At 37.6% G+C, this 58,600-nt stretch overlaps 1 protein-coding gene and 1 long non-coding RNA gene across 6 annotated transcripts; both read right to left on the reverse strand.

Annotated features, from left to right (window-relative positions):
- Positions 1 to 881: 881 nt before the first annotated feature.
- Positions 882 to 3,310, reverse strand: LOC147549757 (uncharacterized). Its single transcript, XM_086668385.1, has 3 exons — positions 1,869 to 3,310; positions 1,681 to 1,803; positions 882 to 1,582 (listed from the first exon to the last, which is right to left on the reverse strand). The coding sequence occupies exons 1-3, from the start codon at positions 3,216 to 3,218 to the stop codon at positions 1,316 to 1,318; spliced, it is 1,740 nt and encodes a 579-aa protein (XP_086524511.1). The 5' UTR covers positions 3,219 to 3,310; the 3' UTR covers positions 882 to 1,315.
- A 3,054-nt stretch (positions 3,311 to 6,364) lies between these two features.
- On the reverse strand, positions 6,365 to 14,247 carry LOC147549758 (uncharacterized). 5 transcript variants are annotated; one of them, XR_015237275.1, is made up of 7 exons: positions 13,845 to 14,115; positions 12,258 to 13,540; positions 10,464 to 10,724; positions 9,152 to 9,221; positions 7,848 to 7,939; positions 6,755 to 6,844; positions 6,365 to 6,625 (listed from the first exon to the last, which is right to left on the reverse strand). It is a non-coding gene; the product is annotated as an uncharacterized LOC147549758 (long non-coding RNA). The 5 variants fall into 5 exon arrangements; XR_015237273.1 differs by having other exon boundaries at positions 6,551 to 6,835; positions 10,464 to 10,603; positions 10,725 to 13,540; positions 13,845 to 14,247; XR_015237272.1 differs by having other exon boundaries at positions 6,584 to 6,835; positions 13,845 to 14,059.
- Between the last annotated feature and the right edge of the window lie 44,353 nt (positions 14,248 to 58,600).

Raw genomic sequence — 58,600 nt, forward strand, 5'->3', positions numbered from 1 at the left:
AATACATTCTACATACTGGAGGAGAAAACTATTTTACACCAATAAGTTGAATTCCCAAAAGACATAATAAGTTTGTTCATCGTAAATAAAATATCAGCTAACGAAACTCATATATAAAGAATCAGGTACTACAATGCAGCAAACTTTCATCAAAAAGAAGAGCTAATATTGACTTAGGATGATGAATGACCAACATCCCCAGTATTATATGGGCTAAGATCGATTGACCAGCCTCCAGGGCATGGTCCCCTTCCAACAGCTATTGATGAAAATATGTGGCACACCACGTGAAAATTCCATTTCTTAAGCATCACAACCACAATTATATAATCCTTCCCTCGACTTTGATGGAATAATAAGGTATACCACGTAATAGTTTTGTTTCTTCGACATCGATACACACGTATGTAAAATCTTTCCCTCGATTATTGATGGAAATATATGATATACCATATTATAGTTCCATTTCTTAAGCATTGCTTACGACAAGTGTATAATACTTCCCTCAATTATTGACGAAACAATATAGGATATCACATTAAATTTCAATTGCTTAAGCATCACTACCGACAAATATTTAATCTTTCTAAACAAATATATATAATCTTTCCCCCGATTGTTGATGGAACAGAATGGTATCCCACATTCCGATTTCTTAAGCATCACCACCCACAAGTGTATAATCCTTCCCTCGATTATTGATTGAAATAAATGGTATACCACATTAAAGTTCCATTTCTTAAGTATTATATCCGACAAATATATAATACGTACCACAAAATTGATGGAACAATGTGGTATACCAGATTAAAGTTCCATTTGTTAGGCATCACAACCGATAAATATATGACCCTTCCCTCGATTATTGACCGAAACAATGTTGTCAAATCGTGAATCGTATCGCAAATCGTTTTTCAATTTTCTAGATCGAATCGTATATGTAAATCGAAAATCGTAAGATTTATATCTAAATATATATATTAATTCATTAAATATAATAGCTCCAGTTCAATGTATCTCTAACTCAAAACTTAGAATTCCATATCATAAATTCATTAAAAAATAAAATGTAAGATGTTCTTCTCCATTCTTCTTCTTCATTCTTCATTGTCATTATCAAGATCAAGAATATCTAAATCAAGGTCTTCATTAGGTGCATCATTATCTGACTCCGAAGATTCATCTTCATCAATAAGTTCTCTCTCCTTTTCTTTTCCTTTCCTTGACTTTGTTAAGTTTCTTGGTCCTGTACCAAAAATAAAGGTGTTCAATAAGCTGATTTGTAGATGTGAAACAAATTCCAATCATAATTGCATTAAAACTTACGCCGACGTTTTCGAAGAGTTTCTCCTTCAGTGTCAACAAAACAATCTCCAATGTCCATCCATGTTGTGTCTTCTGGGAGTACAGGACCCTCTTTCTCAGTTATCCACTCATTATCGGACTCCATGTCTGATAGACAAATCGGATCTGTTCCTTGTTCTCTTTTTACTTGTCGTTCCTCGAGTCGGAGATTGTACTTTACAAATACAAGAGCATTCAAGCGTTTTTGTTCCAACTTGTTTCTTTTCTTTGTGTGTATCTAAAATCGTATATGTGAGTGAGTAAAGATTCAATTCTGAATGTAGAGTTATAATTTAAAACTTATTTGCTACTTAGCTATTGTAAACAGTGTATTACCTGTTCAAATGTGCTCCAATTTCGCTCACATCCCGTAGCACTGCAAGTTAAACTTAGTATTCTAATTGCCAATCGTTGCAGTTCTGGACAATGACCTCCAAAACTGTCCCACCATAGAGCTACATACGAAATTTTTAAACGTTATAATTTATGAAAATATTATGCACTTGACTACTTGAGAAAAATTAACAAAAGTTTGTAGTTTGTAAACCTGGTTGCCTTGAGGTTCTTGAAATCTTTGCCATCTCTCTTCCAAATGATCCTTCTGCTCTTGAGAATTGATCAATCTGTGAATCAACAAGTCTTCTTTCCCTTGAAGTAGGACACATTCTTTCAATGGTGTCATATAAACCCTCTTTAATCTCTTGGTCTGGATTAAAATCATCACTGTAATGGAATTTAGGGTTTAGGAAATAAGCTGCAGCATGTAATGGTCTATGGAGTTGAAGATTCCAACGCTCATCAATTATCTTCCACACATTCGAGTATCTAGATTTCACTTTGCCAAGATTTTTCTCTATTTTCTCCTTTGCTCTATCCATAGCTTCATAAATATAACCAATTGATGGCCTATCATCAGAATCGACAAGACGTAAAACTTTCACCAATGGAGATGTACATTTGATTGAGAACTGCACTCCAGGCCAAAAACTTTTATCTGCCAATACAATATCTCTTACTTCGATTCCTTCACTAGTTTTTGAAAAAGAACTCTTCTCCCACTCTGACGAAGCAAACATTTCCCTCAATCCCAATTTTTGCTCATGTATGCTTTTCAATGTAAGAAAACATGTGGCAAATCGTGTCACTGCTGGCCTCAAAAGCTCTCTTCCCTTCGTATGCACACGCATTAGATTCAAAACCCAAGTATGTTTGTAAATATAAACTGATATTCTTTTGGCTTTTGCAATCACAGATGCTTGCATTGGCAACTGCCCAATGTCACCAAGCATAAGATCCACGAGATGCGCTGCACAAGGTGACCAAAACAGATGTTTCCTCTTCTTCATTAATAAATCCCCAGCTTTGACATACGCTGCAGCACTATCAGTTACTACTTGAACAACGTTTTCCTCACCCACCTCTTCTACAACATCATCTAACAACTTGAATAGATTTTCGGCATTTTTGGATATATCAGATGTGTCAATTGATCTCAAGAAAACAGAACCCAATGGACTATTCACTAAGAAGTTAGTGATAGACCTTTTCTTCCCGTCCGTCCACCCATCAGACATTATAGTGCATCCAACCTTCTTCCATTCTTTCTTATACATCTCCATTCTCTCACTTACTGTATTTACTTCTTTCTTTAGATTAGTATTTCGTATCTCGTGATACGAAGGTGGCTTAAGTCCACGACCAAAGCAACTAACTTCATCTATCATTTCCTTGAAATACACGTCTTTCACAAGGTTAAAAGGGAGAGCATTCGCATAAAAGAACCTAGATATTTTGGCACAACATTTATCTCTGTCACCCTTCTTCCAAATTGCATTAATAGTGTTTTGTTTCTTGACAACTCCATGATCCTCCATAGTTGCTTTCCTTTTTCCCTTAGAATCAAGAATCTCTATATCAGGCTCAAATGCTTCTTCTTCTTCAATCCCTTTTTTTGCCTTTTGCGTTGCTTTGTCATTCAACATCTTCTTAAATTTTTCATATACCTCTTCTGGATTCTTAGTACAAGCAGCGACATTCTTCTTTGTCCTTCCCAAATGGTGTTTCATCCTATAAACACCACCCCAATAATCGTTGGCACAATAATTGCATTTCACGTGGGTCTTGCTTCCATCTATAGGCATACAATGTTCCCACGTAAAATCGTCGTTCCCCTCTTTTGTTTTCATGTTGAACTAACCTACATTAAAATAAAAAATATCATTATTCATTATACTGACTATCTAAGAAACTAAAGAGATACTAACCTAATCCTAAAAACAGTAAATTATATTATTAAAGTATTAATCTATTATAGTATTATACTATAATAGTATATCTATGTAAAGTAAACTAACACTAATAAAAACTAAAAAGTAAGAAGATAGTAAACTAATCTTAGTTAAAAACAGTAAATTAAATTATTAAACTACAAAATAATAAAGTAAAGCAAGAAACAGTAAAGTATTAGAGGTTATTTAGTGGGTAATAGATTATAATATATTAATATAATACTATAATAGGCTATAAATTTATAATAATAACCAAAAAAGTAATAGTTAGAAGTTAGGGCAGAGACTCACCTACTGGTTCTAGAGAGAGAGAGTCGTGAGAGAGACTTCGTGAGAGTGATTTCTAGAGAGAGAGAGAAGAAAACGATCAGAGAGAAGAAGACGATCAGAGAGAAGAACCCCTTGATTGAAGGCAAGTTTTTATGGAGAGAAGAAGATGAAAAAATATGGAGAAACCCTACCTTTTTTATTGTTTTTTGCTGATGGACTCTTGGTTGAAGGTAAGTTTTTCTTTCCAACTTCCTGTTCGATTCTTTCTAGTTTCTATGAATATTTTCCTTTGATGACCTTTCAAATTCTGGGCGAAATTAAAATCGTGGGATTCATGGTGAATCCCACGATTCGCGATTCTAGTTACGATTTGGATTACAAATCGTGCGATTTTTAATATTTGCGATTTAAGAAACGATCTGAATCGATTTCCTCACGATCCGATTTAAGGCGTACAATTTGCATCGCAAATCGTACGATTTTAACATCATTGGACCGAAATATATAGTATACCACATTAAGGGTCCATTTATCAAAGCATGACAACAGACAAATGTATAATCCTTCTTGAAAATATTGATGCAAATTTATCGTATACCACATTAACGTTCCATTTTTCAAGCATTACAACCGACAAATGTATAATCCTTCCAGAAAATATTGATAGAAGAATGTGGTATACCACACTAAAGTTCCGTTTCTTAGGCATCACAACCGACAAATGTATAATCCTTCCCTTAAGTATTGATGAAAATATATGGTATACCAGATTAAAGTTCCATTTTTTAAGCATCACAATCGACAAATATATAGTCTTTCCCTCAAACATCGATGGAATAAAGTGGTATACCACATTAAAGTTCCATTTTTTAAGCATCACAATCGACAAATATATAGTCTTTCCCTCTAACATCGATGGAATAAAGTGGTATACCACATTAAAGTTTCATATCTTAGGCATCACAACCGACAAATGTATAATCCTTCCCGAGAATAGTGATGGAACAACAAGGTATGCCACATTAAAATTCCATTTCTAACGCATCACAGTCGACAAAAGTATAATTCTTCCAAAAAATAATGATTGAACAATGTGGTAGATACCAGATTATAGTTCCATTTTCTTAGGCATCACAACCGACAAATGTATAATCCTTTCCGAAAATATTGATGGAACAATGTGGTATACCGCATCAAAGTTCTATTTCTTAGGCATCACAACCGACAAATGTGCCTTCCCGAAAATATTAATGGAACAATGTGGTATACCACATCAAAGTTCCATTTCTTAGGCACCACAACCAAGAAATGTGTAGTCCTTCCCGAAAATATTTTGGAATAATGTGGTATACCACATTAAAGTTCCATTTCTTAGGTATCAAAACCGACAAATATTTATTCCTTCCCGAAGATACAAATGGAACAATGTGGTATACAACATAAAAGTTCCATTTCTTAGGTATCACAACCGACAAATGTATAATCCTTCTCGAAGTAATTCATGGAACAATGTGGTATACCACATTAAAGTTCCATTTCTTAGGCATCACAACCGACAAATGCGTAATCCTTCTCGAAAATTTTGATAGAACAATGGGATATACCACATTTAAGATGCATTTATTAGGCTTCACAACCGACAAATGTATTATCCTTCTCAAAATATTGATTAAACAATGTGGTATACCACATTAAAGTTCCATTTCTTAGGCATCACAACCTACAAATGTATAATCCTTCCCGAAGATAGTGATGGAACAATGTGGTTTACCACATTAAAGTTCCATTTCTTAGGAATCCATGCCGACAAATGTATAATCCTTCCCGAAAATATGGATGGAACAATGTGGTATACCACATGAAAGTTCCATTTCTTAGGCATCACAACCAACAAATGTATAATCCTTCCCCAAAATATGAATGGAAAAATGTGGTATACCACATTAAAATTCCATTTCTTAGGCATCACAACCGACAAATGTATAATCCTTCCCAACAATATGGATGGAACAATGTCGTATACCACATTAAGGTTCCATTTCTCAAGCATCACAACCAATAAAGGTATAATCTTTCTCTCGATTTTTGAAGGAACAATGTGGTATACCACATTAAAGTTCCAATTCTTAAGCATCACAACAGACAAATACAACTTACACCATGATGCTAGCGGTACGGTATCTCACTTGTGTAATAGCCCATGCAATTATTACTAGAAGAATATGACACATGAAAAGCTTGACTTTAAAGTAAAAATACTAAAATATAGTACATACATTAAAAAAAACAAGGGCATACACCATATAGCCCACAACATTAAGTTTCACTCGCTAACTTGCAAAACCATACCCTCGGCCTCAAACACTACGTTGGGTGTGAAACCTAACATAAGAAGTACAATTTCTAAATAATAAGAACTCATCTTTCTTAACTAAAAGTAGAATAAAGGAACTTAAAGCCGCTTTAAGACTCTAGTGAATGTCTACTGCAGACTTTCAATTAATCAATATGAATTTTTCGGGTTTCACCTAGCAGTCTCTTCAAGTTGTATGAAAATAAATCTTGTTAACCCCGTGATAGAGTTGTACTGGTGACCAAGAGGTTTTTACAAAGTAAAATTGTGAAACAAACCAATCAATCCAGAGAAATTAACTAACCTTGGTTTCGATTATCTCTTGCTATCAAAAATGATTTTTGCTTCAGTACTTGTAAGCAGAATCTACCTACACCTCAAGGTATTTGGTTTGGTCCCACTCTCAAAACACTCAAGAGCATTAAAACCGATCATATAAAAGTTATCCACTAAGCCTTTTATAGTCCACTACATTTTATTTCATAGCAGAGAATTGCACCTCGAAAATCAATAAACTGAAGTCCCGCTTATGTTTATACTTGGTTTCCTGGTCACTTTTGGAAGACGTGAAAGCAAATACCTGGATAAGCTACAAATGCAGTGTCTCCGTATTAGAAGAGATATTTGGCGATAAACTTGTGTTGGTCTGAAGGGACTGTTATAAACGATTGGAGTATGTGGGTGAATAAAATATTCTAATCACACTGTTAAGATCCAGGACATTGATGCAAAATATGAGAATTCTTCAACAATAAGAGGAACTATAATTAAACTATACACAATATTAGTAGAATGAGTCAGTTTGTTCTTCCTATTGTGAATAAAACTAGAATTAGTCAGGTCTATGGAAACTTATCAGTAGAAAAGGAAACTTGCAACCTCTTTCCATAAATCTCCTGGCGGTCTCAGGTAATGGCATGAGTTAAAAAAACAAAGAACAAAGAAGATTTCATGGATACAAAATACTCCGGAGTATTTTATGAAAGATGGATGACTATAGAGATTATTTTACTAGTAGAGATAACTGATTAAGATGCGAGCTCATATGTAAATCCTATTCTGTTGATATGGTTTATGTAGGAAGAGAACTCGTGAGGTATTAAAACATTTTCAAAAATGACCTGCACATTTGAACATTTGAACTGATAAAGATGCTAGCAGTTGCAAATCTTATCGAGGTATGCAGATATCAAAAAAACCATCTAGGTTCTCATTGTCATAAGTTAGATGATTTCTCGTAAAAAGTAACTAATCAATTACGACAGATGACATCCAACTATGAAACTTGAAAAACACAGATCCGAATATTTGCAGCCAAGTCGAGAAGAAAATCTACAAAGATGTCATGGAAATTATCCTAAATTGTATTAAAAAAAAAATTATCTTAAATCTTTCAAGTGCAAACTAAATTGTCAATTCTGGTTGAAGCAGTTAACCAATGAACAACTGCGATAGAGACTACAACATAGGTGAACTTTTACACCCGAGTTCCGAAAAAGCTTTCGGTATCTGAGACCAACAAATGGACACAAACGAATCGTGATCCCTTAAATTTCAACTCCAAATAAAAAGAATCTAGTTTACAAACTAACCTGATATCAGATGTCTACTTTCCCGTCTTAGGTTGCTTCCTGTCACGCTGTTTCTGCTTTAACTTTTCAATGTTCTCTTTGACAATATATGCCTACATAAATAACATTTCATATCAGTAAATTAGTATTGTCAAAGGGAACTGGAAGTGTCATCATTTTAATGAAGTCAAATGCAAAAGCAAATATTTCCACAATCAAATGGCACACAAGTTGCAAAGAAACATCTTCAGTTTGCGTGGTGGCAGGACAAAAACTGATTGGCCGTGTTTGGTCGTGATCAGGACACCAGATATAAGCCACATAATCCCAACCAACCCCTAAGTAAACAACAAAGGTAACAACTCAAGGATCTCCCTTACTCCCGGTTCCTTGACAGTTACAACCCCTACAAAAACCACACATATATAAGAGGAGTGAAACCTTATCGATTTTATGTTCTCTCACCCTCTGGCATGAACCACTATTATATGCCCAACAAGCATTCAATTATTTTTATTGTATATGATTTTTAAAAAGGTAAATCATCATTACTATATAACTGGCCAGAAAGACACCAAAGCCAAAATAATAAGTTACAATGCCTGCACCATAATTTCCCCATCTATAAAACAATATCACGGTAAGAGAATTATGTGCTAGAATTTCTTCTGTACTAATATAAATGGAACAATACATAAATCCAAAAAATTCATCATATTCGAATAAAAGAGCCTATGCAATGTAATTCCAACTTTACAGTTTGACAATAAATTCTCATCTTACTGCTTGGACAATAGGAAAAAGATGAAGGAAAAGAGTAAGGCCACTAAACCCTTTGACAGTTGCAAAAAAAGAGAAAGATGAAGTTAGCCAAATATGGCCAAAGCGAAGCCCTGTGAAAGAAAATGAAGGGAAGTGATTGACTAATGTTTCATGATACTAAGAGTAAGTAATTGAATTCTTCTCTTCAATTCCAAGACCTTTGAAGGAGAGCCTAAACAATAACTTTTCAAAAAAAAATTGAGACTCAAGCAAATGTGGATTTTAGGCCCCTTATTAGAGAAATAATCCTAAAATAAAAACATTAATTTTAATTTAAATTTAGAAGTAGTAAACTATGAAAGGAGAAAGTAACAAAGGATGATGATGGGTATCATTAGAACAAAAATTCAGATATGCGCTAAAATGAACGACTTGTGAACTAAAAAAAACTTATGAAAAGAAAACAATTAAGGAATTATTTAAAACATATATAGATTACTCAATCATTTACTCTAACATACGCATCAAAGGGAAAATTAGTAGAAAGGACATTGATCCCATACCTAAACACTTCTTGAATAGAGATATGTAGTGAAACAATTGTTCCAATTACCATCATCAAGCTTTTATCCACTACAAAACGATGAAAGAAAAGAAACACTTAAGGGATAAATAAGTAACATATATAGTTGGTTGATACTATATCTATATTATTAGCTGAAGCAAGATTTGCATGCTTCGGCCATAGTTGGCCGAATAGTATTAGTTCATATGTAAATCATGAGTAACATCAAGTATCTGTATGGAACCACTAAGGATAAATTATTGTTGCACTTGCCTCCAGAAAACCATATTAATGTTCATGGTTTTGTATGTCACGATGTCCATTTTCTGTGTTGGGTTTAAACTAAGAGGTCTTCGACATTAGTTCGTTAGATCGGAGACGTATTTTTCTCATACTGAGTTATACTATTGATCTCATGGTCCAACTACTCTACTACTACTACTGCTCTTTTTCTGTGTTGGGTCTAAAACTAAGAGGTTTTTTACATCATTTTGGTACATAGGAGACGTATTTTTCTCGTAATGGGTAATACTGTTTATCACACCGTCCAACTACTCTACTACTACTACTCCTTTTTTGTGTTGGGTCTAAACTAAGAGGTCTGCTACATTATTTTGGTATGTCGAAGACGTATTGTTGTCAATAATGAGTACTATTGATCACACTGTCCAACTACTCTACTATACTACTCTTATTTCATCCTATTTAGGTCTATAACCTGATTTTTAATTAAATGCACTAAATATCGAGTTGCTTCCTACCATTAAACAAATTATAGATATCTCAATTTTTGTGTTGGGTCTAATCTTAAGAGGTCTGCTACATTATTTTGGTACGTCGAAGACGTATTTTTGTCAATAATGAGTACTATTGATCACACGGTCCAACTACTCTTCTAATACTACTATTATTTCATCCTATTTAGGTCTATAACCTGATTTTTAGTTAAATGCACTACATATCGAGTTGCTTCCTACCATTAAATAAATTATAGATATCTCAATGTTTCTTGCAAGTTACAACACAAAGTAGTAGGGCTGCAGTTCAGACTTCTAAATTGATAACAACTTACACCCAAAAGAAGGAAAATCTGAAACTGATTCATTTAACACTTTCTAAGCATGATGAAACCACTTCAATTTCACACTTGACATTTAATCAAACAGTTTCTAAGCAAGAGAAAACCAGGAAAAAAATACTTCTAAGCAAAGATCAAAGTTCTTAAACAGTTTAACAATGAAATTGGGGAAAATGATGAAGGCATGTCTAGGGGAAATTATGGAATCGAAATGATTAGCGGAAAACATTACCTTGAAGGCATGTCTAGCGAAAAATGATTAGTTAAACGATTCACTTCCATTCCATTCTTTACCCTCATCGCCATCAATGACAACTATATACAACAATTTTGGCATTTCAGCCATCTTTGATTTATTCTCAGAACTTTAAACTGCAAAATTTAAGCAGTTAATAAAGATCAAAGACTCAAAAACAACCTATGTTTATTATTACAATCATGAAAAGGAAAGATTAAGATAAAACAATGGTAAAAAATTCTTAGATATCCGAACCTGATCGAACATCTAAACAATGTGGTATACCATATTAGAGTTCCACGTTTTAAGCATCACAACCGACAAATGTATAGTCTTTCCCCCGAATATCGATGGAACAAAGTGGTATACCACTTAAAGTTCCGTATCTTAGGCATCACAAGCGACATATGTATTATCCTTCCCGAGAATATTGATGGAACAATGGGTATGCCACATTAAAGTTCCATTTCTTACGCATCACAGTTGACAAAAGTATAATTTTTCACGAAAATATTGATGGAACAATGTGGTATACACCACAATAAAGTTCCATTGTCTTACGCATCACAACCGACAAATGTATAATCCATCCCGAAAATATTGATGGATAATGTGGTATACCATATTATAGTTCCATGACTTAGGCATCACAACCGACAAATGCATAAGCCTTCACGAAAATATTGATGGAACAATGTGGTATACCACATTGTAGTTCCATTTCTCAGGTACCACAACCGACAAATGTATAATCCTTCCAGAAATATTATGGAACAATGTGGTATACCACATTAAAGTTCCATTTCTTCGGAATCAAAACCAACAAATTTTCCTTCCCAAAAATACAGTTGGAATAATGTGGTATACCACATTAAAGTTCCATTTCTTACGCATCACAACCAACAAATGTATAATCCTTCTCGAAATTATTAATGGCACAATGTGGTATACCACATTAAAGTTCCATTTCTTAAGCATCAAACCGGCAAATGTGTAATCCTTCTCGAACGTATTGATAGAACAATGTGATATACCGCATTTAAGATCCATTTTGTAGGCATCACAACCGACAAACGTATAATCCTTCTCGAAAATATTGATGGAACAATGTGGAATAACACATTAAAGGTTCCATTTCTTAGGCATCACAACCGACAAATTATATTCCTTCCCGAAAATATTGATGGAATAATGTGGTTACCGCATTAAAGTTTCATTTCTTAGGCATCACAACCGACAAATGTATAATCATTCCCGAAAATATCGATGGAACATTGTGGTGTACCACATTAAAGTTCCATTTCTTAGGCATCAGAACCGACAAATGTATAATCCTTCCCGAAAATATGGATGGAACATTGTGGTGTACCACATTAAAGTTCCATTTCTTAGGCATTAGAACCGACAAATGTATAATCCTTCCCGAAAATATTGATGGAATAATGTGGTTTACCGCATTAAAGTTCCATTTCTTAGGCATCACAACCGACAAATGTATAATCCTTCCCGAAAATATCGATGGAACATTGTAGTGTACCACATTAAAGTTCCATTTCTTAGGCATCAGAACCGACAAATGTATAATCCTTCCCGAAAATATGGATGGAACATTGTGGTGTACCACATTAAAGTTCCATTTCTTAGGCATCAGAACCGACAAATGTATAATCCTTCCCGAAAATATGGATGGAACAATATAGTATACCACATTAAAGTTCCACATCTTGGCATCACAACCGACAGATGTATAATCTTTCCCGAAAATATCGATGGAACAATGTGGTCTACCAGATTAACGTTCTAGTTCTGAAGCATCACAACTAACAAATGCATAAATGTTGAAGGAGCAATATGGTCCACCACATTAAAGTTTCAATTCTTAAGCATCACAACTGACAAATGATGAAACAATATATTACGTAGTACATTAAAGTTTCTTAAGCATCCCTACTTTCTTAAGCATCATTATCGATAAATGTATAATTCTTCACACTATTATGAAGGTGCAATAGTGCAAATAAGAAAAAAATATAAACTATTAGGTAAAACAAGACATATACACCATGTCCTAAGCATCAATACCAAAGATTGTGGAATCGTTCCCTTAATTATTGGTGGACAAATAGAATATACGTACTTGCATAAGGTAATAACGAGAACTTCTAAAATATAATGATATAACTAGGAAGTGATAGGACCACAAAGCAACATGTCTTCAAGTAATGATAGATGTGCTTAATTAGTTGCAAGAGAGGAAGACAACAACAACTTTGTATAAATAAGTTATAGTCAAGACTTTGAATTCATCGGTACTATCAAGAAAATCATCTCGAAAAGCGTGTTCCTCCGAGTAAAAGAAACTATGATGGTCAATGTTTAGGTTTTTATGCAATTTAGATAAAACGAATCAATGTAAACGACCTGAGATTCCAGAATTGAACAAGTAATTCCAGAAATGATTCGGTTATGATCCAAGAAATAAACGAAGAGAAACAAAGCGATTGATTCAGAAGGAAGATAAAAGCAGAAATTGATAACCCCTATCATGATAGAAAGTTTCATTGACTAATAAAAATAAACAAACAGTTAATATCAAAAGATCAAGATAGACAACCAAATTCTGTAATTTAGACTACAACAAGTTGCAGATCGGCAGAGATTTGACCGTATAGGAAAATAAAGATTATATTATTAATCCAAGACTCAGAGCACAGATACAAAAGACTTCTTACTTCAGCATGCAAGAATTATACTTTCCAACCTTAAATAACGAGATAAAACAGATTAAAGTACTACTATGGTAATACAGAATAGGAATTAAAGAGCAAGTAGCTACCTTCTGATATATTATATTTAACTTATAAGTACGACCCTCGGAAACAGTAGATCGATAAAAGTAGAAAAGCCCTAAATATACTACGACCTAAATCCAATAGGATATGATAAGCACAATAAAGGAACACAATAAAGAAAAAGATCTAATATCAAGTATCAATGAATATTTTGGATTAGAGTACTTCCCTGGCTTGCTACTAGTTTGTTCCAAGTTGAGTTCCTTAGCCTGTTGGAGACTGAATACACCTTTAGATTAGATATTTCCCCAATCTGAATAGGATTATTTAACTAAATGTGATGAAACCTAGATCTAGGGTTTGGGTGTTTATTACTATGAACAATAATTGGAGTTGGGAGATGGAATTACTGAAGTCTACCAAAAGGTAAGGTTGTAAGGTTGTAAGGTTTAGAGATTTTTTGGTATTGGTATGAAGATTGGAGTTCACTGTAATGGATTGGTATTTACTGGTATTGGTATGAAGATTGGTGTTCAATCATAACCTAATAAAACCGTTTAAGAATGTTAACACATTACATTACCTGTAGATCTTTTGACTGAAAAAAGTATGGCGATGATGGCGACGCAATAGACCCTTCTTGCCCTAAAAAAGTATGAAGATTGGTGTTCACTGTAAATCTGTAATGGATTGTTGGATGGATTGAGATGGAAACCTAGGGTTACGGTAGAAAGGAGAGAGGGAAAAATCGCTACAAACCCTTTCTCCTCAAAAAACCTCTCAGATCTTTGTTTTGTTGATTTTGTAAAGGACCGTTGTTTTGTTGATTTTGTAATCAAATTTTCTTGGAAAGTCTCTCAACAAAAAAAAAAAAAAAATTCTTGGAAAGTTCGTGAAAACTACGGTACATTACAAAAGGTTGAAAGGACCACCAATTGGTCTAGTAGTTTTAATTTGCTTGTGCCACCGTTAATTTTAATGGACACAGCACACAGGTGTCTCTAATACCTATATAGGAGTGATAGGACCACCCATCGGTCAAGTACTTCAAATTTGTTCACATGGAAAACATATAGGTCAGAGAATTGGTCATTAGTCTAGTAGTTCTAACTTTTAATTGTCTTTCTAAAAAAAAAAAAACTTTTAATTGCTTGTGCCACCGTTAATTTTAGGTGACAATTCCATGTAACGACAGACTAGCTTAAACTTTCTCACCGGAAGACAATGAAATCGCCCATTGGAACTATTCAGAATGCATTACGTTTTCTCCTTTAAGTTTTTTTTTTTGAAGTCAAGAGAAACATTTCCATAAATAAGTGATAAAATCACAATTTTACATGGACGATAATTCTGATTTCTCTCATCTGAAAACTTCATGAGAGTTACATACCTTTAAATGCAAAGTGCCTCATGAAGGGAAAGAAATTGGAGTAGACACAGACACAAAGACCCTAAAGGTCGACAAAAAGATCCTAAAGATCGTGAAAAGAGACCCTAAAGGTCGGACAAAATAACTGGATAAAAACTAAAAGAAACCACCGCCATCGTCACCGAAAAACCATTGTCGTCACCGGAAAACCACATCCGTCGCCGGAAAACCGCCTCCGTCGCTAGAAAACCACCTCCGTCACCGGAATCCGCCGCCACCATAGCCGACACTGCGAGAAACCATTGCCCCGACTAAACCATACGTCCGCCACCATAGAAATCCTATCATCATTAACTTCGACGTCCTCATCAATTTCACACATCAGTTTTACAAATTCAAAGTATGAAGATGATCCTCCCCGAACAAATCTCATAGACTAAAAATGAACAGATCATCTTTGTCTCTTTTGGATCGTAATATGTAGAATCAATGGGAAACAGTTTCCTCCAAGCGAAATTCAATAGAAGGACGGATGAGAATAAAGATCTTGACAGTTTCGTAACAGATAGAAATAGAAAATGGTTAAGTTTTAATGGCATGGAATTTCAGTTGATAAAAGTTTTATCTATCTTTTTCTTCTTCTTCTTTCTCTCTCTTCTGTTTCTTCTTCTTCAACAATGGATCGGCAGGTGAGAAACAACATACTCTACAGATTATTAATAGAGGAAAACTAATTACAAAGAAAAGAGGAAAAAGGATCCGGCGAAGGGAAGACCCTTTGCCGGAGGAACAAACACAGATCTGTGGACGGTTACGAGTTGGTTTTGATCGTAGGGGGATATCTAATCTTAAGAGAGGCAGAAGTTGTGGTGTCTTTAAAAGTTAAAACAGGGTACTGACCGATCTGATTATTTAACTTGACTAGGTATATGTATATCCCGTGCCTCCGGCATCACAGAACTTGTTAGACACATTACGTAGGTAGTAAGTACGAAACTCTAGTGCATTATGTTGGTATTGGTATAACACACTTGTTCATAATGGGGCTACGCGTACCTGGCTCTACCCTTGTTCTTCGTTCTTGTAATTTTTTTTTAAATAACAAAAAAATTTCACTTTTACGGTGCTTGATCACTTTTACTTAGTTTATCTGTTCCAAAATTTGAAACAGATCAATCAACTGGTATTATCATTATCTTCAATTCAATTACATAGTTGCGTTAAAATTTCTCAATGTAAGTTTTGCGTTCCCTATATTATGTGCATTTCGTGTTGTGTTTCTAATTTATGTTTTACCTACAACAATACCAATATGATATATTAAAATCCCAAATATTCATAATGGTAGTTTTGAGAGAAAGGGTAATTCAAAATCTATGTAAACAATCATTCACAATTAAATAGTTACTGAAGTATCAAGATCTTTAGAAACAAAAGGTAATTCAGAATCATCATCATAAATATCGCCATCGTCGTTTTTGTTGTTTGAGCTTTGATATGGAAGATTTGTTTCATATGTTTTGATACCTTCATGATCAGTAAAATTAGGTTTTTGAAATCCAGATTCTTATCTTTGATAGCTAAATTCATCACTTACAATAACAACGAATTCTGAAAATCTAAGTGACGAATAACTACTGAAGCTATGACAATGTGTAGAAACAGAGATGTCTCTTGCATTTTCAACTTTCTCTCTTTGAAACTCACTTTTTCTCTCTAAAATGTTATAGAGGAGAAGATGAAGAAGGGAAAGTAAATGGAAAGGTTTAAATTCTTTTGTTTAAATTTTGGAAATGACAAAAAAAAAATCTGAAAATGATTTAGAAAGATTTAATGTGACAAATTCAAAAGTCGTGCAAAGAGTTATTTTGGATAAATTTTTTGACTTTACGATAAAGTTATGGTAACCAGGGACGAAACCAGGATTAAAGATATAGGGGGGCCAATGTAATACGAACTCGGTTGTTTTTTTTGACAATCTATTTACATTTTATATTTGTATTTCGCCTATGAAAATGGTCCTTATATATATAATCTAAAATAAATTAGTACCTTGTAACTATGATTTTGTTTTACATCATTTTGCTTTCATTACTGAGAACGTCTTCTAAATAAAGATTTTTGAGACAAAATCGACAAAATTGTTCGTAAATGAGTAGCAATTTGTTTTTATTGTCCAGTCCATGTGAATGGTTGGTCTCTAGGTTTTAAAAAAAAAATGGTAATGTGTATTAAATTCAAGTTCCCTACTAAAAATATTTAACAAGACTAACTAATATCATTTATTTAAATTTGTAAGAGATTTTTTTTTGTTGAGAAATTGTAAGAGAACTTGGATGGTATATATTCCAAACACTCTTAGAAAAGTGAAAACAAACACATATTGCAAAAAGAAAAAGAAATTGCCATTCCTAGGGATTGAACCTAGGTCAGGTAGGTGATAAACAAGTAGTTCTACCAGCAAGCCATTTACACTTTGCTGTTGTAACTTGCTTATTACTTGAACTAATACCGTAACCACAGTGACTTGGGGTTACAACATGAACCACTACGGCTAGGTCGAGGGGGGCCATGGCCCCCTCTGGCCTAGCTGTAGTTCCGTCCCTGATGGTAACGGCGAAATGGAGCTCATCTGGGTAATTTTGATAAGCTAGGGACTACGCCGGAAACTGGTCATAAACTAGAGGGTCATTTGGGAAATAACCCTTTTAAATTAAAATCCTTTCAGAACAAAATATATCTCTCCGTATATTTTTATCAAAAGATATAACTAAGAATCAAGTTCAAATAATAGAAAACTAATTTCTAATTTTATAAAATAGTTTAATTAATAACTTGTCCAAAAATCCCAACGATCTCTCACTTGTACAATTATTAAGAAAAAATTGTCAAAATAAAGATAATAGTATTAGTGCATAAAGTATGATATCTTCCAATTTGAATCATTCCCTAGTGTAAGTGCACAAATTTTATCAGAACCACAGGTAGCTTATAGTTTTGTACCAGTTATTCCTTGTGATAAAATCGGTTACACCGCACACACACGCTAAATTTGTTCTTTTGTTCCACATTTTTCTCGCTTAACACTTGTACGACCATGTGCTTGTTGGTTTTATGAACCATCCTTAGATAAACTCTAAATCTAATGAGAGGCAGCACCACGTCTAAGTTGACATAGTTGAAATTTTTCCAGTATCCTTGCTACTTTAGAGATACTTGTCATTTGACTGAATTTCATTAAGAGCTTTAAACTCAACCTCAACGGTAGCAACCAACACTTATCATCTTAGATAGGGTTGAAAATAGTCACTTATGAATGACTTGTTGTTACGCATTGAACCTAAGACTAGTCATTTCCTAGTGGTAGGTTAGGTTGCCGTCAATGGTGACATTTGTTTATAGAGTTTCACCCCATCTCTCTTGATGTTAAATTTAACGTACCTCTTGTCAGTGGTTTAGTAAATTGATTTACTAAATTATCTCAAATATAAGAAACTATAATTCCATCATGTCATGTAATTCACATTTAGTATTATAGACCATGTTTAAACTTCTCATTTTGTAGACTATTCCAACTAACCGTCTTATTACAAGTAATAATTTGACCTCGTTGTCACTAACTTTTTTTTGTTATAATATTTGATCTTAAGATCATTATTAGTTGCCAACAACTGGTAGCCCATGTAAGTGCATATACTCTACAATATATGCGGAGGTCTCATGTTCCATCTCATGGAAGTGCAAATCAAAGAATATTGAACTTGGATATAAATAAAGTAGTTTCTGTTGGCTTTAGGCCATTTGATTTCGTCGGGTTTTAGGCCAGTAGTATTTCGACAGTTGTTGTGCTTATCACATCGTATTGATGTACCAATGCCTTTCCATTGTAGTCAATATTTCAAGAAAAAAAGATCATTATTAGTTAATCACTATGAAATTGAAATTTAATTTTATATAAGAGTAAATTCTCAAAATCAACGTAATTTTCAAATCTAATTGAAGATTTCTCAATATAAAGAGAAATATAACCCATACCTCACATTTTTCTCAAAATCAACGTAATTTACAAATCTAATTGAAGATTTCTGTAATTAAAGAATTAATTAATTACGTAACCCTCAATATTTTAAGTTTTATGTCAAACACTAGCCACCCCCACTATTTTAATTTCGTGTTGAATAATAAAATGGAAACACAAATAAGCACGATTTTTACTTTTGTCGAATGGATAGGAATACCCAAAGGTCAATTCTCATGTACTCGCATCACTTTGATTCGTCTCACACTAGATTCCATGTCTAATTATTTGTTATTAGATACCACACTTTGAATATTAATCTATGACAACCATATGCACAAAATTGTAAAGGCCATCAAAGAATGTTAATCTATTGAGTGAAATTTGTGTACCTACTTCATACGTTTGTCCTCCAAGTATTCACTTAAATTTCATCTTTAAGTGATTTGAATTTCCAAGAGAGGGACACGATGATCCATAAAGTTGTCTATATTTGTGACCCTTTCTGTTTTTTCACTCTTCACCTTCCCGTCATTTCATGTCTTCTCTTCTTTATCTCCTTAATTCACATATATACAATCCTTGCCAATTAAACATTAAAACTTCACTCATCCTCGCCACCGAACTATCGTACAACACAAAGTAACCCAAATAAAACATAAGTTCAAACACCCTCCACAAGTCATATGATTATTAGCCATATCAGTATCTGTAGATGGTGAGAAGTCTACGGGTCGGAAGCGGAAACGTCTTCTGGAATTCCAAACGTCGAGTTTTTGATTGATGGGCACCAGCAACGTGTGGAAGAAACCTGCAAAAGAAGGTGAACAGACACAAACAAACCCGTGAAGGCTTGGGGGACACCGGGATGGTGCCTGCCAATGGCCCTCCGACGGTCAAGTCAGCAAAGTATTACAATGAATAATAAATGGAAAGTCGAGGGTGTAACCGTTGATGCGTAATCGGAGAGTGGCTAGGCTCGTAGAATGGCCGGAGCTCGAGACTACGGGGGTGAAGTGATCACAAGTGTGAGAGTAGATGTTACCAGCAGCGTCGAACAAGAAAGAAGCTATGACCTTCTTGATATTTTCTGTAAGTGTCGAGAAGGCTTTAGTATCTTTAACGATCACTTGAAGCGTCGAGCAAGGAGAATCTTCAACACCCTTGAGACGTCTGGTAGTGTGTACGTCCAGAACCAGGTGAACTCGTATGTCAGTTTCTCAAGAACAATCGAAGAACAAAGAGCGAGTGGAGAAGAAGAAGTAGTGGTTGCTTTGCTCTGCTTTCGATGTGTTCTTCTTATGTGAAGTGGAAGAGCTCCTCTTTATATAGGCGTGAGGAATGATCCGGTGGGAGGAGTAAAGGCTGACTGTTACGGAGTAAATGCATGGAAAGATGCCTGGGATATGGTGACGTGTACACTAGCTGTACATGCACAACGGTTGTGCATGTTCTCTGGCAACTACTCTGATTGTGCATGTGCATGGTCTCACATTTATGTGAGACGTTACCATGTTATGCATGTCATTAATGGGGGATAATTGTCTCTGGAGTTACGTTGACCAAGCTTGAGACCTATGTCATTATGGGCATATGTGACATGTCGAGGATCTCTTTCGTCAAGTGATCTTTAACACGTGGTGCGTGGAGATCTAGACGTGTCAAGCGCCAGAAGTGTAGAGATTCAGGCGTGTGGAGTTCTGTGCACGTGGAGACTCTTTGCATGTGGTTAGGCTCGACACGAGTTTTAGGGTCTAGGCGACGAGGGCCCATTAAGAGACTTCTGGGTTGGGCCCGAGAGTGTAGCGCTGGGCTTGACGTCTTAATGGGCGCTTTTAGTGCCGAGGGCCCTGGTGTGGATTTTGGTCAACACATTATCTATCTCTATATAAATAATGTTTTCAGATTGTTAGAAAAATTTTCTCCGGAAACAAAATAAAGAAGGATGGAGATTATAAGCTTGAAACGCGTACTATGTTCATTTTCCTTAAAACATTACTTGCTCCATCTCGATTTAGATTACTCCAAGATTAGTAGACAAATTGCTTCCCAAGATACTTCAGGTCTTTGTGAAATTACACCACGTAATTTGTGCAGATTTCACTTAAGGAGCATTAAAACACATTGAAGATGACAAAGGTGTTCTACATAGTTTCCACATGTTTTTCATTAACCATAAAAAGTTGTTTAGAAAAATACTTATTATTAATAAAATTTGAAAAGACACATTTTTAAATAAAAACCCTATCAGAAAAAGATATATCACTCCACTGTTGTGAAAAATAAAAGAGGGAAGAAAAAATTTAACGAAAATATGAGTCAAGAGATAGACACAAGAAAACCAGATTGTATTCTTACATTGTAGAGAGTTCCTATACTTTGGTACACTAGGTATCTCCCGCGCCCTACGGGCGCGATCAATCCCGTCGGACTTACGCCAGTCGTGGTCGATGACTTCCATTGTACAAGCACGGTGGGTTCAAGCATTCGCTTGGATGCACGTACTACGTTGCCTACGTAAATCGTCGTCTGATGTCGCACGGACGGGCGAAAACCTAGACGTGCTAGCAATTTTTTTTGGCCTATTTTAATATTATGTGGTGTTAGCACGTCTAGGTTTTTGTCCGTCCGTTCCACATCAGACGACGATTTACGTAGACAACGTAGTACGTACATCCAAGCGAATGCTTGAACCCACCGTGCTTGTACAATGAAAGTCATCGACCACGACTGGCGTTAGCCCGACAGGATTGACCGCGCCCGCAGGGCGCGGGAGATACCTAGTTATTTTATTAAATCATAAAAAAAAAGACAAAAAGAAAAGTAGTTAGCATCCGAATGAGTTAGAAGATTTTCCTACAACACTTGGTTACTTTCTAAATAAAAATTGATCAATGTCTTTTAGATTTCCATCCAAAAAGTTCTATAAAATTAAAATCGAATTAATAATTCTACGAACAATAACACACACCAAAAAAGATGGAGATGGTTTATTCTCTCTTTTTTTAATAAATTTGTTGCTTAATTTTTATCATTCTTTTCTAACTCATTTTAAGTGTTAATTGTCCATGATTTACAACTATTATTGTATTAAATCATATAAAACAAAAAGAAAAAAAAAAAGTATTTGGCATTGCAATGAGTTAGAAGATTTTTCTGCAACACCTCGTAACCTTCTAAATAAAAAAAAAGTGTTCGATATCTTTAAAATTTACGTCCAAAAAGTGGTAAGAAATTAGAAACTACATGTTTTCATAAGACAATAACAAAGTATAAGTGAATAAAGAATAAAAACAAGAGACATCAAGAAAGAATATTAATTCCAAACAAAATTTTACTTTTGCTCAATGAGACAGATTAAGGGGGAAAATTTACAGGGAGGTACATTGGTCTGGAACTCCTTATAAATTTATAACATACATTTTAAAAATATTTCGAAACATACATTAAAAGTATGAATGAACCTGATGGGCAACACATAAATACAAAGAAAATCATGTTCATAACATTAATAGAAATTGGTAAATTTACTTAACACTGAAGTGAGAAAGGGTAAGAAATTAAGGAATTAGATGATTCTTGACTAATACAATGAAACTTGTCATAACTTTAAAACTTAACAAATAGTACACAAATTAATGAAGAATTTGGGCTTGTAGTCCAAAAAACGGGCCCTAAACACACATTTGGTCCTCTTTAATCCTATAAAAGGTTTGTAAACCAAAATAATAAGGGTTATTTCCTTAATAGCTCCCAACTTTGTGACCTGTTTCCTGCCTAGCCCCCTACTTTATCAAAAATATCCAGACGGCCCCCTTTTTCAGATTCCGTTATAACACCGTTAACTAGTCATCACCTCTCTCTCATCCAACTCATCACCTCTCTCTACCACCTCATCTTCTCGTCACGTTATCATCTTCACCGGCGAAGGTCGACGGCCGGCCAATTTTCCGACCAACGGCCTTCAAACATTAAAAAAAAAAATTAACTCTCCTTTCTCTCGCTTCTCTTAGTGCCTGAACTTCTTTCTCTTTCTCTCTCTAGAAAATTGTGCTCGATGAGGATCCGTAAACATGCGAAGAAGATCTCCATTAGTTCATCATTTAGAGCTGAAACTTCAATAAACCCTCCTCTTTCTTCTTCTTATTACCACGAGTGTGACAGTAATCTGCAGCTAAATGTCTGTGAGCTCAATAGGTCGCCATGGGATGTGATTCGTTTCAGTTTTGAATAAGAACTCTATTACCCACCATCAGTTCATGATTACAAGGTTAGTTTAATCTCTTTAATCCATCTTTCTTTCAGATCTATGAATACCCACTTCTTAGTTTTTCAATTTCTGCGAACTATTGTGAAGTATGGGTTATGGGTTTTTAAGGTTTCAAACATTTGGGTTTGTTTTCTTTTTAATTTAGTAACTAGGGTTTTGGAAAACTAAAAATGAATTCAAACCCATTCATTAACTTCTACTGGAGTAATTTATGTGGGGTTGGGTAATCTCTCTCTAGATTATTTCATACTATGATGATTATTACCCATTCAAATTCTTTAATTAATATCAAATCAAATTGTCGAACTTGGGTTTTGTTTTAATTTTGAATTTGATTATGGGTTTCTTTTTTTGTGGGTTTTGATTAGATTCAACATTATAGAAGAAATGTAAACTTCGAGCTCCTTTGTTGTACGAGATCTTCCATTGTCGTCACTGTTGTAGGGATTTACACCCTTCTACTAGTGTTTAAAGCGGAAATATGACATCTAATGTCTACACTAGTATTCCCAGGATCACATGCAAAACTAGTAATTAATCTAATGGAGATAGTAGATTACCTTAATCGCTTTTCCCTCGAACTAGTTGAATTGATTGAAGAAGACCAAGAGCTTCAAGTGTAGCTCCTCTACTTGGGACACGAGCAATCAATTTGATCTCCCACCTTGTTGTATAGCTAGCACACCAATGGTGGTTGGAAAAGAAGAACACCTTCTTCTTTGACTAGATTGATAGTAATGGGAATTAGCTCACTTTCTCCTCTCTACTTGATGTGGTAGAGTAAGAAAGCTTAGAGAGAAATTCCACACCTTATTCTCTGCCCTAAGAGTGTTTATATAGAACCCTAATAAGAATCCACCTCCTTTTAGGTTTCCTAAAACACCCTTTAGAATAAGATTTAGGGAAATAGTCGAAAATAGCAACTATTGGTATTTTCTCAATTCCCTAAGGAGGAGGTGTCCAAACACCACGAAAATTGGCAGATATAATTTTTATTATATCAGAAACTAACCCTCCAAAATTCAGCCCAATCCGAGTCCTAGAAGTACCCGAACCGGTCTAGGCCCAAAAACCCTGTTTTTGGCCTTTTTGTACTATCTTTGCCTAATTCCTTTTTAGGCCTATGAGATATGTTTATGGGACACTCCCATGATTATATCTCACTCCCACTAGTCATATCCTAGATCAATTTGTCACTCTTATGTGTAACCCGTTGTAGGATCCGATCGAAGTTAGCCGCGAATTACTTCGTAATTCGACGATCGTAGTTGGTCTCTAGCTACAACTCTACGATCCCTAAATCAATCGGACTTGATGATCTTCCACATCAATTGTCCTATCCGACAAATTGTTCGCATTGTCACCTTGGTCGAAGGACATCTCCTTCAACTCCTTCAGACTCCCACTTGGACTTAGAACAAGTGCAATGCCTCGATTCCCGTGTCAATTTAGTATCCCATCTGATACGTCACATCATTCAGACTTTCTTGATATCCGAGTACAACTGTAAAAGACAAACGATTAACTTTTAATCCGTTTGAGCGCGGACACGCATTTTCAGTTGCTACTCATCAAGTGGCCTTGAGACACTTTGTACCTAATGTGATTAGGGTGACATAATCCATTCTTGCGCTCCCACTTAACTTCATGTCTATCCTGTCCTTCCCAGTATCCGTCTTTATAACCTCCTTTTACGGCGCGGCGTTTAACGGAACCAAAGTCGGGCATTCCTTACATAAGATGAGTGGAGCACTCATGTTTTGAGGAATCTCTCCAATTGTCTTTATGAGAAGTATTGACGTTCATCACGAATGATGTACTTCTCATTTGAGGGTTATCCAGTGTATAAACCTTTTATACACCCACGTAGTCGAATAGAATATACTATTCCTATAGCCCATGAAACTGCGCTAACCCATCGACTCCCGTGCTAGTCTTCGTGAGTCATTGTTGTCCATGCAATGACCTGGACCAGGGATTTTTGATAATAAATATTCCAAGTTCACTTAATAGGGTTTCATTCATCAGATCACGTATCTGACAAACCTATTCGGAACGTTTTATTATCTATGGACTGTCGTTTAAACACTAAACCAAGTTTAGACGACTGGTGAAATAATTCTTATTATTTCTGATAACGAGAGTTGTAAATCTGAGCCTCTTCCGTAAAACTCCTTTTACCCACTCAGTTTTACTTGTCGAGGTTTAAAATTACACCTCATGCCTTAGACTGTGTATGAATCTCATACTATGTCTTAGGTGACAGTTTAGTTTGACTACCGTGGTAGTCGGTTTTAAACTTTGCTTATTATCAATTAATTTGAAGATTACTATCTTCAACCTTGATAATATCTAGTAATCTTTACTAGAGTTAAGGCCTTTAATTCTTTGTGTAGTATTTGCAACAGTTCCCGGCTTAAAACACTTTTAGCCTACTTTCCTTCCATGTCTGGAAGTTTGCTACGATGACATGTTCAACTTTGTACTACTTCATCCTTTAGCCTTCTAGGATGTACTAAGTAGTGTTTCGGTTTTCCAATCCGAATTCGGATGTTTAAATGCTAATCATGTCCAACATGATTGACTTTATGTTTTCGAACATAAATGTCTCTCTCATGCGTGCGAGCTCATCGGTGTCTTTTAGACTCCGAGTTTTGCAACGCCCTCTGTCATGAGTTTTTGGGTCGAAATTCTTTTAGACTTTTCGAGTCTTAGATTTTCTGTTTCGGATCTCAAGCATCTCAGCGTACTGAGTCTCTCTAATCCTATCATCCTTTTGATCTATGCTTATAGATCTTCAGATGCCCAAAATGGCATTTTATCCTTTTGTGTGTGGTCCTTTATTGAGTCAGTTCGTTACTGTTATACAACACCTTATGTCGTACTCAATCTTTTGTATGTACTCTGCATACGGACCCGGAAGGTTTGTTTACTCCCACTTACCTTCTTGAAACTCGTGATTCAAGATTTTCTTCATTCTCCAGGAATCAAATTTCTCTGATTGCCTTTTGAATCGAAGATTCTAACTCTTGCGTGCTTTTAATCCGTCGATAGATTTCTGAAGCATGCTTGTGGACATAACTTGATTGGAAGAATCTTTATTCTTCTTGTCTCGTTTCGGGAAACACGAATGTTTCCATCCTTCTCAGTTTTCTATTTTGGAAAACCAATTTAGGTCTTCTGTTGACTTAAATTATCAAGCTTCATGTCTTGACGAGATATGGATTCCATGATGATTTTGGGTTCTAGCCAAAATCTAGAGTCAGTTTCCGTTTCTGCGCAGGTCTTTTATCTCTTCAGAAATAACCTTTATTTTCTGTGTCTTTGAGATTTGACCTTTTAGGGCTTTTGAACAACAATTTAGAATTTTCTCAATTACTTTAAGATATTCCTTTAGAGACACTTTCACTTGTTTTGAGAGTTCTCCGGCGAATGACATTCGCTTTTGTGCGGTGGGTTTATAAGATCATGTCTTTAACCTTTCCTTTTCCGAGGAGCCGCAGTTTGTTGCTCTTGGTCGACTTTAATCGTCTTGTACAAGTTTCATGATTGTTCTTCATGACCCTCCATGATTTTTCTCATGATCGAATTAAATCGACTTGTACTTTTCTCCCACTTATTCTTGTAATAATTAGTGTTTTTCTCCCAGACGACCAGGTGTGCTAATTATTAGAAGAATACTATCATGAGCAACAAACACTTTGTTCTCTTGATTGGTTGTGGAAGAAGCCCAAATTTCTTTCAAAAGAAATTGCGTCAGATATTAGCTAGTTTTTGTAATGCTTTTACAAGCTTAGCTGTTAGACGGAATTTTGGTAGTTTTGTGAGAAGCTATGTCTAGACTAAATGGATTTTGGAGGATAGAGTTTGATTCGTGTTCTTCATCTTAATCCTTTTGGACACTCCAAATATGGATAGGTTAGAAGTACGTTTGAAGATCAATCTCTGTTTTTGACTCAAGGCTTTCTTTCTTGTCAGTTTGATTCATGTTTTGGTTATAGTGGACTTGTTGTCCTCATCCCTTTCCGATTGGGATGAACCTATCTTATAGGTTTTTGACCAATTTTAGAATCTTTTGGTATAGTTTGTTAAATTTAGCACTTATTAACATCTCAATTTAGAAATAAAGTTCTTTATTGATTCTCCATAATACTTAGTACAGAGATGATGTTAAAAAACTAGAAAACGATTAATCTAGAATAGTGCCTAAAGTAGACTTCGATCCCTTTCAGCATCCTTAGCAGTCGAGGCTTCTGCTCCCTCTTGGATCTTGTCTTCCTTAGCTAAATACTCAGTTCCCAGCTGCGCCTGTACATTCACAATGAAAGGGCAATTTTAGGTATCATATACCAAGGTTTGGGAATTTTCAGTATTTGATAAGTTAACTGTTTATACCTGAATTGGAAGCCACTGTTCCATTCTTTTTGTCCTCCAAGAACTTAGGGCAGTTTCTTTTCCAGTGGTCCTTGCCATCACAGTAGAAACATTTGGTGTCAGGAGGAGGACCTTTGTCTTTAGGTTTGGCAACTCGTTTGCTTTTACATTTTGACGTGGTTTTCTTCTTCTGTTTTCCACCTTTCTTGAACCCTTTGTCCTTTTGTACCATAAGAACGTCCTTCTTAGTTTCCACTATAGCGACGTCCTTTTCGGCTGTTAGAAGCATAGAATGAAGTTCCTCCAACGTTTTATCCCATCCATTCATGTTGTAGTTCATCTTAAACTGATTAAAACCACTATGGAGGGAGTGAAGGATAGTGTCGGTAGCTGTCTGTTGGCTATAAGGGAAACCTAGTTTAGCCAGTTTGCCTATGAGCCTGATCATTTGACGAACATGAGGCCCAACTGGTTTTCCCTTTTCAAGGCGCATGTCCATAATCGCTTTAGAGGTTTCAAACCTCTCCAATCTCGACTGTTTCTGGAACATTTCCCGAAGTTGTCGCATCATGGAGTAAGCATCCATGTCTATGAACTGCTCTTGCAAAGTCGGTTCCATGGTTGCTAGCATTAAGCAAGTTACGGGCTCTGCCTTTTTCCGCACACTCCTTTCTTCATCTATCTCTTCTTTAGTCGAATTATCATCCAATACAGGAATTGGAGTTTCTAGTACATGTTGCTTTCCTTCCATCCGGAGAACTATTCCTAGGTTCTTTTCCCAGTCAAGGAAGTTGTGCTCATTCAGCTTCTCCTTGTCGAGAAGTGAGCGGAAGTTGAAAATATCTTTTGTCATCTTTGAACTACATAAAAGAAATGGCAAAGTTTTAAAACTCGTTATCGTTTTTGAAAAACATTAGTTTTCCCACATTATTCAATATAAAATTGTCCCCGATTGAATAAGTGATTCCAAGACCCCAGTTCTTCGAAGTAAAGCGGATGAAGGCCCTACCCTTTGACTCCGTCGTTCCGGGTGAGCGAACTACTTCACTGATCATACCTTATGACTCTTGGTTGATAGATTTCATTAATGAATGACTAATCTATCCTTTTGCCTCGAGTATCCAAGACTCTCTTGCTGATCTCGTTGAGTAGAACCATTTAGACGTGTAGGCCTCTTCTATAGACCTACCCGCATTGTCCCAAGGTAGAGGAGGTACTCTGCGAAGGCCGACCCACCTTCCTCGAACAAGGGCGCAACGAGTGTCTTAATCTGGATAGGCGATTACTCAAGATTACTTTAGGGGACTTTTACGCTAGTCTGGCGTTTGTTATAGTGAACTATTTAGCCTAACTAACATCCACGACATAAAACGTAAATAAGTAAGTAAATGCGCGCGAGAAAGAAAATCAAGCAGACATGGATCCTAGTATGGCCCCTAACCTAGAAGATCTAATCACCCTTGGTTTTCTTCTTGTTTCGCCTTTTGGTTCGTCTTAGATCGCCATCTTTGAACCTCCATTGATTTCTCCCACTCGCCTTTGGATTTCATCCTCGAGTTTCTTCAATGGACTCATAGACCCTAAACTCTAATTACAAGACTCTAACGATTCGCAGATCGTATAAACTTGAAATTAAAATTAATTACAAAGCATGCACCCATCCGTGCTTAAAACAAGAATAAAGAAATAAATCTATGGCCATACTAGTTTCCCGCATTCACATCACATGCAATCATATAATATATCAAGGCTAAGAATTATATATGCATGATTATCTTGGGAGATACTTTTGTTGACATCACATGTCACATTACGGACCTTAAGTCTAAATTCGAAGAATTCTACTAATGGTGCTTTCCGGTTTTATCTTTTATGATTTCTAAACTCATCTTTAAGAAAAACTCCGTTTTGGGCTCGAGAAAGCCCGGGTCAATTTCGGAAAAAATATTGGTTCGATTCTTAATGATTTCATAAATCAATTTAAAGAGAAATCCGTTTTGGGCTATTGGATGGCCCGGATTGATTTTGGAATTATTTGGTTGGAATCGGAAAATTTTTTGGCAAAAACTCCCACTCGAATGATGGTCCCTTTTCGTGGTCCGAAAAGCCTCGAAAAAGCCCGGGACAAGTCATAGACAAGTCCCGGCCCAAGCCCAAAAAGGGCTCGGACAAGGTCCGGACATAGCACGGCCCATAGGGCCGGCATGTCCTGGCCGAGGCCTATCAAGGCCTGGTCTCGTCCTGGCCGGAGCCAGGACGCTAGTCCATGTACCAGACGCGTCCTAGACGTGTCTGGTACTGGACCGGACCAGCACTAGGTGTCTCGGACTAGTCCGAGACACCCAGAACCTCCCAGACGCGTCTCCAAGACGCGTCTGGTCAAGTGCTCTGGACGCGTCCAGGAAGCTCCTTCGCAGCTGCTGGTCGCGTCTTCAAGACGCGTCCTTAGTAGCTGCTCTGGACGCGTCTCAAAGACGCGTCCAGAAGCTTCTGTCGCAGCTGCTGGTCGCGTCTGCAAGACGCGTCCAGAAGCTTCTGTCGCAGCTGCTGGTCGCGTCTGCAAGACGCGTCTCCGCAGCTGCTCTGGACGCGTCCAGAGGACGCATCCAGGAGCTTCTGGTCCGGCCAGGAAGCTTCCTGGCCGGACACTAGGGTTTTTCAAAACCCTAGTTTCCAAAAAGAATATTTTTTTTTTTTTTTTTCTTATGCAACTCTAAGTTGCTATTTTCCAATTTTTAAAACTTTTCTTAAATTTTTGAAATTCCTTTTAGAACACTTCTAAAAATTTTTTAAAACTTTTAGAAACTTTTAAATTTTTCCAAATTTGTTTTGAGAGCTTCCTAAAGTCAAAACTACTCTTTTTAGAACACTTCTAAAATTCTAAAATTCCAAAATTTTGTTTTTCAAAAGTTTCCAAAACTTAAAAACAACTCTTAATCAAACCAATTTTGGATCAAAATCTAGGTTTTTGAAATTTTTCAAAGAACAATTTTGAAATCAATTTTGAAAAATCTTTGAATCCAATTCAAAATTAATCAAATTTTATGTTTTAAAATCTTTTTAAACATAACTATCAATTTAATCAAGCATGGATTAGTTTGAAATTCAATCAAATTGAGACTTTTAAAACACTTTTAATCATCAATGTGATTCTCAATTTGAAAATTTATTGAATCCCATCAAATTATGAGTTAAAATACCTTTTTTAAAATACTTTTATAAACTCAATTTTCAAACTATCAAGCATATAAATTAGTTCGATTCTTAGCAAAAACTAGTTAATAGCAAGAGGCTCTGACGCCACTGTAGGGATTCACACCCTTCTACTAGTGTTTATAGCGGAAATATGACATCTAATGTCTACACTAGTATTCCCAGGATCACATGCAAAACTAGTAATTAATCTAATGGAGATAGTAGATTACCTTAATCGCTTTTCCCTTGAACTAGTTGAATTGATTGAAGAAGACCAAGAGCTTCAAGTGTAGCTCCTCTACTTGGGACACGAGCAATCAATTTGATCTCCCACCTTGTTGTATAGCTAGCACACCAATGGTGGTTGGAAAAGAAGAACACCTTCTTCTTTGACTAGATTGATAGTAATGGGAATTAGCTCACTTTCTCCTCTCTACTTGATGTGGTAGAGTAAGAAAGCTTAGAGAGAAATTCCACACCTTATTCTCTGCCCTAAGAGTGTTTATATAGAACCCTAATAAGAATCCACCTCCTTTTAGGTTTCCTAAAACACCCTTTAGAATAAGATTTAGGGAAATAGTCGAAAATAGCAACTATTGGTATTTTCTCAATTCCCTAAGGAGGAGGTGTCCAAACACCACGAAAATTGGCAGATATAATTTTTATTATATCAGAAACTAACCCTCCAAAATTCAGCCCAATCCGAGTCCTAGAAGTACCCGAACCGGTCTAGGCCCAAAAACCCTATTTTTGGCCTTTTTGTACTATCTTTGCCTAATTCCTTTTAGGCCTATGAGATATGTTTATGGGACACTCCCATGATTATATCTCACTCCCACTAGTCATATCCTAGATCAATTTGTCACTCTTATGTGTAACCCGTTGTAGGATCCGATCGAAGTTAGCCGCGAATTACTTCGTAATTCGACGATCGTAGTTGGTCTCTAGCTACAACTCTACGATCCCTAAATCAATCGGACTTGATGATCTTCCACATCAATTGTCCTATCCGACAAATTGTTCGCATTGTCACCTTGGTCGAAGGACATCTCCTTCAACTCCTTCAACTGTCACAACGAGGCAACAGTAAAAATTAGTAGGTTGTTCTTACTTTGATGGGATTTGACCTAATTTTCTCTATTTTGCACCTGAGTTGTTCTCATTTTGATTAGATTTGTCTTATATTTTTTTGATATTGAATCTGGTTCACCGGATCTAGAGAGAGGGAGTTAAAATAAAATAAAAATTTAGAGAGAGAGAAGAGAGAGTTTAAATTTTTTATTCTTTTTTAATGTTTGAAGGTCGTCGGTCGGAAATTACCCGGCCGGCGACCTTCGCCGGAGAAGATGATGAGGTGGCGAGAAGATGAGGTGGCAGAGAGAGGCGATGAGTTGGATGAGAGAGAGGTGATGACTAGTTAACGGTGTTATAACGGAATCTGAAAAAGGGGGTCATCTGGGTATTTTTTTATAAAGTAGGGGGTTAGGCAGGAAACTGGTCACAAAGTTGGGGGCAATTTGAGAAATAACCCAAATAATAATGTAAATGGATATCTAGTCCATTTGTATTCATCTAGAGAGAAAACACAAACCCCTAGAATACATATTAAATCTTAATACCTAAACCAACCTTCCATATATATAAAAACTGTTTAACCTTCAAAATCCCCAAATATCCGTTTCCATTTTTATCTCCCATCTTCTCTCTCCAATCACGTTTCTATTCAAAGTAACCATTATCTTCACCATCCTCCAAAACGAAAACCTGTTTATTTCCTCTCTCTAAAACCGAATCATCTTCATAAACCTCCAGCAAACCTCCATTAAACTCAGAAATCTTGTTCCTTCTTCATTATAGCAGCTGAATCATCCAAGTTTTATCAGATTTTACATTGTCAAAGTATTTGTTCGTTCCATTGATAAGATCTAATATTCCTTCTCAGGTTAAAGTAACAGATTCTCTCTCTCTTTCTCTCTCTCTCTATCATTAAACATAACAGATTTTGATTTTGTTATCAAATGTTTGTTTACTAATTCATTAACTTCGTATTTGTGAGGTTTCTTTTCTCTTTCTAAGATATTCAAAACTGTTTATGATGTTGATGTTTAATCCTTCTTTACTGATTCCTTCAAATCGATTATGTTTTCTTTTCATCCGATTATCATATCATTTTTCATTATATTTAGGTTTAAGCTTTTTGTTTTTCTGATATTTCTTCACCTCAGATTTTTGGTTCCGTACAATTTTACGAACCATTTGTTATTCCGTACGTTTATCATAACAGAATATACAATATAGGTAATTTACAATACATTTTCATACTTTCTGGTACATTACGCAAACATCTTTCGTACGATGTTTTTATCAGAGAATACAAAATATAAGTAGTTTGTTATAAATTATATATAATTTATCATAAAATATAAAACATTTCATAAGAAGACAAAAATTATGTATAATTTATTTACCATAATGCGTAATTTTCACCCTTACCAGTAGCCATGTTAAGCTGACCAAACTACTCAAATCCTTCAAATATTGTCAAAATTTGTCAAACATAAAAATTATATGTAATTTATTGCACATTATACATATTTTTTCACCTAACAGTGACCTTTTGATTCAAACTAAAATTCTGTTTGTCTCCCAACACATTATGAAGTTTAACAAACAATATGCATAATTTACTCCATTATACATGTCGTTTCTAGCAAATTATATGTTTTGTTGACAAATGTATATGTTTTCTTTTTGTAGTTTTGCTGTTACTTATGGAATTTCCTACAAAATCATCCAATCGAAGTAAGACCACAAAACTAAAATCTGATGGCTGGAATAAAATATTTACTGAAGTTGGTCATTTGTTTCCTGGTGGTGCAAAAGCATTTGGATATGCTCAAGACTACATCTCTTCGACAATATAGTGTAAACGTTTTTTTTGTAACAGAATGTAAACGATGTGTAATGTAAAAGAAATTATGTGTAATTTATTGAACATGACACACATACAGTTAATAAATTACGTTGTATACATGACAAATGATGGTTTCCTCGTCATAAATAACACATAATTTACGTATTTGTTTCCTAATTTGTATTCGATGTGTATTTATGTATGAGTAAAAACGAAAACAAATGTTGTTGTAATGTTTCTAGAAAATATATACTATTTCCAAATCTGAAAATTAAGTGAGAGAAAGTGATATATACGTTTTGTATATTAACCCCCAAATCACGCTAAATTGATCCCATAAAATATACTCTTTCCAAATCTGAAAGTTAAGTGAGAGAAAATTGATTTGAATTGAAAAAAAAAACTACATAGTAAGATAGAGAAAATTGATTTGGTTTCCAAATATGTAAAGAAGAGAAAAAAAATTTGATTTCCGAATCTGTTTAGAGGAGAGAGAAATTATGATTTGTTTCTATCCGCTTTTTGCTAATAAATCCCCCAAATCACGCCCAAATTGATTTTCGTCTTTTCAGCGTTTGATTAGTTTCTGGTAATGGCGTTTCGAAGATTTAGTTAGGGTTTTTGAAAACGATTGGTTTTGGGAAAGTTTGAATTTTGTTTCTAACTGATTTGTGGATGAGAGAGAAAGTTTAGATTCAATTATATCTGTTCTCCTACTTTTATCCCCAAATCACGGTACATAATAGGACATTTCAAATTTCAGTCTGACCCCGCATTTTAAATCCTGCGAAAATTGAATAGGACATGGAAGGAATAAAATCATATATAGTAAGGGTTTTTAGTCCCAAGTGCAAAAGGATTAAAAATACATTTTTTGGGAAGATTGGACCCTAAACTTTTTTTTAACATTTTTCGGTCTATATACCCATGAACCCATTAATGAATCTCTTGACCAAAGAATTATAGAACATCAAAACCATAATCAATGAGACTTTGTCATAAGTATACAATGACAATCCATGAAACGAAAAATTAATAATTAAATGATTCGTTCTTTTTTTCTTGTGAAAATAAAAACCAAGATAAAAGTACAAAATTAGATAGAGGAGATGATAAGTATTAAATGGGATTATTTCCCAAATGGCCCCCCAACTTTGTGACCAACTTCCTGTTTGGCCCCCTACTTTAGCAATAATTTCCGTATGGCCCCTTTTTTCCATTATCTTTAACTTTCCGTTACTCTCTCTTCTCCATCTCATTTGCTCTCTCTGCCATATCATTTCAAGATGCCACATCATCGTCTTCACCGGCAGGGGTCGCCGGCCGGCTACCTTCAAACTTTTTTTTTTTCTCTAGAACAGATCTAGAGAGAGGATTCATCATTGTAGACGGTAAAATGTCTACGGGTCGGAAAGTCTGACAGTCAACGGGTCGACGGTCAAAAGTCCTGTCGGGTCGGGTCGGATGCTTCGGGGACCGGCTACGTGTCGAAAAGAACCTGCACACAAAAAGAGAGAAGAGATCGTGAAGCCTCTGGGACACCGGGATGGTGCCGACCTAAGGGGGCTCCGACGGTCAAGTCAGATACTCGATCAAATATAAATAAAGTGAAAGTGGGCGATAGGGAGGTAACCGTCGTCGGAGTGCTTAGGTGTCACGGCTCGTGGAGTTGTCGGAACAGATCCCCACGGTAATGATATACTTACTGTTATTAGAGAGTGATGGTGATGATATATTGTCGTTAACTTGCTAGTTGTAAGTGAACTTGCGATAAGGTGCTGGTCGTAAGTGGATCGGACGGTGAGAATCGTTGGATGGATGATGATGATACGTCTAGCGTCTTCTCGCTAGGTGAGTGATGCGGCGAGGAGGTAGCCGTATTAGGATGGTGATACGGCCAGCTAGTTACTGCGAAAGGGTATTACGGCCAGCTAGTTACTGCTGGATGAGAGGAATATGAGACCTGAGAGCTTTCTTATGCGATAAGGTGGTGGTGGTGGTGGTAACGGTGTCGATACGACTAGCCAATTACTGTTCAATTCGGGACTACCAAGCTCTTATCTCCCAACTTTTAAGACAATGAGTCAGAGACTTTGGAAGAGTGAAGAGCTCTTTGAGAGACTTATCGAAGGGAATGGTAGTGAAGATGGATTACTCGAGTGTTGCAGTCGAATATTGGATGCCCTTGTCTGAGTCTTGTTTCTCGTATTTATAGTGGTGGAGAGGGATTGCCTTGATGACAACCAGCCAGTAACCGACGTATTTATTTCGTGACATTACTCCTGAGAGATACGTTAAGGGCTAGAGCATCTGACCGTCAGATGAATATTCGAATTTCTCGAGGGACAACCAAGATGTTACCGCGTGTGCGGTAAGCTACTGGCCGGTAACGCCCGTCTTTAAGTGGCAGATACAGAATATTTACCACTAGTGCGGTTATGGATTGCGCAATAACCCTCTGGCCGTAAGACTGCCTAGTACTGGCAGGTGGCTGTCGCGTGACACGTGTCAGATACGCTTAGTGCCAAGCGGGTATGGATTCGGTGACCGGAGTAGCGACTTGGGCCGTTATTGGGCCTTCTTATTTAGCCTCGCGGGTTTTACCCATACAAAGCGGTTGTTCCCTTATTCTACAGGCACCTCGTGGGGCGGATATTTGCCCATACAATTTGCCCCCCACTCTCTAAGTCTGTATGCAGAGTTAGAGAGTAGTGAGGTATGACCATGTGAGCGGAAGAGTGCGCATCTCGATCATATTTTATCAACGGGAGTGCCACTTTGCATCGTAGAGTGTTTTGCTCGAATTATCGAGGCGCCGATAGCTTGTGGAGACGTGGTCAGACAGAGAATCACGGAAGGACTTGTCGAAAAGAAAATGGTCGCGGAAAAGGATGCGACAGAGTAGTAAGGGGTCGTTCAGATGTCACGCGTTGGTCGCCCGGGGACGACCAGCACGCTACTGCGCGGACGACCAGCTCGCTACTGCGCGGGCGCACCGTAGCGCGCCACGTTGCGGACGCTGGTCGTCCCAGCTCGCGTCTGCGCGGGCGCGCCGACGCGCGCCGCCGCTGGTACCGAACCTTCTTCCGTCAATCGAGTTCCCCAGAGACACCTAGTTTGTTCTCGCGTTTCGAGGGTCCTTGCTGCGTTTTTGTGTGTCTGCGTGTCCATGGGTCACTCAGTCGCTTTGTGCATATCCGGAGTTTTCGACGATCGAAGGTACTCGCATACGGGGACCTCCTTGGCGGGAAGGAGGTGGATGACACCTTGGATTAGACCCTATAAAAGGGGTGGAGTATCATTATTTTACTTACCATTTGAAGCTTGAAGAGAGAGATTTTTTGGGGGATTCTTCACTTGTAATCAGGTATTTTTCTCTCTCCTATTTGGTTTTGTTGAGTTCTTGAATTGTTCTTCAATTGATATTGAATATCCATGATGTTTTGATCTTTAAAGTTAGTTTCCTTATTTGTCGTAATGTGTTTTTGAGATTGCATACCTTGAGTTAGTTACTGCTAGGATCGATATGTTGAGTGAACTACTGCTAGGATCGATACCTTGAGTGAATTATTGCTAGGATCGATACGTTGTGTGAACTACTGCTAGGATTGATACCTTGAGTGAACTACTGCTAGGATCAATACCCTGAGTGATCTACTGTTAGGATCGATACCTTGAGTGAATTACTGCTAGGATATGTTTCGTTTAAATGCACCCTTCAAGCTAGTTGTTGGGTTTGAAGACTTATCCCTTTGTCCTACAGACTTTGCATCCCGAGATGAGTCATCATGGGCAAGGTAGTTCTTCTAGATCGCTTCGCGTGCCAGAACCTTCTGAGTTCCGGCGACAGAAGGTGCTTGAACGGGTGGCCTTGAAACCCTCATCTCTAAATCTGGCTTCAACCATTACGGAGGGCGGATTACGGGATATACGGTTTATGTTCAATATCCCCGACTCCATAGAGCTTAGGCTTCCGCAGCCTAACGAACTTGTTGACGAAGACCATGGCGGCTGGACCGCGTTCTACATGATTTCCTTCTTGATGGGATTTAGGTTTCCCATCCCTCGTTTGGTGCATGGGGTTTTGAGTTACTACGAGATAACTCCTTCACAACTCATGCCTAGCGCGTGGAGACTTCTCTTGTGCTTGGAAGTGCTGGCCTACCTACAGCAAGTTGAGCTTTCAGCTAGCGATGTAATTCGCTTCTATCACTTGACGAGCCATTCTAGGGACAATGGTCGTTATGGTTTCAAATTTCGGAACCCCGGTGCTCACTTAATCACTGGAATGCCGGCTAGCGACCGAAAGTGGCAAACTTGTTACTTCCTTGCGCGCGGTGACCTTGTATATGGTGACCGGGGGTAGGGCAGATTCCTTTCAGTTGGCAAGATGCTCGTAAGTATGTAATTGTTTAACTTAGAGTACCTTATGCGTTTGCGTTGCTGTAGCTTAAGTTTGTATTGTTCCTTTGACAGATTGTTCGTTCAACAACAAGCATGTTGAGCGCCTGCCGCATTGGAAGGAGAGGATTTCAAAGTTATTCGAGCGCCGTGATCCAGAGAGGAGTTCTTCCTACCTTCTGAGTCACTCTCTTATTACAGGTTCCCCTTTGTGGGACTTTGTTCCTGGTGCGACCCTAACAAGTCGTCCCCCTGCACCTGCAACGGCTATAGAGATTCGAGGTGCGCTTCTAGCCTACGAAGAGTTATTTGGTGCTCCGGTACTCTTTCCACCTCCTTCAGCAAGTACAGAGTCATTCGCATCGTCGCAAATGGTGGGATCTGGTTACATCCCTGCTCCTTACGCGGACATCCGGAAGGGTGGCCAGAGGAAGAGGTCCAAGACAGGCACCGGTTCGAGTTCTCTTCTGCATTCTTCTTCGTCTGTTCCTGTTACCGAGGAGGTCCCAGCTACAGAGTCGGTTTACTCGGCGATACCCCTATCTGGGTCTTCTGGTGGGGTTTCTATGTGGAGGCATGATGTGATGTGAAAACATCACATTTAGGTCACTTAACTTAGATGAATTAGTCCATTTTATGCTTCAATTCTAATAAGATATGTTTATATTCATGAAAAGGTACCATAAAAGAACTATGCAAGGAAATGAGCTAAGGAGACCCTAGAAGAGTCAAAAGCACTTAAAAGACTCTAAGAAAAGGTCCTTAAAGTCTAAGAGCAAAAGGGAGCAAGTAAGGAGATAAAGACTCACCAAGGGTATTATGGTCATTTGCCTCTAAGAGGGTCAAAATATAATTTGAGAAAGTCTATGAAGTCTTTGGAACATGATTATCACTTTGGTGAAGACTAGAGACGAAAAGCATAAGAAATGAGCAAGTTAGGAGACAAGGGCAAAATTGTCATTTGCACCCTTTGGTCAAGTTAGAGAGCCCATTATTCAAGTTAAAATGAAATGGAGTCATTGAATGAGTCAAAATAACTTGAAGAAGTCAAGCTAGACAAAGGAGTGACTATAACTACTAAGGAAGGGCAAAGTGGTCTTTTGGGGTAGGAAATAGAAATTAATGCCCTAACTTGGTCTCTACACTTCATCTTCTTCCTTATGTGCTGATTTTTAGAGAGAGAAAATGTAATGGAGGCCAGGGTTTTGAGTTTCATAAAGATCTAGAGAGAGAAACTTAGATTTAGAGAGAAATAGCAAGGAAAACACCAAAAAAGGAGCAAAAGGGGCACTTGGACAACAATTATAGCATCGGGGCAGCAGCTACAATGGCCGATCAGCAGCTAAAACGGCCGACCAGCAGCTCCATTGGCCGACCAGCAGCTTGCTAAGGCATGGGACAACACCTAAAATGGCCGGAGAGCAACCCTTTTGGCTCCTTTGCTTGGTTTGCTTAGATTTTTCACTCCATTTGTTCTCCAAGGGTTTTTCTTACTCATTTTCCTCTTGTTCTTGTTTGGGGTGATTTAATTGATTATCTAGCTTAGTCTTGTTTGATTTTAGGGTTGTTAGCTACTTGTATGTGATGAATTCTAGAGAGAAATTAATTTATATGAGGGATTCATGTTATCAAACTTAAATTGGAGTATGTTTGTGAATGATTCCTTTTATATACGATTGAATTTGTTTATTAATCTTTCTAGAGTTTGATTGCTACTTGTTCTTGCTTAATAAACCTAGGTAGAGAGAAATTAGAAATAGAGATAGTGTAATTACTTGTCTCACGATGTCTACACCATTAATTACACTCTCATTTGGGGTTGAATGCAATAATCTCTCTATGTGTAGCTAAGCCTCTTGTTGAGGATTATGATGAAATCTTGATATGCTTATGTATGTGGTTGTATTGGTTAGATGAGTATGTTTTGATGTCTCTCTCACGAGGTTAATCGTTTAAGCTTGTTTCATGTCTTATGTCAAACATATGTCATAGTTACTTCTTAAGCGATCTTTCTGATTTTAGACTCGATGTTTAATGGAATATGATGACCCTTTGACTAGTTATGACCATTAGGTATATCTAGCACTTATAGCATCTAATGTAAAGTCGAGATGACTCAAACTCAATAACTGACCCAAGCAAGAACTTACATAGGTATATCTCGATGGATTCACGAATCCTTGACCTCTTTCATATGTTGAATAAGACCCTAGCCTCCCAATAAGCTTTAGTTAATAGTTTAAGTTTAGTTATTTCCCTTTTGTTTATTTTCGATTCATGCCTAACTATCAAAACCCCCATTTATCTTTGTTCTTTCTATTTTTGTCTAAGTTAGCTAGTAACACTTAAACCCGTGAACGAGACCCTCCGATAAACAAGTTATTTTCCTATCCTTGGATCGATCCTGGTTTTGCCGGGTTACTACTTGATACCTCCGCTTGGGTGTGCAACCTTTCGGGTGCATCAAGTTTTTGGCGCCGCTGCCGGGGATAGGTCTAGTAGTTTGAATATCGTTTGTCGTGTTGTTCATTAGTTTGGTGTTATTTGTTTACTTAGACGTTTTCTTTGTTTATTTTCGTAGTTTCTTCTTAATTTTTTTTTATTTTCTCTAAGGTACTCATCCAAGGAGTTTTAAAGGACGAAAGTTAACAAGTTTGGGGATATAAAGGGAGACAAAAGAAAAGGGAAAGGATCAAATTATGGTAACAAACGCCACCTCTAGTATCGTTCCCTAACCTTTACCTATTTGAGCGGCTTAAGTGCATTTGCATCTTGTCTATTATTGATAGTAGTAGTTGAATTGAACACTTGTGATTGCTTGCATTTTGCTTTAATTGTGCTTCAATGGATGTTTATGGGAATGATAGTTGGAATGATGGGTGTGAGGTTCATCGACCACTTAGAAGTCTTAGAGACTACCTTGAACCTAATATGGCTAGCATACCTTCATGCATCATATTTCGAGTAATGAGTGTGATTTAGACATAGACCCTAAGATTATTCCATTACTTCCTATATTCCGAGGCCTAGAGAATGAAGATCCATATTTTCATTTGAGAGAGTTCGATGAGATTTGCTCGATACTCCCAATCAATGGAGTACTTGAGGAAGTCGCTAAGCTCAAACTATTTCCATTATCACTAAAAGAAAAGTCGAAGATATGGTTTCATTCTCTAAGGCCTAGGACTATAAGAAGTTGGGATGAGATGACTAGGGCGTTTTTGAAAAAGTTTTTCCCAATCCATCGAACCAACACCTTAAGAAGAAAAATTATGAATTTTGAGCAACACAAAGAGGAGACCTTCTTTGGGTGTTGGGAGAGATTTAAAGACCTCCTTCTCGCATGTCCACATCATAACTATGAAATATGGAGGGTCATCGGATTCTTTTACGATGGCTTGACCTCTAAAATGAAACACTTCGTGGAAGTGATGTGCAACGGAGGGTCTATGAGTAAAAATCCTAATGAGGCTTGGGAGTATCTCGACCTCTTAGCGGAGAAGGCTCAAGATTGGGACACACCCGTTAAGAGTGACGGAGATATAGCCGAAGGAAACCATTACTCAAAAGGAGGCATATGCTTTTTAAAGGAGAACAGGGAAGTAGAAGATAAAATTGCCTACATGGCTCGGAAAGAATTTATAGATATGCATGATGGTGATTTAGCGATTGATAGTGTCTGTAGCATTTGTGCAAGTCAAGAACACCTAGCAAGTAAATGCCCTACTATTTCTCTTTGTCGAGATGTCTCGCTAGGATGCACAAATGTCGTAAACACTCATATGAAGCCTGTAGGTTTGAGGAGTGATGTCTTTACCAATGATTATGAGAATCTTCAAGAGCCCTTAGTTAGTTCTTATGTGTCTCATCATGAGAGGACTCTTGAAGATGTTTCGAAATCATTTTGTGAAGCAGAAACTCAAATTAGCCAAAACACCTTGCACGCCCTTAAAGAGATGGAGGAAAAATTGAAAGACATCGAGAAAAGGGTTTCACAACCCCAAACTCCAACAGATCTCAAGGGTATAGGTGAGGGTAATACAACTAGTGCTAATGTTAAGTCCAACTTCATTCTTGGAAGTGATGAAATGATTAGATTGGATACTCCTATGAAGGTAGACATACCCGAGGATCGTACAAATTCTGAGAGAGGAGATGGACATAACGAGGTTTTAAAGTCGAAATCTAAGTCTGAACTAGTTGATGAACTTCATTCCGCTTTTCATACACAATTGTTCCCTACTCGTGATATGAATATGCTTGCATTGATAGTTAAGAGGGACAATACTACTAGTGCTCAGGAGAATCATAACGACATGACTAGTTTTTTAGCTGAGACCTTTGTAGCTAGTAAAGATGGACGAGATGTGGATGCCCTCTTGAGCGGGGCTATAGATTTCCCTAAGGACACATATGATATCGAGACAAGAATAATGTTTAAAGGATTGGTTGAACCCTTACTTAAGGAAATTTCTGACTTAGTCTTGAGCCTTATGGGCAACCCCTTAGGTTTTAGTTCGACATCTCAACCAATATCTCATACCTATGTAGATCCTTTTAGTGAAATGCATGTTTTCCCTGTTAGTATATCAAACTTTATTGCATTGTCATCATCCAAGTTTGGGGATTACCTTTACCGTCTCACTTATGTACCAATGCCATTACATTATTGTGAGACGGTTCTTACCGGTTACATTTTTTCTTTGGGAAGACCCCCAAACCTTTCGTCTTTTGTTATATGATTGGTTGGTCTATTGAGGTGGGACCTTGATGTTTGTGGGTAGCATCTCTGAAAACCCTCCACGAGACAAAACTCGTGCTCTCGTGCATACGAGAGACTCAAAGGCTAGTTGCATAGCTTGATGCAATCGAGTGATCCTGTGTGAGTGGTCATTTTTATATGGTCTGTAAGGATTTACACCCTTCTACTAGTGTTTATAGCGGAAATATGACATCTAATGTCTACACTAGTATTCCCAGGATCACATGCAAAACTAGTAATTAATCTAATGGAGATAGTGGATTACCTTAATCGCTTTTCCCTCGAACTAGTTGAATTGATTGAAGAAGACCAAGAGCTTCAAGTGTAGCTCCTCTACTTGGGACACGAGCAATCAATTTGATCTCCCACCTTGTTGTATAGCTAGCACACCAATGGTGGTTGGAAAGGAAGAACACCTTCTTCTTTGACTAGATTGATAGTAATGGGAATTAGCTCACTTTCTCCTCTCTACTTGATGTGGTAGAGTAAGAAAGCTTAGAGAGAAATTCCACACCTTATTCTCTGCCCTAAGAGTGTTTATATAGAACCCTAATAAGAATCCACCTCCTTTTAGGTTTCCTAAAACACCCTTTAGAATAAGATTTAGGGAAATAGTCGAAAATAGCAACTATTGGTATTTTCTCAATTCCCCAAGGAGGAGGTGTCCAAACACCACGAAAATTGGCAGATATAATTTTTATTATATCAGCAACTAACCCTCCAAAATTCAGCCCAATCCGAGTCCTAGAAGTACCCGAACCGGTCTAGGCCCAAAAACCCTGTTTTTGGCCTTTTTGTACTATCTTTGCCTAATTCCTTTTTAGGCCTATGAGATATGTTTAAGGGACTCTCACTCCCACTAGTCATATCCTAGATCAATTTGTCACTCTTATGTGTAACCCGTTGTAGGATCCGATCGAAGTTAGCCGCGAATTACTTCGTAATTCGACGATCGTAGTTGGTCTCTAGCTACAACTCTACGATCCCTAAATCAATCGGACTTGATGATCTTCCACATCAATTGTCCTATCCGACAAATTGTTCGCATTGTCACCTTGGTCGAAGGACATCTCCTTCAACTCCTTCAGACTCCCACTTGGACTTAGAACAAGTGCAATGCCTCGATTCCCATGTCAATTTAGTATCCCATCTGATACGTCACATCATTCAGACTTTCTTGATATCCGAGTACAACTGTAAAAGACAAACGATTAACTTTTAATCCGTTTGAGCGCGGCCACGCATTTTCAGTTGCTACTCATCAAGTGGCCTTGAGACACTTTGTACCTAATGTGATTAGGGTGACACAATCCATTCTTGCGCTCCCACTTAACTTCATGTCTATCCTGTCCTTCCCAGTATCCGTCTTTATAACCTCCTTTTACGGCGCGGCATTTAACGGAACCAAAGTCGGGCATTCCTTACATAAGATGAGTGGAGCACTCATGTTTTGAGGAATCTCTCCAATTGTCTTTATGAGAAGTATTGACGTTCATCACGAATGATGTACTTCTCATTTGAGGGTTATCCAGTGTATAAACCTTTTATACACCCACGTAGTCGAATAGAATATACTATTCCTATAGCCCATGAAACTGCGCTAACCCATCGACTCCCGTGCTAGTCTTCGTGAGTCATTGTTGTCCATGCAATGACCTGGACCAGGGATTTTTGATAATAAATATTCCAAGTTCACTTAATAGGGTTTCATTCATCAGATCACGTATCTGACAAACCTATTCGGAACGTTTTATTATCTATGGACTGTCGTTTAAACACTAAACCAAGTTTAGACGACTGGTGAAATAATTCTTATTATTTCTGATAACGAGAGTTGTAAATCTGAGCCTCTTCCGTAAAACTCCTTTTACCCACTCAGTTTTACTTGTCGAGGTTTAAAATTACACCTCATGCCTTAGACTGTGTATGAATCTCATACTATGTCTTAGGTGACAGTTTAGTTTGACTACCGTGGTAGTCGGTTTTAAACTTTGCTTATTATCAATTAATTTGAAGATTACTATCTTCAACCTTGATAATATCTAGTAATCTTTACTAGAGTTAAGGCCTTTAATTCTTTGTGTAGTATTTGCAACAGTTCCCGGCTTAAAACACTTTTAGCCTACTTTCCTTCCATGTCTGGAAGTTTGCTACGATGACATGTTCAACTTTGTACTATTTCATCCTTTAGCCTTCTAGGATGTACTAAGTAGTGTTTCGGTTTTCCAATCCGAATTCGGATGTTTAAATGCTAATCATGTCCAACATGATTGACTTTACGTTTTCGAACATAAATGTCTCTCTCATGCGTGCTAGCTCATCGGTGTCTTTTAGACTCCGAGTTTTGCAACGCCCTCTGTCATGAGTTTTTGGGTCGAAATTCTTTTAGACTTTCCGAGTCTTAGATTTTCTGTTTTGGATCTCAAGCATCTCAGCGTACTGAGTCTCTCTAATCCTATCATCCTTTTGATCTATGCTTATAGATCTTCAGATGCCCAAAATGACATTTTATCCTTTTGTGTGTGGTCCTTTATTGAGTCAGTTCGTTACTGTTATACAACACCTTATGTCGTACTCAATCTTTTGTATGTAGTCTGCATACGGACCCGGAAGGTTTGTTTCTCCCACTTACCTTCTTGAAACTCGTGATTCAAGATTTTCTTCATTCCTCAGGAATCAAACTTCTTTGATTGCCTTTTGAATCGAAGGTTCTAACTCTTGCGTGCTTTTAATCCGTCGATAGATTTCTGAAGCATGCCTATGGACATAACTTGATTGGAAGAATCTTATTCTTCTTGTCTAGTTTCGGGAAACATGAATGTTTCCATCCTTCTCAGTTTTCTACTTTGGAAAACCAATTTAGGTCTTCTGTTGACTTAAATTATCAAGCTTCATGTCTTGACGAGATATGGATTCCACGATGATTTTGGCTTCTAGCCAAAATCTAGAGTCAGTTTCCGTTTCTGCGCAGGTCTTTTATCTCTTCAGAAATAACCTTTATTCTCTGAGTCTTTGAGATTTTATTTTGACCTTTCAGGGCTTTTGAACAACAACTTGGAGTTTATCTCAACTACTTTGAGATATACCTTTAGAGACACTTTCACTTGCTTTGAGAGTTCTCCTGCGAATGACATTCGCATTTGTGCGGTGGGTTTACAAGATCATATCTTTTACCTTTCCTTTTCCAAGGAGCCGCAGTTTGTTGCTCTTGGTCGAATTTAATCGTCTTGTACAAGTTTTCATGATTATTCTTCATGACTCTTCATGATTTTTCTCATGATCGAATTAAATCGACTTGTACTTTTCTCCCACTTATTCTTGTAACAATTAGTGCTTTTCTCCCAGACTGCTAATTATTAGAAGAATACTATCATGAGCAACAAACACTTTGTTCTCTTGATTGGTTGTGGAAGAAGCCCAAATTTCTTTCAAAAGAAATTGCGTCAGATATTAGCTAGTTTTGTAATGCTTTTACAAGCTTAGCTGTTAGACGGACTTTGGTAAGTGTGAAAACAATCGTTTATAGAATATGTCCCAAAATATTCGGAAGACTGGCTTAAACCCATCTTTGATCGAATTATGCATAGCAATGTTCGATTACTCCCACTGAATCCACCATCCCTCAGATGTGTTCCATGGAGCGAGTTGGGAAACGGTTTCTCAACTCCTTTGATGGTTATCAAGTATTTGACTCAAGTTTTTACCACTCCAATCTAATCGGATGACTTAAACTCTCTGGTCAAAATGATTCTTTTACTTCGGTTTGTACTTTGTTTGAACCTTTCAACATTCCGACTTATACTTTATGATTTGTACGTTTCCATACTTCATGAAGTTGTCAGAGTACGTATTTGAAGTTTCTCTCGTTAGCTTCTGCAAGTAAACTTATAGGTCTGCATAACACCGTATGAGTCCTAATAGATTACTAGTCTCTATGCCTTTTGAAAAGGGTGACTTTGTCAATTAGTCCTCAAGACCCAATTGACAATGCTGAAGTTTAATGAGTTTGAATCTCTTGATTTTAGCCATTATCAATGTTAACCTTCAGTTAATTTTGCCACTTGTTTAAAACATCATATGTTTCTAAAAGAACAAAATAATCACTATTAAGTTCTAAGCTAGATCAGTGTCTAAAAGAAGACTTTGATCCCTTTCAGCATCCCTAGCATTACTGCTTCTGCTCCCTCTTGGATCTTTACTCTTTTAGTCAAGTATGTAATTCCCTTAAGCTCCCACTGAGCAGCTCATCTGGTCTTAAATACCTGATGAAGGAATTTTACGATACTTGTTTTTAACTTTGTTAACAAGGATACGGAACCGGAATTCGTAATTCCATTCCTTTTGTCCTCCAGGTTCTAAAGGTAGTTTCCTTTTAAATGGTCTAGCCATTGTTTTAGAAACATTCACAGTAATGAGGAATACTCTTGATCATGTACTCGGCAACTGCTTTTCTTTGATCAAATGTTTGTCTCATTTGACTGATCCTTTTGCCCTTTTGAATCTCAAGATCTCTTTCTTAGATTCTTTGTACCAAATCTCAAGAACCTTTCTTAGACTGGATATTCCCGTATGTTCTGCTCAGTTTGTTTGTAACAACCTGAGTGACTCATTTAAGGTCTTTATCAATCTCTGTTCAATCGATATTGAATTGGGTGATAGATGTATTCTGTTGTCTTCCCTTAGGATGACTTTCAGATTGCCTTGGAGGTCTCGTACCTCTCCATTTATGACTTCTGTAGGAATTTCTTCCTTAGTTTGTCTTAATGGTTATGCTAGCATTCATTACTCTTCCAAAGAGAATGTTATACGATTGCTTGCAAATGGCTTTTGACCTTCTCTTGTATGAGTCAACATTGGGATTGGGTATTCTAGTGACCTTCCTTTTGAATCTGAGAACTATTCTCGGATTCATTCTTCCATTCTAGGAAGTGGATCAGCACCTCCCTTAGGTGTGATTCAATGTTGAAATCGTTTGTGTCATCTTAAAACTACATAAAGAAATGGCAAAGTTTTAAAACTCGTTATCGTTTTTGAAAAACTTAGTTTTCCCACATTATTCAATAAAAATCGTCCCCGATTGAATAAGTGATTCCAAGACCCCAGTTCTTCGGAGTAAAGCGGACGAAGGCCCTACCCTTTGACTCCGTCGTTCCGGGTGAGTGAACTACTTCACTGATCATACCTTATGACTCTTGGTTGATAGATTTCATTAATGAATGACTAATCTATCCTTTTGCCTCGAGTATCCAAGACTCTCTTGCTGATCTCGTTGAGTAGAACCATTTAGATGTGTAGGCCTCTTCTATAGACCTACCCGCATTGTCCCAAGGTAGAGGAGGTACTCTGCGAAGGCCGACCCACCTTCCTCGAACAAGGGCGCAACGAGTGTCTTAATCTGGATAGGCGATTACTCAAGATTACGTTTTGGGGACTTTTACGCTAGTCTGGCGTTTGTTATAGTGAACTATTTAGCCTAACTAACATTAATGCACCCGAAAAGGTTACACACCCAAGCGGAGGTATCAAGTAGTAATCCGGCAAAGCCGGGATCGATCCAAGGATAGGAAGGTAGCTTGGATGTCGAAGGGTCTTATCCCCCGGTCTATGTATCAAATGCTAACTTAGGTTAAATAGGAAAGGAAACAAAGATAAATGGGGATTTTGATATGATGAATAAGTAATAAGAGAAGAAAACGAGTAAAACTAAACTAAGCAATCAATGTAAACGGGCGAGAGAGGTTTGAGAGAAGAGTCGAAGGAACAAGAGTCGGGAGACGGTAAGACTCGATTCGGGCAACAAATAAGTGAGAAAGGTGTCGAAGTCCGGGAATCCATAATGATAAACCTACGACTATGTGTAGTCCGATTTAATGTGTCAAAGTAAAATCGATATTCGACTCCTAAAGTAGATGTCTCTAAGTACTACGTATATCCGGAGATCATACTTAGTCAAACAAACGTCTATATCGAGTTAATCCCGAGTCATCGAAAGTGTCGTCTAGTCGCCTAACTATGTGAAGTGCATGACAAGACACATGAAATTATGACTTAGACTACGATTGATATCGAATACTTCGTTTCGTCTATTAACTATGCGAAGTGCTTGACAAGACACATGAAAATACGATCAAAACGATAATCGAAATAAATGAACATCAATTTCAAATCAAAACATCAAATCATATTAAACGTAATCACGAATTCATCACATTTCATCTCATATAATCGACACACTAAAGTTAGCTAACATGGTGATTAAATAAGAAATGGAAAGAAGATGATGAGAGAATCCCCCTTTTTCAATGTGGTTCGAGGCTAAGATCGTCGGAAAATATGAGTCTTTAAGGTGCAGCCGATCTCCCCTTAGCAAATTTTGGGTTCCCCATAGCGATCACCATCATCTTCTCCATTTATCACAAACCTCCATTAAAGCTAAACCCTAGCTTTCTCTCTCTAGCAATTTCTAACCCAAAATCAAATCAAACCATATAGGAAGCAAGCCAAGATGATGGGAAGTAAAAGCCCTAAAGTTTCGGATCAAGAAAGTGACCGGAAACTATAGCAAAATCCGGCCAAAGAATGGTGAAATTCCGGCCAAGAACCAAGAAGATCCGGCCAAAAAGCTTAGGTCCGGGCCAAAGGCTTCTTGAGTGCGCGTCCCGAGCTTGCTCCCGAGCTGCAGTCGCCTCCAAACCTGCTCGAGGCTGCTGTTCATGGCTGTACCGTGCGTGAAGCTTCCTTTAATGGAGCTGCTCGGGCTGCAGCTGCTGTTCCTGGCCAAATCCCGAGCTGCTCGTGCCGTTCTTTAGCTTCCCGTGCTGATGTTCGTGCACACTTCAAGACCCGAGCAGCAGCCATCTTCTTGTGCTCGTCCCGAGCTGCTGCCGGCCAAGACTAGGCCGGCCTTAGTGCTGGCCGGCCTAGCTTGGCCGGATCTTCCTCCTTTCTTCTCTCTTTTCTCTCTCTTTCAACCTTCAAAACTTTCTCAAGAACAAACCCTCAAGCTCTAGCCTCCTTTTTCTCTCCCTTCCTTCTTGCCTCCTTTCCCATGGTTGAAGATGATGAATAGTGTCCCAACTTGTGTTTACACAACCCTAGACTTAGTCAAACTTGACTAAGTCTTAGGCCATTTTGACTTGGACCAAAAAGGTGCCCATAGAATCTCTACTATTCTCTTCCTTTTTGGGCTCTTGGGTTGGGCTTCTTTCTAAAGCAAGGGAGTGCCTTCATCTTGTCTCTACATTTAGAACCAAGGGGGGTGCCTTCATAGAATCCTTGTTTCAAGACCGAACCTCGGCTTCTTTCATTCCCAACTTCTCCGTCCGAACTCCGAATCGACTTCCGTTTTCACCGTCGGACTCGTCATTGACTTCACTTGTTGTTTGACTTCTGATTGTGACCAAAATGACCAAAATACCCCTGGTTCTCTTTTCTTCCCTTTTGCCGCATAAGATAAAAATGTGATAATTCGCTCTCTTTATTCCGAATTACACACCAAACCCCAAATAAACTACCTAGCAATGAAAACACATAAATAATTAGAAATAAAACTCGAAAAGAACTAACTCATCAAAGTTAAGTGACCTAAATGTGGCATTTTCACGCCACATCAACATCCCCAAACTTAGAATTTGCTAGTCCTCGAGCAAACAAACAATACAAGACAATAAAGTAAACCTAGCTCACTTTCGGAGGACTCCCGGTTGCATTTAGCATATGCAACAAGCCTTTAAACCCTTAGGTTACCCCTAAAGGACGAGTTTTGTCTCGTGAGGGTTTCCAGTGAATACACCCACAAAGTTCTAGATTTCCAAGAGACATAAGGGTTCAACTATCGATGCAAATAAGGTGATGATCAACAAGTGAGAGACTTAAGTATGTCAAACATATGAACCAAACCAATAAACACAAAAGCATGCTAAGAGTCTCTTCACTAATAGTTTCATACTCAAGTGCAAATATCTCATCATCATGAGTATCATCGAAGGCTAAAGTTACAAAACCTTGTTTCCTATCATAGCACATTTCGCCTCGACTTTAGCCTCACGGTCATACGCTCTTAAACATGAAATCACTCAAATCGAATTGTAATGGTTCACTCTCATGTGTGAGCATGGAATAACGGAAACTCAACACATACAAAATTAAATGAGGATAACAAGTTCTAAAACGAAATGATCTCTTAAGAATGGAAATAACCACTAACGGAATGGGGAAGCTCACTCACCCTTCTTACCCACTCTACCCTCTAATAATGTCTCTTAAAAGTCAACGGATACAAGTGATGGAATGGAAGATGATGAAATCCCGAGAATGTCGACGCCTTCAACGATAAAAGAACACTCAAACAACCTTTAAACTTAACTTCTTGCCTTGAATACTTTATTTTCCACAACACTTACACAAACACAAAATAACACATATAGACACTTTCTTTCTTTTTCCTTTTTTTTTTTCCTTTTTTTTTTTCTTTCTTTTCTCTTCTTTTCACTTTTTTCTTTTTTTCGTTTTTTCCTTTTTTCACTTTTCACTTTCTTACACACATACCCAAACACCAAAACAAAAATACAACTAGTATTCTCAACAAATCACCTTTACTTTCACATTTTGCTTTCACATCCTTTCTTCTTTACTTTTCATGTCTTCATTCTCGAGAGTAGTATGATGAATGGATGGTGGAGTACCCGTTTCCCTAAAGTTGACACTATTATCGGGTTTCATGGACTACAAGAGTAAGGTTTATTCGCTATCCTGATGTCACTCCTAGTGGCTAAGGAAGTTGAGCTCATGAGATCGTCTAAGCTCTATTGAAAGTTGCGAAGTTGAGTAGCTCTTCATTCTACTCAGAGTTAACGCGGAAGAGTACACTCAAAGGCAATAAAAAGGCTCAGATATCTCACATGGGTTTAAGTCTCCACTAATGACTATTCTAGGTCACTCAGAAGTGTTCCTTCTTCCTTAAGATGATACTCATATGATAAAACACCAACACCAAAGGACTCAACATTCATGAAAAGACTAAGAGCATGCATATGATTTATCGAGAAAGACACACATGCATCAACATACTTAAGAAAATCACTAGAATCATACCAAATCTACCCAAAAAATTTCAAATTTGGTCGAATTTGTTGAACTCTCTTGTCTTTTGAAATCTAAGGTCATGATGTCATGCGACCAAAAAGTCGTATCCCCATCCCCAAACTTAAAACTACATTGTCCTCAATGTTCTAAGCATATACTCACCAAAAGATAAGAGGTACAATAAGTTAAAGAGAAGAGTGGAAGGATATTACCATAGCCGGTGGAGATAAAAATTTATACTACCAAGACTTGTGTATTCGAGTTCCAAGTTGATGATAAGCCCATCGCCATCCCCAAACTTGGAACGAACCACGTCCCAAAGGTATATAAAGTGAGAAACACTCCTAAAACATCAATAAATAGAATAAGAATGAAGCATAAGCATGACAACATAAAAATGACCACTCACGCAGGATCACTCGATTGCATCGAACCATGCAATTAGTCATTGATTCTCTTGCTTTCGCAAGAGCACGAGTTAGGTCTCGTGGAGGGTTTTCAGAGATGATACCCACAAACATCAAACCCATCTCAATAGACCAACCAATCATATAACAAAAGACGAAATATTTGGGGGTCTACCCATACGAAAGTTTTAACTGGTAAGAACCGTCTCACAACAATGTAATGGTATGGGTTTATACGTGAGACGGCAAAAAATAAGAGGTAATCCCCAAACTTGGATGATGACAAGGCAACAAAGTTTGATAAAATAACAGAGGGGGCATGCATTTCACCAAAATGATCTACAAAGGTCTCAGGAATCAAACTAGTCATGTTGTTATGGTCCTCCTGAGCATTAATAGTATTGTCCCTTTGAACTACCGGTGCAAGCATATATATATCACAGGTAGGCAATAATAGTTGAGAGAATGAGGGTTTAGGTCTATCAACTGGTTTAGACTCAGATTTCGACTGAAAAACCTCGTTATGCCCACCACCATTCTCAAAAATCGTACGATCCTCGGGTATGTCTACCGTCATGGGAGTCTCTAAGTTAATCATTTCATCACTTTCGAGAATGGAGTTGGACTTAACATTAGCACTAGGTGTATTACCTTCACCTGTACCCTTAGGAGTTTGGGGTTGTGAAATCCCTTTCTCGATGTCTTTCAATTTTGCTTCCATCTCTTTAAGGGCGTGCAAGGTGTTTTGGCTAATCTGAGTTTCTACCTCATAAAATGATTTCGAAACATCTTCAAGAGTCCTCTCATGATGAGATGCATAAGTGATATCAACTAAGGGCTCTTGAAGATTCTCATAATCATTTGTAAAGGCATCACTCCTTGAACCTACGAGCTTCATATACGTGTCTACGACATTTGTGCATCCTAATGAGACATCTCGACAAAGATAAATAGTAGGGCATTCACCCGTTAGGTGTTCTCGACTTGCACAAATGCTACAAACACTATCAATCACTAAATCACCATCATGCATATCTGTAAATTCTTTCCGAGACACGTTGAAAATTTTATCATGTACTTCCCCATTTTCCTTGAAAAAGCATATGCCTCCTTTTGAGTAATGGTCTCCTTCGGCTATATCTTCGTCACTCTTAACGGGTGTGTCCCAATCTTGGGCCTTGTCCGCTAAGAGGTCGAGATACTCCCAAGCCTCATTAGGACTTTTACTCATAAACTCTCCGTTGCACATAACTTCCACGAAGTGTTTCATTTTGGAAGTCAAGCCATCGTAAAAGAATCCGATGACCCTCCATGTTTCGTAGTTATGATGTGGACATGCGAGAAGGAGGTCTTTAAATCTCTCCCAACACCTAAAGAAGGTCTCCTCTTTGTCTTGCTCAAAGTTCATAATTTCTCTTCTTAAGGTGGTGGTTCGATGAGCGGGAAAGAACTTTTTCAAAAACACCCTAGTCATCTCATCCCAACTTCTTATAGTCCTAGGCCTTAAAGAATGAAACCATATCTTCGACTTTTCTTTTAATGAAAACGGAAATAATTTGAGCTTAGCGATTCCCTCAAGTTCTCCATTGATTGGGAGTATCGAGCAAATCTCATCGAACTCTCTCAAATGAAAATATGGATCTTCATTCTCTAAGCCTCGAAAAATAGGAAGTAATGGAATAATCTCAGGGTCTATGTCTAAATTACACACATTACTCGGAAATATGATGCATGAAGGTATGCTAGCCATATTAGGTTCAAGGTAGTCCCTAAGACTTCTAAGCGGTCGATGAACCTCATACCCATCATTCCAACTATCATTCCCATTAACATCCATTGAAGCACAATTAAAAAAATGCAAACAATCACAAGTGTTCAATTCGACTACAACTATCAATAATAGACAAGATGCAAATGCACTTAAGCTGCTCAAATAGGTAAAGGTTAGGGAACGATACTAGAGGTGGCGTTTGTTACCACAATTGGATCCTCTTCCCTTTTCTTGTCTCTACCTTTTTATCCCCAAACTTGTTTGCTTTCGTCCTTTAAAGCTCCTTGGATGAGTACCTCAAAGAAAACAAGAATTAAAAAGAAACTAAAAAAAACAAAGAAAATAAACGTCCAAGTAAGCAAATAACACTAAACTAATGAACAAAACACGTAAACGATATCTAAACTACTAAACCTATCCCCGGCAGCGGCGCCAAAAACTTGATGCACCCGAAAAGGTTACACACCCAAGCGGAGGTATCAAGTAGTAATCCGGCAAAGCCGGGATCGATCCAAGGATAGGAAGGTAGCTTGGATGTCGAAGGGTCTTATCCCCCGGTCTATGTATCAAATGCTAACTTAGGTTAAATAGGAAAGGAAACAAAGATAAATGGGGATTTTGATATGATGAATAAGTAATAAGAGAAGAAAACGAGTAAAACTAAACTAAGCAATCAATGTAAACGGGCGAGAGAGGTTTGAGAGAAGAGTCGAAGGAACAAGAGTCGGGAGACGGTAAGACTCGATTCGGGCAACAAATAAGTGAGAAAGGTGTCGAAGTCCGGGAATCCATAATGATAAACCTACGACTATGTGTAGTCCGATTTAATGTGTCAAAGTAAAATCGATATTCGACTCCTAAAGTAGATGTCTCTAAGTACTACGTATATCCGGAGATCATACTTAGTCAAACAAACGTCTATATCGAGTTAATCCCGAGTCATCGAAAGTGTCGTCTAGTCGCCTAACTATGTGAAGTGCATGACAAGACACATGAAATTATGACTTAGACTACGATTGATATCGAATACTTCGTTTCGTCTATTAACTATGCGAAGTGCTTGACAAGACACATGAAAATACGATCAAAACGATAATCGAAATAAATGAACATCAATTTCAAATCAAAACATCAAATCATATTAAACGTAATCACGAATTCATCACATTTCATCTCATATAATCGACACACTAAAGTTAGCTAACATGGTGATTAAATAAGAAATGGAAAGAAGATGATGAGAGAATCCCCCTTTTTCAATGTGGTTCGAGGCTAAGATCGTCGGAAAATATGAGTCTTTAAGGTGCAGCCGATCTCCCGTTAGCAAATTTTGGGTTCCCCATAGCGATCACCATCATCTTCTCCATTTATCACAAACCTCCATTAAAGCTAAACCCTAGCTTTCTCTCTCTAGCAATTTCTAACCCAAAATCAAATCAAATCATATAGGAAGCAAGCCAAGATGATGGGAAGCAAAAGCCCTAAAGTTTCGGATCAAGAAAGTGACCGGAAACTATAGCAAAATCCGGCCAAAGAATGGTGAAATTCCGGCCAAGAACCAAGAAGATCCGGCCAAAAAGCTTAGGTCCGGGCCAAAGGCTTCTTGAGTGCGCGTCCCGAGCTTGCTCCCGAGCTGCAGCCGCCTCCAAACCTGCTCGAGGCTGTTGTTCATGGCTGTACCGTGCGTGAAGCTTCCTTTAATTGAGCTGCTCGGGCTGCAGCTGCTGTTCCTGGCCAAATCCCGAGCTGCTCGTGCCGTTCTTTAGCTTCCCGTGCTGATGTTCGTGCACACTTCAAGACCCGAGCAGCAGCCATCTTCTTGTGCTCGTCCCGAGCTGCTGCCGGCCAAGACTAGGCCGGCCTTAGTGCTGGCCGGCCTAGCTTGGCCGGATCTTCCTCCTTTCTTCTCTCTTTTCTCTCTCTTTCAACCATCAAAACTTTCTCAAGAACAAACCCTCAAGCTCTAGCCTCCTTTTTCTCTCCCTTCCTTCTTGCCTCCTTTCCCAAGGTTGAAGATGATGAATAGTGTCCCAACTTGTGTTTACACAACCCTAGACTTAGTCAAACTTGACTAAGTCTTAGGCCATTTTGACTTGGACCAAAAAGGTGCCCATAGAATCTCTACTATTCTCTTCCTTTTTGGGCTCTTGGGTTGGGCTTCTTTCTAAAGCAAGGGATTGCCTTCATCTTGTCTCTACATTTAGAACCAAGGGGGGTGCCTTCATAGAATCCTTGTTTCAAGACCGAACCTCGGCTTCTTTCATTCCCAACTTCTCCGTCCGAACTCCGAATCGACTTCCGTTTTCACCGTCGGACTCGTCATTGACTTCACTTGTTGTTTGACTTCTGATTTTGACCAAAATGACCAAAATACCCCTGGTTCCCTTTTCTTCCCTTTTGCCGCATAAGATAAAAATGTGATAATTCGCTCTCTTTATTCCGAATTACACACCAAACCCCAAATAAACTACCTAGCAATGAAAACACATAAATAATTAGAAATAAAACTCGAAAAGAACTAACTCATCAAAGTTAAGTGACCTAAATGTGGCATTTTCGCGCCACATCAAACATCCACGACATAAAGCGTAAATAAGTAAGTAAATGCGCGCGAGAAAGTAAATCAAGCAGACATGGATCCTAGTATGGCCCCTAACCTAGAAGATCTAATCACCCTTGGTTTTCTTCTTGTTTCGCCTTTTGGTTCGTCTTAGATCGCCATCTTTTAACCTCCATTGATTTCTCCCACTCGCCTTTGGATTTCATCCTCGAGTTTCTTCAATGGACTCATAGACCCTAAACTCTAATTACAAGACTCTAACGATTCGCAGATCGTATAAACTTGAAATTAAAATTAATTACAAAGCATGCACCCATCCGTGCTTAAAACAAGAATAAAGAAATAAATCTATGGCCATACTAGTTTCCCGCATTCACATCACATGCAATCATATAATATATCAAGGCTAAGAATTATATATGCATGATTATCTTGGGAGATACTTTTGTTGACATCACATGTCACATTACGGACCTTAAGTCTAAATTCGAAGAATTCTACTAATGGTGCTTTCCGGTTTTATCTTTTATGATTTCTAAACTCATCTTTAAGAAAAACTCCGTTTTGGGCTCGAGAAAGCCCGGGTCAATTTCGGAAAAAATATTGGTTCGATTCTTAATGATTTCATAAATCAATTTTAAGAGAAATCCGTTTTGGGCTATTGGATGGCCCGGATTGATTTTGGAATTATTTGGTTGGAATCGGAAAATTTTTTGGCAAAAACTCCCACTCGAATGATGGTCCCTTTTCGTGGTCCGAAAAGCCTCGAAAAAGCCCGGGACAAGTCATAGACAAGTCCCGGCCCAAGCCCAAAAAGGGCTCGGACAAGGTCCGGACATAGCACGGCCCATAGGGCCGGCATGTCCTGGCCGAGGCCTATCAAGGCCTGGTCTCGTCCTGGCCGGAGCCAGGACGCTAGTCCATGTACCAGACGCGTCCTAGACGTGTCTGGTACTGGACCGGACCAGCACTAGGTGTCTCGGACTAGTCCGAGACACCCAGAACCTCCCAGACGCGTCTCCAAGACGCGTCTGGTCAAGTGCTCTGGACGCGTCCAGGAAGCTCCTTCGCAGCTGCTGGTCGCGTCTTCAAGACGCGTCCTTAGTAGCTGCTCTGGACGCGTCTCAAAGACGCGTCCAGAAGCTTCTGTCGCAGCTGCTGGTCGCGTCTGCAAGACGCGTCTCCGCAGCTGCTCTGGACGCGTCCAGAGGACGCATCCAGGAGCTTCTGGTCCGGCCAGGAAGCTTCCTGGCCGGACACTAGGGTTTTTCAAAACCCTAGTTTCCAAAAAGAATATTTTTTTTTTTTTTTTTCTTATGCAACTCTAAGTTGCTATTTTCCAATTTTTAAAACTTTTCTTAAATTTTTGAAATTCCTTTTAGAACACTTCTAAAAAATTTTTAAAACTTTTAGAAACTTTTAAATTTTTCCAAATTTGTTTTGAGAGCTTCCTAAAGTCAAAACTACTCTTTTTAGAACACTTCTAAAATTCTAAAATTCCAAAATTTTGTTTTTCAAAAGTTTCCAAAACTTAAAAACAACTCTTAATCAAACCAATTTTGGATCAAAATCTAGGTTTTTGAAATTTTTCAAAGAACAATTTTGAAATCAATTTTGAAAAATCTTTGAATCCAATTCAAAATTAATCAAATTTTATGTTTTAAAATCTTTTTAAACATAACTATCAATTTAATCAAGCATGGATTAGTTTGAAATTCAATCAAATTGAGACTTTTAAAACACTTTTAATCATCAATGTGATTCTCAATTTGAAAATTTATTGAATCCCATCAAATTATGAGTTAAAATACCTTTTTTAAAATACTTTTATAAACTCAATTTTCAAACTATCAAGCATATAAATTAGTTCGATTCTTAGCAAAAACTAGTTAATAGCAAGAGGCTCTGACGCCACTGTAGGGATTCACACCCTTCTACTAGTGTTTATAGCGGAAATATGACATCTAATGTCTACACTAGTATTCCCAGGATCACATGCAAAACTAGTAATTAATCTAATGGAGATAGTAGATTACCTTAATCGCTTTTCCCTTGAACTAGTTGAATTGATTGAAGAAGACCAAGAGCTTCAAGTGTAGCTCCTCTACTTGGGACACGAGCAATCAATTTGATCTCCCACCTTGTTGTATAGCTAGCACACCAATGGTGGTTGGAAAAGAAGAACACCTTCTTCTTTGACTAGATTGATAGTAA

This window comes from Eschscholzia californica, unplaced genomic scaffold (genome assembly GCF_041429995.1).
Source record: "Eschscholzia californica isolate CP2 unplaced genomic scaffold, dmEscCali1.0.p SCAF_3, whole genome shotgun sequence".
NCBI classification, from domain to species: Eukaryota; Viridiplantae; Streptophyta; class Magnoliopsida; order Ranunculales; family Papaveraceae; genus Eschscholzia; species Eschscholzia californica.

Bases quoted from the DNA above. Each gene is read 5' to 3' on its own strand.
- LOC147549757 (XM_086668385.1), bottom strand. From the start codon at position 3,218: ATGGAGGATCATGGAGTTGTCAAGAAACAAAACACTATTAATGCAATT. The intron at 1,804-1,868 runs TAATTTTTCTCA...AAAATTTCGTAT, and splicing joins TACAAACTACAAACTTTTGT to GTAGCTCTATGGTGGGACAG. The intron at 1,583-1,680 runs GTAATACACTGT...ATACGATTTTAG, and splicing joins ATTGGAGCACATTTGAACAG to ATACACACAAAGAAAAGAAA.